At 36.2% G+C, this 72,089-nt stretch overlaps 2 protein-coding genes across 5 annotated transcripts; one reads left to right on the top strand and one right to left on the bottom strand.

Moving 5' to 3' along the window:
• Positions 1-2,122: 2,122 nt before the first annotated feature.
• Positions 2,123-26,666, bottom strand: ENKUR (enkurin, TRPC channel interacting protein). The gene is made up of 5 exons (XM_074193027.1): positions 26,341-26,666; positions 16,423-16,568; positions 14,985-15,211; positions 9,218-9,364; positions 2,123-3,214 (listed from the first exon to the last, which is right to left on the bottom strand). Exons 1-5 carry the CDS (start codon positions 26,415-26,417, stop codon positions 3,041-3,043), a joined length of 771 nt encoding a protein of 256 aa, XP_074049128.1. The 5' UTR covers positions 26,418-26,666; the 3' UTR covers positions 2,123-3,040.
• Positions 26,667-26,828: 162 nt separating this feature from the next.
• THNSL1 (threonine synthase like 1) lies at positions 26,829-45,625 on the top strand. 4 transcript variants are annotated; one of them, XM_074193024.1, is made up of 3 exons: positions 26,829-26,999; positions 27,474-27,585; positions 29,153-45,625. In XM_074193024.1, exon 3 carries the CDS (start codon positions 42,456-42,458, stop codon positions 44,802-44,804), a length of 2,349 nt encoding a protein of 782 aa, XP_074049125.1. In that variant the 5' UTR covers positions 26,829-26,999; positions 27,474-27,585; positions 29,153-42,455; the 3' UTR covers positions 44,805-45,625. The 4 variants fall into 4 exon arrangements, with proteins under 4 accessions (XP_074049125.1, XP_074049124.1, XP_074049127.1 ...); XM_074193023.1 differs by having other exon boundaries at positions 29,159-45,625; XM_074193026.1 differs by having other exon boundaries at positions 42,517-45,625.
• Positions 45,626-72,089: the final 26,464 nt, after the last annotated feature.

Genomic DNA, 72,089 nt, shown 5'->3' on the forward strand with positions numbered 1-72,089 from the left:
GCAAATATTTCAACCCTGATCTTTGCACTTCAAATTTTCCACTCTATCAGGTTTTTTTTTCACACTTATTACCTGTGGATACTATGCACATATAAATAACACATTGTTCAAAACATTTTGAATTCTCTTAAAATTATTTTCAGAATCATTCTGCAAGCTTTTCAAGCAAATGAGTATTATTTGCTTTGCTTCTGTTCATTTTCCTATCAAAGATTTTTTTTGCTAGGCTTGTTCATCAGACTGCTTCAATTTATTTTTATGTTGAACAAATTAGGTTAGTAAATATTTATTGAATTGAAATTTAGCTTAGAGTGATTTTTGACTGCTTACAAAAACCAAATCTACTCTCACGGGGTAATGATTTTTCTTCATGGAAGTCAGTTAATCAATAATCTTTTATTGAGTACTTGTTACTCACCAGACACTGTGCTATATAAATATTAGACTTCACAAAGAATGTAGGTCTTTTTTTCCACTTTTTATTTCTCTCCAATTACATGTAAAAACAAGTTTTCACATTCATTTTTAAAACTTTGTATTCCAAATTCTCTCCTTTCTTGCTTCACTCCCTCTCATTGAGAAACCAAGTTATTTGATAGAGGTTAAAAATGTGTAATCATGTAAAACATTACTGCAATAATCAAGTTGTGAAAGTAAACATAGCCCAGCCAAAAAAAAAAAAGAGAAACCTCAAGAAAAATAAGTAAAAATATATATCTTTCAATCTGTACTCTGAAAACTATTAGCTCTTTCTCTGGTATTGGATAGCATTTTTCATCCCAAGTCCTTCAGAGTTGCCTTAGGTCATTATATTGCTGAGAAAAGCTAGCTTTTTCATAGCTGATTATCCTAAATACTGCTGTTACTATGTGCAAAGTACATTTTACTTTGCATCAGCTCATGTAATTCTTTTCAGGTTTTACTGAGAGTATCCTGTTCATCATTTCTTATAGCAGACTAGCATTTCATCATAATCACATACCATTATTTGTCTACCTATTCCTCAAATGATGGGCATCCCCTCAATCCCCAGTTCTTTGCCACCAGAAAAGAATTGCTCTGAGTACTCTTATATTTTTCTTTTCCTTCTTGGTTTTCATCTCTTCTGGAACATAGACCTGGTAGTGCAAAGAATGTAATTCTAAAAGAGGAAATTAATTTACAGATGTTTGAACAATGGTAGTATCACTGAAATGAGTTGCCTGGGAAATCTATGAAAAAATTTGTTTAAAAAAATGTTATTTCGTAGTAGTTACTTCATGTAGTTAGTATTCTCAGTGTTCATGGATATTGCTGGTGTGCATACTTGTAGTTTAAAAGACATACATGCATTTAACCTCTTTTCAATTTGCAACTACAGCTATCAGATCATAACTGTTTGAAATTTTGCTTCATCAGACATAAGGCTTTCATTTGTGGGGCAAAATAAAAGGGTACTAGATCTTCAGTAACTGGATATGATACCTTCTTCTCAAAGGCTCTTTGAAATCTTGAACTCTCATAACTGAAACTCAGATAAGAAGTTATTTCTTTGATGGCTAACATGCTCCAAAGGGGTTTGTTCTCCTTTGGGCTCTTATAATAGAAATTCTCCACCTCCTTTTCTCTTTTAACATTCTATGTCCCAGGTGTGTAATTCATTAAAAATCTTTGGAATATGAATTTTAATATTAGTTATTCAATGGTGGAATGTCCTGTTTCAAGAGGTATGGAACCTTGCCTTACCTGCCCCATAATCCATCTTCCACTAGAGTTCTTCAAGAGAAGGTTCTGATTTCAGGTACAGGGAGAACAAGATGTGGGTTTTTTCCAACACTGAACACATTGTGCCTGAAGAACCTCCACAAGTCAGATGACAGGAAATTAATTTTCATTTGTGAATAGCTTGAAAATGGAGGGACAGAAAAGGGACAAATAAATTAGCACTCAATATCTGTGACAATGTAATATAAATAAAAGAATTAAATGCATAAAATGTACAATATTTTACAAAACATACCAAGAAGTTAGATATTCTCTTTAAGTATCCTCTTTGATCCTCAAGCATCTCTTTGTTTCAGTCTTCTCCATGGCATACTTATTGAACAGAGCTAGTCTTTGGAAATTCTTTCTCTTCTGTCACTCCTTCCCCTCCCCCACTCCCAAGTATAAGAACTTTCAGTCTAGTTTAGTAAAGCTATTTACCTAAGAAAGGAATTAGAAAAAGTCATGGATAACAAAGGCAGTTTGGGTATGATATATCAGATGTTAAAAACATTTTCTCATTTTATACTCACAATTACAACTACCTTGTGACATGGGTGAGATAATTTTTCTTATTATTTTATGAAAAAAAAAACCGAGACTCTAGAGTAGCGATTTGCTACCTGGCTTATCAGTCACAAAGTTAGGCTTAGGAAACAAATTTTTTACTATTTAGTCCAATGCCTTTTCACTACACCATATGCTATGTTCATTTGGGTAGTGGAATACAGACAATTGTTTGAATTTAAAATTGGAAAATGTTTTAGAGATATAAGAGATTGTGTCTTTGCCTTAAATCACTCAATTTTAAAAACAGGTATATTCTTTGCATATCTCTATATGATGGAGAATGTTTGCAGAGAAGGAGAACACCATTAAACCTATTAAAATAACTTTGGCGTGACATCTTCATGAGAGTAAGGGTAGTGAACTAAGGCTTTCTTGGTTTAAGGAAATTATTAATCACACACACATATACACATACACACAGACACACACACACAAGTCGCTTAAAATAGAGGAATATTAATGTTGCAAAACTCTAGGACAGGTACAAAGAACATCAAAATTTAATTTGATCATACTTGAAAATTCTCACACTGGTAAAAAAAATCTCACAAAAGTGAAAAATTCACATTATTCCTTATATATTACTTAAGAATGTATTAATTATTTTAAGTCTACTTGTTCTCTTAGTACTATTTTTCTTCCTTTGAATAACATGTTATCATTTCTTTTTTTTTTTCTACCTTGGATTTTTCTGACATAAAACGGTTACAGTCTACTTAATTCTCCATTACTTATTGGCAATATAGATCACTTTATGTTTTTCAATTACATCAATGTCATGTTCCAGTTGTTTCATCTCTGCTTCTAGTCTCTGCTTGCGGACCCTCTTTGGTAAGGAGTCGATAAATACAGAAAGGGACTGGAATTCCTTATGTACCTCTTCCCAGTTCTTTTTCAGACCCTGTAAATTTAAGAAATGCAAAGGAAACTGATAAGAACACTAAAATACTAAAATAAAATCATTCTGTACACTTTTATCATGTCCTTGGCAACAGTAACAAAAATACTGCATGAGGGCCAATTTCTGTCCTTGGAAGTGTGTTCAACTCCCATTGGGAATATTTATTTGCTATCTTTTTTATTGTAACTGCTCTTTAAAAACCTACCAATTAAATGCATATATCTAAAGCTAGAAATAACATAAAAAAAGTGGGAATAAATTAGAACAATAATTTAGTATATAACATTGTTACTATTTTAAAACCAAGCAAAAAACTCCTGAACTACTTAGAATTGATATCTGCAAATAGATTTCTGAATCTCTGCTTCTAAATTTGGCTTCATTTCTTTAAAGTGTTTTACTAATTTAGAAAATATATCTATTTTTCACTTGTCTGGAAAAATGAATTTTCTAACATGCCAAAAAGTTTTCTGGGATAATATATATTGCTCAAATATATAATATATTTTGCTCAAAGAATAGAGCTCTTCTACCATTCTAAGATTTATATTTACTTTCTAAATACTTTGCAGTGATTTAATTATTATTAAAAGTATTAAAAAAGCTGATTTAATATTCTAATCAATGTTTTATTTTCACAAAACTAAATCAATTCAAAGTTATGGATATCTTAGGAGTTACAATTTGCTTTCCTTTCCATAAATGCATTTCTGTCTGTGTATATATATATATATATATATATACATATATATATATATACATATATATATGGAGAGAGAGAGCATGTATATATGTGAAAATATATATGCATACACAAAAATATAATTTTGTGTTACAGATCATTTGTGGGTTCCCAATTAAAATGGTTTCTAATTATTGTTTGGACTTATTTTAATGCAAAACATTTTACAGTTTACTATAGAAAAATATATGTTTATATAAATATTTATTTGCACCAAGAAGCATAGAATTTTAAATACTGCTTGGAAAATGGGGTGGTAATTAATATTTTAAGATAGTATCAAAAGTTTCAACAGATTTAGTAGTTTTGAAAATGGGTTTTTAAATTATTAATGTCAACCTGTTTGTGGAATACCATAAAAGCTCAACAATTTAGATCCGGTTTTAAATTAATATGATAGATGCATTGAATTTTGATCAGTGAATAGCACGAAAACAATGTAAAGACTATCAGCCTGCCATCTGTGAGGGGTGGGGGGGAGGGAATCGAGATTGGGGGAAAATTTTAAAATTAAAAAAATAAACGAGTTTTTAAAATAAATTAGTATGATAGTAAGATAGAAAAGACTGAAGAGGATTATGGTAAGTCCAGGAAAGAGGACAAGAATGTCAATTTCTCAGATAATGGAGTTTATTAAATTAAACCAATGAGGTATGAAGGAAAGGTAAAACTAAAATGGAAAGTCTAAGGTGAGAGGAATGGAATAGCCCATGCTTAACAATAATTGAGATATGTTCCATCAAGCTGTCTGTGAAGGAATCTGGGGATGGAGGGGAACAACATGGGAGAGTAGAAAGAGCTAGTGGATTGGAAGTCAGGGGACCTGGGTTCAAATCTTAACTCTTCTACTTACCTCTTTGATCCTGGAAAATTCACTTCCCCTTTCTGAAAGTTTGCTTCCTCATCTGAATAATGAGGAAGTTGTATTAAATTATCTTTTAAGATTTCTTCCTGGAGCAGCTAGGTGGTGCAGTGGATAGAGAACTGGCCTTAGAGTCAGGAGTACCTGGGTTCAAATCCAACCTTAGACACTTAATAATGACCTAGCTGTGTGGCCTTGGGCAAGCCACTTAACTCCATTGCCTTGAAAAAAAGAAAGATTTCTTCCTGGGAACTTTCAATATAAAATTTGAAGTGTCTCCCCAGGTGCTTTACTACTGCTTCTAAACAGTGGTGTTCAGACAATGATGTTGACGCTACCACCTCTGTCTCCCTTAACCTAGAAATGATGCTCAGCTTTATTGTTCTCTGGGGTCTCTGGAACCTTTACTAGCTCTTCCTCCTCTTTCCATTCCCAAAAGCTGAGCATGGCTCAGCATTCTGTCCCTTGGATATCCCATATACTATCACAGCTTTAGTGACATTTCCATCTATGTTTCAAGTCTGAATCATTTCCCTAAACTCCAATCCCTCCTTTCCAGCTGTCTGCTGGATGCCTACAGCTGGATATTCAGTGTGTATTTCAAATTCTAAAATATCCCCAACAAAAATCTCTCTCTTTTATGTCCTTTTATTTCTGATGCTACCACCTTTCCTGTCCCACAGACTTGGATGTCAGCAGACCTTTGACTTTTTTCACTGCTGCCCCCTAATCCTCCAGGTCCATCAATATCAATTCTTGGAAATTTGACCTCCTAAGTAACTCTTATACTCCTCTCTTCTCTCTTCATTCACACTAGCTGCTGCTTCTCTATTTCAAACCTTCCTTAACTTTTCTGAGACTATTGTAATAATAGTTCCCTTTCTGGTCTTCCTACCACCAGTTTCTCCCTTCTTCATTTCATCCCTGTTCAGAGTATTCAGAGTAAACTTCCTTCTATATAGTTCTGATTATATCACTGCCCTGCTTAAAAATAGCATGGACAAATAATAAAAGACAAAACCAGAATCAGGGTCCAGTAGTTCCTCACCCAAATAAATTAAAATACACATTTATTAATCTTGGAAGTCAAGGCCTTCTAAAATTTGGTTTCACTCTACCTTTCCAGTCATCTAACATTACTCTCCCTTCATATACTATGTTCTAACCACACTTGGCTACTTATTACTTCCCAATCTCTTACTACCTTCTTTTACAAACTTACTATTGTGAATTCTTTTACTCACATCTGGCAAAAACAATCAATTCATTTTCTTTCCCTGGAAAATTCTCACCTATTGAAATCTTTTTCTTTCTTGGGGATTTAGTTCAGTTACCACCTTTTCCATGAATTCTATAAGTATAAGTCATCTTTCCATCTTCTAATTTCTCATACCAACTTTTTAAACTTAAGTAAATACTTATATTCTAGTTTTCATTAAAGCTATTTGTGTACATATCTTCTCTGCAAAGACTGTAAATTCCCTGAGAATAGGAATCATGTCTTATTTCATCTTTGTATTCCCAGCATCTAAGACAATATACATAATAAGATCTTATTAAAAATTTGCTGAATTTGAACTCAAAAATCAATGACAGAAGTGAGGGAAAAATAAATTATAATAAAGTTTTCTCTGACTTTCCATATCATTAAATCAGCCTTGATCCTAAGTTTAAATAGTCATTTCTACCATTAAAAGTGGGGGTTTTTTCTATCTCAGATGGACACATTTTTTTTCCTTACTTGTATTTGTTATTTTAAAAAGGATAGATAGGAATAACAGACGTTGAATCTAATCATAAAAATCAGGCAAAGTGGAAAATGGAGATTTATGCTCAGCAAAAGTTATTTGCCCCTACAGTGAAGGAGATGTAGAACAGAGTGCTGGTTAAGGTTTCCCTGTGGATGGTGAGATGTCTCTTTAAGATGTAGCTGTTTGCTGATGACATTGTTTGGTAATATTAAATGTTAACATTTCACTGAAATCTGTAAAGAGATTGACCTGTCTGTCCATCTATAAAAGATAGACCTAACAGTTTAAAAATGCCCATTGCTCAAATTTCAATATGTATCTGAATGCAAGGAGCTCTCCCAAATTGGAGTTTCATTATAACCACTTTAAGGAGGATGTAACAAAACTTCTTTGTCAATAGTCACATTAGGTCGCTAGTAGCTGTGGGTCTATTATAATTCACTTGTAAGAGACCCATAATAGTATAGTGAGGAGCATTCAGAGGGTATATGTGTATTTGTGGAAGGGGGGTGGGGTTCTTTCCACTCCAAGGAAGTATATTCTTTCTGAAATATTGTTTCAACTGAAAACTGCAGAAGAACTGAGTTAATTTAGCCAAAGTGAATCATATTCTTCAAGTAATTTCTCAGATTTACATTTTAGGAAACTACAATAACATTTTCATTCTTCCCTCTATTATTGTTTGGTGCAGATGAGACAGGCATTGTAGAGATTATTTTTCTGTCTATGAAGAACATATTCAAAAGAAATTATATTTTAGTCACAACTACAATTTAATCTACCTCTTTTGCTCCTATAGAAGTTGGAGGAAATCATGAAACTGTTGTTGACTGGGGTCATTATAAAATTATATTATCTAATCTCATCTAGGTCCTCACTACAATAAGGAAAAAATATGATTCCTTCTTTGAGTATCTCATTTTTCACAATGGTTATTCCAAAACTCATTCCTCCTCTAAATGAGCATCCTTCCCCCACCTTTTCAGCTAAAGACCTTGCCTCATACTTAAACCCCTAAAATTTGAGACTTAGCCAAGAGCTTCCACTTTACTTCCTTCCTGGCCTCACTTCACTCTGACATCTACCTTGACTCTCCTTCTGTCTGACCTCACAAGATGATGTGGCCTCACTGGCTTACCAAGGTTAACCCTCAAGATCATACAGCTAGTAAAGTAGAGAGCTGTGACTTGAAGTCAGGTTCACTGACTCTACCACATTCAGGGTTCTGCCCAGTGTCCTTCCCACTCCATTCCAGAGCTTCCTTGATAGTCATTCCCTTACATCCAAATTAGTCTATTTACATTCTCCTGAATATGCCAGGATATTCTGTTTTGTACTTTTTTCCTTATTCCATTCCACCCATCTAGAATACTTTATTCCTTTTTTTTTTTTTTTTTTTGGCAAAGGAATGGGGTTAAGTGACTTGCCCAAAGTCACACAGCTAGGTAATTATTATGTGTCTGAAGTTGGATTTGAACTTAGGTCCTCCTGACTCCAGGGCAGTGCACTATCTACTGTGCCACCTAGCTGTCCCACTCCTCCCCACTTATTTAAGTTCTTACCTTGTTTTTCCACATGCTTCTATGTTAGCCCTCCACAGAACTATTGTACCACCTATTGACTGCATCACTTATTTGTGATGAGCATGTGTTACTTTGGAATATTATTTATTTTGCTATTTACATGGCTTATTACCATCTAATAGTTCTTCCATAGAAGGAATTGTATCTCTCTGCAATTGAATCTCCAGATACTACATATTATAGGCATCCAAATAAAAAGTTATTGTTGACAAATGATCATGATATACTTGTATAGACTTATGCCAGTATATTTAACGCACTTATAAAATAAATTAGGAAGAAATAAAGGGTGTAGCCACAACTCTAAAAAAGAAAGCACAAAAATATGTCCTAGCCTCTCTAAAGATGATTTAATTTTAAGTCCAAATTTAACTTAAAATGTCTCATATGAATTTTTAAAAATTTTTTTATTATAGTTCAATCTTTAAATCTGTGGGATTCCATGGTAAGAGGAAAACATGTGAACCTAAGGATTAAGTTGTTTGAAAAGTGTGAAATTTGTTTCATATTACAGTTTTGTTTAGTTGCAGCTACCATAGATCTATTATACTGTAGATCTATTATAGAGCTCCATCTAGTGAGAAATAGCTAACCCTAGTATGGTATTCTTTTGAAAAATAAAAGCATAAGAGTGAAAGCAAAAAGGTAAATGTATAGGGCAAAATATGTTTACTATCTTTTTTTTTTTTTTTTTTTTTTTTAGTTTTTGCAAGGCAAATGGGTTTAAGTGGCTTGCTCAAGGCCACACAGCTAGGTAATTATTAAGTGTCTGAGGCTGGATTTGAACTCAGGTACTCCTGACTGCAGGGCCAGTGCTCTAGCCACCTGCTGTTTACTATAATTCTTAAGACAAAATTTAGAAAGAATAAATTGAAGCTGAGAGTTTGACTCAAATAAACAAATATATGACTATTCTTTTCCCCTCCAAAAAGTAGAGGGTTTTCTGGAGTTGTCACTGTTTCCATTGCATATTTTCCTGCTTTCAAAAATGAAATTAGAAGGTCAAGAATATTTCACGGATGTTCGGAGAGGCTGGATTGAATCTGTGTGCTGCCTAGCACTCACCTGAAGAACTGTATCCCTCTCTTCGTCAGAGAGGCGTTTCATAGCTGCCTTCTTCAGGTTCTCCTGCACATAGTTATCATATTCTTCTTGCACTCTTTTAACTTCCTCATTTCGCTTACATATATATTCAGGAATAGTGCCATAATCCTGAAAGGATTTTGAAAAAAAATTAAATATGATCATATTACTAAATGCATATTTCAATGTTTCCCTTTTATCTGTATGCCATCAAAACCTTCAATCTTGTCATCTATAAAATGAAGGTATTAGGTTAGGTGAATTCCAAGGCCCATCCTAAGTCCTGTGACTTTATAAACGAAGAAGAAGAAAATAAAAACATTGTTGAATTTGTTTGCCATGGAATATCTTAAAGATTTAATTATTCCTAATTTGATTCCAGCCTTTGTTCAAAATGATTCTATTGGATTAAATTTTTTTCTCCTCTTGGGACCAATGGATTTCATTCTGTTAAGAGAATAGAAATGGCTAACCTGATTTTTCTCTGATATCAGCTCTTCTTTGTTACCTGATTGACCCACCCCTGGATTATAATGGACATTTAGATTATCTACCAGATTGAGTTTTATTTCCTTATCTAATCCTAATCTATTGACTTTTTCACCTCTCTACCTGCCTTTCCTTACAAAACCCTACTCTTCATCTTTACTATGATCTTTAAGATACCTAGATCCTTCAATTTTCTTCTCTTTTTCCCATCTTGACTCCTTGATGAACTAATTTTATTTTTTAGATTTTTACAAGGCAAATGGGACTCCTTGATGAACTAATTTTATTTTTTAGATTTTTACAAGGCAAATTGGATTAAGGGGCTTGCCCAAGGCCACATAGCTAGGTAATTATTAAGTGTCTGAGGCCAGATTTGAACTCAGGTACTCCTGACTCCAGGGCTGGTGCTCTATTCACTGCTCCACCTAGCTGCCCCTTTGATGAACTAATTTAACTCTACACTGTCCTCCTCTCCTGAATTCTCTATGATCATGATTATACCCAGCTAAGTCTTGGCCTCTTATCACTCTCACCTTTACTTCTCACATCATGAAGTTGCCTGACTCCTTACCAAAACTAACCTCTCTAATTGTTCAAGTAATCCTATTCCAATTTGTCCCAGCCCAACAGATTGCCCCTTCTATTATCCCCACTCTTTCATTTATTTTCAATCTCAATACCTTAGTGTCTACAAATATGCCCATGTCTCTCCTATCCTGGCCCATCCTTGGTCCTTTCATCTCCACTACCAGTCCTATATATCTTATGCCCTTTGAAATGAAAGTCTGTGAAAAGGTTATTTATAATAGGTGCTCTACTTTTTCTTCCTACTATCTTCTTAAGCCTTTTTAGTCTAATTTATGATCTTATCATTCCACCAAACCTACTCTCTCTGAAGTCACTCATGATCTTTTAGTTTCCAAATTCCAAGGCCTTTTCTCAGTCCTCATTATCTTTGACCTTTCTGCAGCCTTTGACACTATTGATCACTCTCTCCTAAGTTTTTGGTACACCACACTCTCCTGATTCTAGATCTATCTAATTGATTACTCCTTTACTTCCTTTGCTGACTCTTCTTCCAGATCATGCCTTTTAATCATTTTCTGAGAGTTCTGTTCTGGGTCCTCTTCTTCTCCTCCTCTGCATTTCTTTACTTTGTGATCTCATTAGCTCTCCAGTAGATTTAACTGCCACCTCTATGTTGATGATTCTTAAATCTATCTCTCCTGTTGACCTCCAATCACATACCTCCAGTTGCCTTTCTTGAACTGGTTATTATATAGACATCTTACATTCAATATGTTCAAAATTGAATCCAATATTTTTTCTCCCTTTCTTACCTTCCCTTTTACTTATACCATTCTCCCAGTTCTTCAGGCTCACAATTATATCATCCTGGATTCTTTTCTATCTTTCCCTCCTTATATTCAATTTATTGCCAAGGCCTGTCCACTTAACCTTTGTAACATCTCTCAAATACACCTGCCTTCTCTCCTCTGATACCTCTGCCACTCTAGTGCAGGCCCTCATCACCTCTGGCCTTCATTACTGCAAGAGTTAGCTGGTGGCCATTCCTCTCTCCATATGCTGTTAAAGCGATTTTCCTAAAGTGCATGTCTGATTATGTCACCCCTCTATTAGTAAGCCCCAGTGGCCTCCAGGGTCAAATACAGAAAGCCCATTTTGGCATGTGTAGTCCTTCACAACCTAGGTCCACTTCAGTTTTTCCAGTCTTCTTACACCTCACTCCCTGAAGACATACCCTTTGTTTTAGTAATACTGTTCCATTGAATGGAGACACTCCATCTTTCAGCTGCTGGCACTTTTTCTAACCCCCATGCCAATGCTCTCTTCCTCCTTATTTCTGTCTACTGCCTTCCCTGGCTTCCTTGAAGTCTCATCCTCTTCAGGAAGCCTTCCCTTACTCTTAATTCCAGTTTCTTTCCTCTTCTTAATTTTCCACTTATATAGAACTTGCTTTGTATATATTTGTTTGTATGTTTTTGTATGTTTTCTCCCCCCCCCCCCCAGTAGATTGTAAGTTTTGGGAGGTTGAGAACTGTCTCTCACCTCTTTTCATATTCCCAAAGCTTAGGACATAGTAGGTATTTATTGAGTGAATGAATGACTGACTGAGACACAGACCAGGACAGGATCTTTGATTTCAATGACATAAGAACTTCTCAGGAGGAGGAACTGGGGATAGTTAGCTTGAAATAAAAAAAAAAACACACTTGATGAAGGTGACTGATATCCCTCCTCTATTATCTGGCAGGATGCCATCTGTTAGAGGGTTTGGACTGATTCATTAGGCAAACTTAAGCATAATAGGTGGATGTTCCAAAGACATAGTTTTATTTCTATTAACTAGTGCTTGCCCAAAACTGTGTTTTTCTTTTCCTTGCATTTCTAGAACTTAACCCAGTGGAGGCACCTAATAATTGTTTATTAACTGTCTGCTTCTTCACACAAGTTCTACCCAGAGGAAACTGTTTTGCATTTTACAAGATTTCTGTACTAAAGGACTAGATGAATCAGAGTTCTTGGTCAAAGCATTGGCATGTTAATGATCCTCAACATCACTCATGTGGGCTCGCTCTTCAATGGTACAGATCACAGATAATAGATGAGTTCTCATCCTGGGCAGCTCTTCTCCAAGTTTTCCCTGTAATTTCAAACTACAAAATGTCTTTTCCTAGGTGTTTCTATATTCTGCGAATATCGAAGTGGTGCTCAGATTCTCCCTCTGTTTACATAACTGTTGATCTTATTTTCTGGTCAAATATTGTCTATCCTGGAACCACTCTCTAACTCACCCTTCCTCTTGTGATGCAGGGAGGATGGCTGCTGCCCATGGAGGTATGTCTCTGATGCTAGAGTTCACGAGTCCCTACCACCTTCTTCCATGACTATCAGTTGCTATCAATTAGTCAGTCTGAGATATAGAAATAAGCACTTCTTAAATGTCTCCTATGTTATGTAGCAGGCACTTTACAAAGGGCATCCCATTTAACAACTCTGGGAGATAGGTACTATTATTATTCTGACAGTTGAAAAAGGTGAGACAGATGGAAGTTAAGTGACTTGCCCAGGATCACACAAATAGTAAATGTTTAAGACTGGATTTGAACTCATGTCCTTCAAACTCCAGCTTAGTGGTTGAGCTGCTATGCTAACTTGCTATCTCCCTTCTTTCCTTCAATACTTCCTTCCCGCATTCTTTACTATCTTCCTTCAATCCCTCCTTTCTTCTACCCTTTTTTCTTCCTTTCAATACCTCCTTCCTTTCTTCTTTTCTTTTCCTTTTCTCTCCCTGTCTCTTTCTCCCTTTCTTTCTCTACACACACACACACACACACACACACACACACACAAAGACAAGATGCCACCTACCTACTTAAATGTGTTATGGTACTCCTCTCCTATTTGGAATTTTTATATTATATCCTCAATCAAAAATACAAATACTTTTAGTAATCGTAATTCTTCATTTTATGTGCCTCGACATTAACAAATATAACATTATTTTATCAAAGCTAATTATTTCTATAGTTACATTTTTAAAGGAATCTTATATAAATTTAATGAAATACCATGTTGGAAAAATATTCTTTAGGGTAACATTTTGCTGAACTAAGTGAGATGCTTTTTATATTTATCAAAAGGTTGACCTTATTAATTCTTATTTAATATGATAGATGATTCTCTCACCCTCCCAGAGATGCCTGTGACACATTTGGTCAATTCAGTTCTTGATGCTACATTCTGTTTTCAGGTTTACCAAAGACATGCTGTCCTTGGTTTAGTTTCTGACTTTGTCAGTGTATTGCAGGATTCCACTGTGTCAAGATATCAGATCTTTGATTTGAATGACATGGTAACTTTTGCCATGAAATGATTTTTTATATTTTGGCTATATGTAGGATATGCACTTTGCTTTTTCAGCACAAACTTCAGATACACAAAGCATTAGTGCCCTTAGAATATAACTTTGATCTTTAGGACTATTATTCCTGGAAACTGTGACTTTGTAAAAAGGTCCATAACCACTTGCATGTCCTTATGTATTCATGTACTTTATGAACAAAATGTCCAATATATATATCTTGTGTTACTCTCTAGAATCTTCTGAAAAACTGTTAGGTAGGAAAACCTTTGTGAGTTAGAAATAAATTCTGACAATAACATCCAGCTTTCCTGTTAATGCCTTTGCCCATTTACCTGCATTGCTACTACAATTTTGCATATTATTCTTACAATGCTCTATATTTTAGTGGTCTATTCTTATAGATCTGAAAATATTACTTGAGAAATAATAGATGAATGAGACCAGTGACAAATGTACATATGTTCAATTTTTTTTCAGGCCATATAAACTTAAATCTGTCTACTATTTATACTTTTCCTACAAAATTCAGTTATGAAAAATGTCTTTCTGAACAATAGGATACAGGCACAATACTTTTTTCAGTGTCCAGAGACAATGGCAATTTTGTCAAATATTCTCAGGGTCTTGTCCCACATTCTGCAAAGCCAAATAAATTGTCTTTGTAAGTATTGATAATTTTTTATTTCTCAGTGCTTAACTCTCATATTAATGGGTTAAGTGGTTCTGGAGTTGCATCCCTATATTTCCATCATATTACTCCTAAATTCTTGCAAAATGATTAATAAATTAGTTTAAATTTTTCTCACAGGTTTGTCTTTGAACATTTATAATAAAGTAGTTATGGTCATTGGATTCCAAGAGGAAGATAATTAGAACTATTTAATAATTCATATAACTGGAAAGATGCCAAACAATTATAGTTTTCATCTATTCAAATATAAATGGAAATTGAATTATGGTGCCCAATGACAAATAGATTCCATTCCATCATATATTTGGCTAAAATCAGTTACAATGGAAGATTGGCAGTCTGGTTAGGAGGTCCTCTGATGGAATTTTTTTCTTTTATATTGAGATTTCATTGCTGTAAAGAAGTTTTAGTGAATAAACTCCCTCTATCAAAGCAGACCAGTAATTATTCTGCTACTCGCTTGTCTCTGGGTCTACTGCTTGGGAATAATGGGAAGTTAAATGATGTGGCCAGTATGAGACAGAATCAGTAATTGAACCCCATTTTCCTGACCCATAAGTTCAGCTCTTTTTCCATTACAATTCTCAAAGTGTAATAAATATTAATACATGAAATAATTATAAAGGCTAATTTAAAATGGTCATAGTTAAGCCTTTTAACACCATTTGTCACAAGACTACCTTTTTGTTGATGTATTTTGGAACAAGTCCTGAAAGTTCCAGACCATGTCTATCTCCAGTCTTGCTGTCAACATATACGGGCTTAGGCTTCCTAGCCACCCCCATGATGGCATCTGCTGCATTTGTGTTTATAAAGTTTTTTCCACTCTGAATTCCCATGACTGGATGATCACCCCTTAGCGGCACAGGAGGTTTTCTTGTATCAGTTTTATCCAGCTTTTTTTCACCTAAACATAAATTTTCTCGTCAGTATTACAAACAGAAAAACTATGAACACAAAGATTTTCAAGTATTTTGAGGGGAATAAACTAGAATTGAAAGATTTTATAATCTTTTATAAATTAAACATACCATAACAACTCTATGTAAACTATAAAACATATGAAATAAGAAGATAAACCAATAAAGTTTTTGTCATATATCTAATAGCTCTTTCACTGGTAGGCAGAAAAACCAAATGTGAAGGCTACCTCACTTACTAGTTTTATGGCCTAGTAGACTCTTTCCTGATTTGCAAAATGAGGATGTTGGGAGGATCAAATGATATATATGCAAAGTGACTTGCAAACTTTAAATTGCTACATAATTGTTAGTACTGAGAAATATAAAACAAAACTTCACATTCCCTGTTTGAGCTCCTTAAAAATAATTTTTTAAGATTATGTATAAAATTTTTTAATATATTATATTTACTATCTCAGAGGAAAAGTGTCATAAAAATCCACAAACCGAACAGTTTTTAAACCCTTAATAAGCCCATCACTTTTTAAAAGTGTCCTCATGTGAACATATATATTTTCCATATAATTTTTGGATATTCTTAAGGCTGTGTTCTAAGCAGATTCATAAGGCATAAGGTTGTAATTTGGTATGTCTCACAGACCTTCCCAAACTCCTTCTGGCAGATCCTTCACATTCTAATTCTCTGGTCAGTGCTTGAAAGCATTCTTTCCCACTATCTATGTTCTATAACATATTTACTTGATACTGTCTTTAGCAGCCAGCCCTGATTAACTCAGCATTCTGGCAATTTAATTCTTTAAACTTTTATTAATATGCATAGTGAGAATACTGGGTTCACATCCCATTTATATTCCTTATGACCTGCAAATCCTTAACCTCCTTGACCATTGTTTTTTTAGCTATAAAATGGTTTGAAATAATCAAGAAATTATTAATGTTAATTAAATGGGCAATATTGAAAAAAAACACACACATACACACCATCTGCTGTTGTTCCCTTTTACATTTTCTCCTTTGTCCACTATCTTCCTTCACCTACCAAGGTAAAGTCCTAATTTTATGTTTAATATTTAAGTGAAAAGTTAACATATCTTACACATCTAACACATATATAATATTCACCAATATTTTAATATAGTAAACAATAGTTGCTTTACACTTTTAACATTTGATACCTGAAATGATGGTTACTTACTGGGTGGTGGCTTTGGTGGCTTTGAGTTTTTCTGCAGAAAGTCTTTTGGGGAAGGAACTTCAACTTTTGCTGGCCCCATGGTTTTCCTCGCAGATTTACCTTTTTGTAACTCATCTTTCACACTTGTTTTAAATATTGATACATACCTTGAATTAAAAAGAAGTCCAAGCATTCAGCATTTTTATTCAAACAATTTCTAATAGTGAAAATGCACTGATTTTCAACAAATTAAATCTCCTATACTTATGGGTGTTGTCATCAAATTAATCCAAATTACCAAAACATAATGAAGTTTTAGTGTCCAAATCTGCTAATAGCTCATATTGGGCTCTGGGTGGAAGTAGGTATGTACATTAATGAATTTGAAAAGGTAGGCAATAAAATACAAAGATAACCATGACTTGGACACAATGACAGCAGGGTACTATTTTCCAGAAGTGTCATTTGAGAAACTCCTCAATGAGAAAGAGACTCCTGTCAAACCATTCCTCTACTCCTAATTCCTTAAGACTGAGCTCTTCCCTTTTCCTAATTATGCTACTGCCCCAAAAGCTTTATCTCATGATTTACAATTTGTATTATTCCTTAAAGTTACAATGAGGTCAAATTTTTAAAAAAATCAAATCCTATTTTAAATATATCCAGGGAGTCTTCTATTTCAGTGAATGATATTATGGTTATTAAATAGTTATTAGAACCATTATTTGCCCTTCTCCTATCAGTCTTTTTTTTTTAATCTGGCAATTCATAGTTAGTCTAAATATTGTGCATCCATGTTTCAGGGATTTTAGTATCCATGTTTAAGGAATTTTAATAGAATTCATGTTACAAAAATATATTATTATTGCAATGGTCAATTTTAAAAAATGAATTATTGTGATAAAATGACTAAACTTTTTAAACATGGAAAGTAGCAAAATATTTAACATTCTAAACAATTTATGGATTCAGCAGGGAATAAAAAGTTAGAAAACAATACAACTGAAAATTATGGCTATCTGGTCACCTCAGTTCTGAATCATATGATTCAAAATGTATCACTAAAAAGAAAACAAATAAGTATGCGAATGTTCATAAGACATTTTCTTTATGATGGCTCCTTGATTTCACCAATCAGCAATGATCTGGACCATGGCTTATACCATAGGGATGGTGGGCTCTTGAACCCAACAAAGATTGGTAAGAAAATGTTTTCCCTAAGTGATGAAAAAAACTAATGAAAAGGGTTTTATTTTATCTTTTTAATTTTTTTTTTTACATTTTTGCAAGGCAAATGGGGTTAAGCGGCTTGCCCAAACCACACAGCTAGATAATTTTTAAGTGTCTGAGACTGGATTTGAATACAGGTACTCCTGACTCCAGGGCCGGTCCTTTATCTACTGCGCCACCTAGCCGCCCCCTCTGAAAAGGGTTTTAAATTGAAAAGGAAAGACTTGAAAAAGAAAATACCTATTTATATCATCAAATTAATAAAATCAGAGTAAAGCTAAAATTTAGAGAAAAAAACAGGAAACATTATCTAAGAAAGGAGCCAGCAATGATATCCACAACTTCAGGTGCTTATCCAAAATGTTAACAAATTAGATAAATAAGAAAATTCCACCTCATAGATATCATTGAGACTTGGTAAACTGCAACCTTTGACTAGAATACATACCTGGCTCAAAATAAAAAAAGGGTGATGTGGGAGAGGGGATGGGAGGTAGGAAGTAGAGGAGCAGGGCATGGAGAAGATGAGAAGAGAAACAAACTGCTGAGAAGATAGAGTCAAATGATGAAATCCAGGAACCAGAAAGGGGAAGATGGGTAACAGGCATTAGGATGAAGATTGAAAAATGGAGAAACTGAAGCAGTAGAGACCCTGGAGTTTATTATAGAACACCTAGACTGAAAGAGAAAATGAATGATGTGTTTTGGCAACAGATTTCAAGTCTAGAAGAGAAACATGATAAAACAGTGATGGGAGACCTTCAATTATCTAGACATCTGTTGGAATGTTATCCCAGACAAAAAAGGGAAGCTGACAATTTTTTAAAAACTATAAATGTAATAATGAATATTGATACAACTTAATTTGAACTGTAATTATTTACATGTAATTAATTCCAATGTAAAAATGTCATAAATTTTAGTCACTCTTAAATTTCCATCAAGATTTTTTTTGTTCATCCATTATTACTTTTCTTCATCTACAGTTGAAATAAGCATGGGCTCTGCTCCCTGGCTTCTTTTCTCTTAGCAGTATTTCCTAAAGGGCTTTACAGGTATTTAAATATTCATGATGTCCATTCTTAATGGCATTAATTTTGTTACAGTAATGTACCACAGTTTAACCACTTCCTTATTTTTGTACACTTAGGTTGATTCCAATTATCTGCAATGACAAATATTGCCATTATGAAAATTTTTGAAAAGAGAGCCTTTTAAAAAATAATATTTTTATGATATAACATTATCAAATTCCTTATGATAGAATCACTGGATCAAAGGGTATAATTATTTTTGTAAATTTTTACTGTATTATATTGGATTGCACTCTATGATAAACCAACATTGAATTTCTTTAAATTTTTGTGTGTGTCAGTTTGATAAGAATGAGGTTGAATTTTTTATTTGTGGTTATTCATTAAGTTGAATATTTTCCAAGTGATTACTAGCAATATGGTACCTCATGAAAATTGTTTTTGTCATTGTCTTTTATATTTTATGAATTGAGAGTTTTCTTTTAAAATTTTTAAATAGTTCCTTATATATTTTGAATTCAAAGTTTTTGTTACATTTGCTATAATTTCCCTCAATCTCTTCTTTGTAATTATATTATTTTTTGAGCAAATTTTCATATAGCCAGGTCCTGATAACTATTTCTAGCTAGTTCTCCTAGGGAAAAGTCAGCTCTTTTCTTCAATTAAGTTAAATATTATTCCATCTTTTTTATCATTTTAAAAAATGTTTAAATCTATTTTCTAACTGAAATTCACTGAAACATACTATGTAAAAAAGGCATTAAATCTATGGCAAAATTATCAACCAATTTGTCCCAAATGCAATTGCCAATTAATGAATTCTTTCTCCAGGCTTTGTTTTTTATAGGTTAGTCAAACATTAATTTTTTTGTTTACATTTGGTTAGAGATTTCTGAAATTCAATTCCATTGAACTTTTGCTCTATTTTTTTGCTCAATTCTAGAGAGTTCTGTTAATAACCATTTTAAAAACATAATTTAAAGTATAGGAGTACAAGTCCATTTTCTGATTCTCACCACAGCACTTAGGACAATGCTGGAAATACTGGGGAGGGGGTCAATGACTACTCCCACTCCATTGAGAATTAATAGGAGAGAAGAGAGGAAAGCCAGATACAAGTCTGATTTGGGTCCTAGATTTTTTAGAGGTAAACCTCAAAGAGGTCAAGGAAAAGAGAGATAAGATGTCATGGCCTAAAATTCTACAAGGAAAGTCAATCTAGGAGAGATGACTCTCAGAAATGACATTTTAAAGATATGGCAGATAATGTCACTAGCAGGGAAAAGTCTAGTTGTCTAAAGGGTGCAAGTATTTTAGTAGTCACCTTAACTTAAAAAAAGACACATACTTTTCGTGACTTATCAGCAAGCAATCAAGGACAGGTAAGAGAATGAATGACCAAGTGAAGCATAATCCTGTATCATTCCAGGAATAGTAAATCTTAGAATTAGTTAAAACTAGTAAAGAATGCTAAGAACCACAAAAAGCCAGGTAATTTTTATAAAGCTATTTTGGGGAAAAGGAAGAGGTTTGAAGGACAGACTCCTATTTGGGGTTAGTTGGGGCGATGCTGATATTGGAGAAGAGGAAGAATTACTCAGCTTTTTTCATTTTTATTCTTTTTTGCTGCCAAGGAGAATTGTTTTTAGACTGGAAAGGACAAATATAGCAGCTAACAAGGAGTTAAAACTCAAGGTAAATAAGAGTTTTAAAAAAGCACTTAGCAGTTGGCATCTCTGTCTCAAGTATCTCCCTACTTTCATCCAACACTAGGCTGCCAGGGAAAAGTTTCTCTTTGTGACCATGTTTCTCCCCAGCTCTAGGATCAGCTAGAAGCTTTCTCTGGCATTTAAAGATCTTTCTAGCCTGGGCCCCTGTTACCTTTCCAGTCTTTTAGGTTACTCTGCTCTGGTTAATGGTTCTTGTCCTTTGTATCAAAGAAGACAAAAATGTTTGAGACAAATTACAGTGTGGCCAATTGTGGTTGAGCAGACCAATGCAATCTCGGGATGCTCAGCCACAGGTCAGACACAAATAGTTCACGTGCACACCTGGAGTGGGTACTCTAAATTTAAAAATGTCATATATCCTTTGAGCTGCTTCAATTCTGCCTTCCTCATAGAGTGCAGTCCCCCTTACTGATGAGGGCACCCCATGCTGGTTGCTCCTGTGCCAGTGTCTCCCAAGCTGTACAATCAATTCTAAAGCCCTTCAATGAGATCTTCAGGGCAGCCCAGTATTGTTTCTTCTGATCCCCTTGAGAGCACTTGCCCTGTGTGAGTTCTCCATAAATAATCTTTTTGGCAAGTGTATGTCTGGCATTGTAACAACATGTCCAGTCCATTGTAATTGCACTCTCTGTAGTAATGTTGGAATGCTAGGCAGTTTAGTTTGAAAAAGCAGCTCAGTATCTGGTATCTTCTCCTGCCAGGTGATCTTCAGAATCTTTCTAAGACAATTTAAATGGAAGCGATTCAGTTTCCTGGCATGGTGCTGGTAGACTATCCAGGTTTCACAGCAATGAAGTCAACACAACGGCTCTGGAGACCTTCAGTCTAGTAGTTAGTCTGGTATCTCTTCTCTCCCACACTTTTGGAGCCTCCCAAGCACAGCTCTGGCAATGTGTGTGTGTCAACCTCACTCAATCTGTACCTCCTTGAAAAGGGCACTGTCCAAGTAAGTGACCTTGTCCACAGTGCTTAAAACTTCAGCATCCAAGGCAATGCATGGAAGAATCACAGAACTGGAGAGCTGGAAAAGACAGCAGCAAGCACTAAGCCTTGTCCTTTGGTCTAGCTAATTCCTACCATAATGCACATAAAAGTAGTTTGGCCTTTGCTTGATGGTCTTTAATGCAAGAGAAATCCATCACCTCCCTGGACAGGTCATTTTGCTTTGATCTGGTGGGAGAATGTTCCCAATATCAAGCCAAATTTTTTTCTGTATCAGTGCTCTGACTCTGCTATCTAAGGTCAAATTCAACAAATTGACAGATCTTCAAATACTTAAAGATAGCTATCATGTTCTCCCTTAGGATTCTCTTCTTTAGGCCCTTAACTATCTTGGGTTTATCCTTCTCTGCATACTCTTCAGTTTATCAATGACCTTTAATACTTCATAATACCACATAATACTTCAAAAGATGTTTAATGAGGCTAGAGTGTACAGTGGGATGGACCATCACCTCTCTTGTACTAGCAGTTATGCCCTTTTTAGTAGAGATTGAGATTGATTTCATTTTTTGGCTGCCATCTCACAATGTTAAATCATATTGAGCTTTCAGTTCACTAAAACTTCCAGATCTTTTCCAGTTATCCTACTATGCCAGTCACAAATCTTATATTTATGAAGATGATTTTTGTACTCAAGATCAAGATTTTATGTAATGAAGTCAGTGAACCAGCCAGTGCCAGGAGTTTGAGGACAGTAGTCCTCTGAACTTGCACATATATTCCTATTTTTAATTCCAAGAGATCATATGGAAACTTTGGAGATCTAGTTTCCTATCATGACAATCTGGGATTTTTCACTGTGTGATGATGACAAGTCTTGTGATTGGCTCTGGAAATACAAGAACCAATGACTCTGGAGCTGTTAAACTGAACTGAATGTATATCCAAAAGTTTCAATCTCTCATCTCTTGGTCTGTTTCCTCCTTAGAGGTTGGAAGTGAGGCAAGGCTACTTTGTGCAGGTCCTGAGAGTTGAGGAAGGGTTTTGGCTCCAATCATCCTCCTAAGTCAGCTGTGAGTTCATCTCTGTAACTGGCATTTATTCTTTCCTCATCTTAGGCTAAAGGGTGAAGTAAACTCAAATACACAAGAGCTATCAAGGGAAAGAACAAGGCAAGGAGAAGGGGGCAGTCTGTGGGCCTAAATAAGTGGTTCAGGACACTGCAAATTACAGTAGAGAATTAGTCACTCTCTGTTTCTTCTCTCAGAAAGAAATGAAAGCAATTGTTATCCTTCTCTGAAACTAAATCACAGGAGCTTGGATATTGTCTCTGTATATGGAAGCATTTTACTAAAACTGATTTGATTAGCACCATGGTCAGCGGTCACAACCCAGTTGTAGACTTTCCTCTCATAATCTTTATAAGAAAAGCCAGGAGCATCATAAATCAGTGACCAATCAAGTGCTAAATTCTGTAACTAGTTTAGAGATAATAGCAATAAAAATGGGGAAAAATGGATTCTAAATGAGGAATAGTTATTAGAGGATGCTAGTAGAGGAATGAAGTGGATGGAAATGGAGGAGTTAAATCAATATTTCTATTTTTGTCCTTTAGGATCAAGTTGAGTGAAAGGAATAACTACTAATAGATGGGACTGGGAGAGGTATGATATCATGGGGGTGCCAAAGGAATTATAAATTTGTATATATTACCTAGCTCAGTTTTGGGTGTCCTTAGCGGAAATTCATTTTTCATCAAAAGTCATGAATTAGGAAAGGGTGAATTTATAGGGCAAGTTTGTTGAAAATAGAATAGAGGACTCAAAGGACAAAAAGTCTCCCAAAGATACTGTAGAACTAAATTGAGGAAAGAAAACATCTTGAATTCAAAGTAGTGAGACTAGGTGTCTGAGATTGGAGAAATCACTGTGAAAGATCATAAGGGATGACACACTAGCATTAGAAGATTATAAAATTAAGCAGAGGAAGCATGGTACCAGGGTAAAAAACAAATAGATTAAATTCTAGCTCTGCCACTTACTCTCTCTGTGGGCTTGGGTAAAGTAACTTGACCTCTCTGGGCCTCAGTTTCCTGTGTAAAATGAGGCTGGATTAGATATGATCCCTTCCAATTCTAAATCTATGATTCTATGTTCATGGGTAAGAACTTGAATTATAAATGGAAAGCTGAATGCTGGTTTTTAGAGTCTGACAGTCTGCACTGACTCTTACTATCAGTTCTGATATGCATTTTTGATACCATGAATGGAATTATGATAGATATCTTTTATGACTTCTTCCAAGGAACTGATGAGAGGATTCATCAGGATAGGATTAAGTACAAAGCTCTAAAGATCTTTCTCTAGATTGGTTTAATTAATTACTCAACATTTTCTGTTGAATCCATATAACCACAGTATTATTTAGTTCACATTTTTAACTATAAAGGATATCAAGAGACACAATCATAGGAATTGTACTTCTCTATTTTCCACTGTTCATGTATTAGTTCATCCTACCTGAGGAAAATTTCTACCCTCTTCTTCCTCAATGGTCTCTATATTTGCCCTATATCACTTTATGCCATTAGACGCTGGTGCAATTTGCTGGCTCTGCTAAATTCAATAGATAAAAATTTAAAAAGTTGTCAGGATAAAACATACCTTCTCCTCCCTATCCCCTAAATGGTAGAAAGACCAAGGACTTATATAGACTTATATAGAATAGAATATTGTACATGTCCTTGGATTGTGTATTTTTTCAATCTGGAAGAGGAGTATGAAACGACATGTAACTACAAAAGGTATAAGGTAGGGGACAGCTAGGTGGTACAGTGGATAGAGCACTGGCTCTGGAATCAGGAGTTCCTGAGTTCAAATCTGACCTCAGACACTTAATAATTACCTAGCTGTGTGACCTTGGGCAAGTCACTTAACCCCATTGCCTTGTAAAAAAAGGCATAAGGTATTTTACTGGAAAACTACACATATTTCAGTTAAATTCTTTTAGAATAATATATCTGCTAACGATTAGCTATTCAGTTTAGTAAATAAGAGTATTTTTAGGGTTAAAAAACCCCCAAAACTTTGGGGGGGAAAACTAGAACAAAGAAGAAGACTCCTCTGATTTACTTCATTTTTCTCTTCCCTGTGAAAAGAATAACTGTTAACCAGTCCAGTATTAGAGAAAATGAAGACATTTATTTCATCATTTACATGGGACAGAGCATTTTTTCATGGAAAAAATAAAACATTGCTCATTATCCCCTTATACACTGAGCCAGTTATGCATAGACAAATGTCCTGAAATTCAATTACAGGTTTTCTTTTTTATGAGAGAAAGTCAAAATTGGATTTTTTTCAACCTCTATTTAAGTAGACTGCTAAAAACAAGGTGTGAATTATGCTATGTATGTAGAATAGTAAATGATGATAAAATTAGAAAGCAGCCACCCACCACACTAACTTGAAGGCTGAGCTTTTAGTGAAAAGGGGCTCTTCAGTGTTGGCAACTTCAAACTTCAAACACTATGTTAAATAGTATAGGTGCTCCTACCTATGCTCTCAAACCTCAAGAAAATGTAACACCATTGAGACATATATGAATACACATATATAAATACAATATACATGTAAGTGTATATATGACTACGTACTATATATGTTCTTTTTGATGTACTTCTTAGTTGCTGCTCCTATGCTTTCAAGACTCAAGAGAATATAAGCCACTGAGACATACATGATACACACATCCACATGTACACATATACAATATAATATATATATATATACAATTACTACATATGTGTGTGTTCTTTCTGATGTAGTTTTGGGTTGCTGTTTCTTGTACTCTCAAACTTCAAAAGATTAATTTATATTAATTAATATATTATACCACTGAGACATATACGGATACACACATCCATGTGTACATATACATAATATACTATATACATATACACAATTACTATATATGTGTGTGTTCTTTCTGATGTAGTTTTTGGTTGCTGTTCCTTGTGCTCTCAAACTTCATAAGATTAATTTATATTAATTAATATATTATACCAATGAGACATATATGGATACACACATCCATGTGTACATATACACAATATACATATATGTGGACATATCACTTTATATGTGTATGTTCTTTCCAATGTAGTTTCAGTTTCTTGTGCTCTCAAACTCAAAAGATTAATTTATATTAATGTTATATTATATTACTATAACCACTAAGACATATAGATACATTCACACGTACATATACACAATATACATATATGTGGACATATCACTTTATATGTGTGTTCTTTCCAATGTAGTTTCAGTTTCTTGTGCTCTCAAACTCAAAAGATTAATTTATATTAATGTTATATTATATTAATATAACCACTAAGACATATAGATACATTCACACGTACATATACACAATATACATATATGTGGACATATCACTTTATATGTGTGTTCTTTCCAATGTAGTTTCAGTTTCTTGTGCTCTCAAACTCAAAAGATTAATTTATATTAATGTTATATTATATTAATATAACCACTAAGACATATAGATACATTCACACGTACGTATACACAATATACATATATGTGGGTATATTATTTTATATGTGTGTTCTTCCTGATGTAGTTTGTGGTTGCTGCTTCTTGTGCTCTCAAACCTGAAAAGAATATAAACCACTGAGACATCTATGGATACACACATACCCATAAATCTGACCACACACACACAGACAGACCAGACACACACACGCACACACAGACACACAGACACACACGCACGCACTCTTTGTTTCCGATGGAGTTCCGGGCCGCTGCCTCCTGGGCTCCCGCGGAGCCACACACGGCCGCACGCACACCCGCGTCCACACAATGCGCGCGCGTGAGTGCGCATGCTCTGGCTGACAGCACGGGCAGGTGCGGCGCTCGCGCACGCGCGCCACCGCCGCGCCCCCGGCGCTCCCCGCTCCCCCGCCCGCCTCCACCTACCTGGGCGGCTTGGGCTGCGGCTTGGGCTCACAGGGGATGAGGTTATAGATGCTCTCGGGCGGGTACACGGAGTCCATGCCCTCCCCAGCCCCCCGGCTCCGCTCAAGGCAGTGGCCGCGCTCCTCTGGCTCCGGCTGCCGTCACCCTCTCGGAAGGGGCTCCGGGTTGTTGACCCGGCGGTTGCCATGGGGACCGTTACCCCGGGAACAGAGCGCGAGGCTGGGAGGGTTCTCCCCTCCCCCCGCGGGGGCCCCGGGGACGTCACCGCGTCCCTCCTTCCAGAATCATCTTTACAGTTTGGCTCTTTCCCGCCCTCGGGACGTGGGAGGGGTCCAACTCCCTCACGGGCCGGGGAGCCCGCACGCAGGCGCACTGAGTGCTCACTGAGGGCCCGAAGGCCAGGCAAGCCTGTGGCGCAGGCGCAGTGCCGTGCGCGGCTCCGGCAGGAGCGGGGAGGGCAGAGGGGCGCAGGTGCGCGGGCCGGGGATCCTGCGCACGCGCACAAGACCTCCGGGACCCTGGAGGGCGCGCGCCGGCGGAGGGGGCGGAGCCGGGGAGGAGGGCGCGCGCCGCCGCCGTGGGGGGCTGGGCCGGGACCGGTAGCCGCGGCCGGTGGAGCCCCCCCGGACCCTCCCCGTCCGCCCCGGTGACTTTTCTAGGTGAGTCCTCCGAGAGGGAGGCCGGGCGGACCCCTCCGGTCACCTGGCGGGGCCGCCCCGCCCCCGGCGCCACCTGCGAGCGGCCCCGCGGCGGGGGAGCGGGGAGCCGGGGCCCACCCCGAGCACAGTCCCCACCCTTCGGTTGCCAATAGCCAATCCCTGATCGATCCTGACGGACGGAGCCGCGGAGCGGATGCCCTCCGTGGCCCCGGGCAACGCCCCGAGCGTGGGCACGGCAGCGGGTGGGGGGCGTTCGGGAAGGTGCCAGGCGCAGCGCCCCCCGGGGACGGGCCCTTGGGGTTCGCCCACGGGCTGGTAAGCGGGGTCACTGGGAAGAGACTCGCCAGTGGCAGCCGCGGGGTAGCCTGCCTGCCGGGCACTGCTCACCCTGAGAACCGATTTGTTGCTCCGTTACGTCTAAATAATGTAGGAACTTCTACTTGACTTTCACATCTCTTTACTGTCTTTAATCAGTTCGGTCCCAACTGGGAAGGAGCCGGAAGAGCGTTCCTTACAGCCTTGGAGCCAGGTTGAGGGGCAGCTTCTATTTTTTCTTTATCCACCACCCACTTTGGAGTTGACTCAGGTAAATCATTTAATCTATTTGTGAATTGGAATGGAGGTAGTGGGTTGGGTTTGGTTTTTTAAAATTTTTACCAAACCGTGTGATTTAAACTGATGCCATTCTACTCAAAGTTTTGGGTCTCTCTATCTTATTTAATTACTTTTAATCACAAACAGCATTATGGAGGAGAAGCAGGAATAATAAAAACTGAATTTAAGTACTTAAGATACCGATTAATCGGACGTTTTAAAAATGCCTCCAGAATGCCACAAGAACTCTGCTAGGTGCCAGAGGTCATAAAGACAAAATATGAAATAATCTCTGTCATCAAGGAACTTAATATTCTTTTGGGGCTAAATGTAATGTAGAGTTTTTTCTTAAGAAATTTATTTAAGAAATTCATTTTAACTTACAAATGATTGCAAAGAGTATAAACATGAGTTTAAAAAGATAGTAAAGTGAGAGAAAGAGTAAAGGCAGTTGCCAGAATGCCACAAGAACTCTGCTAGGTGTCAGAGGTTATAATGACAAAATATTAACCTCTGCCATCAAGGAACTTAATATTCTTTTGGGGCTAAATGTAACGTAGAGTTTTTTTTAAGGAATTTAAGAAATACATTTTAATTTACAAAGTATTGCAAAGAGAAAGTGAGTTAAAAAGATAGAAAAGTGACAGAAAGAGTAAAGGCAGTTGGAAGCCACTGATCCCAAAGCAGCCTAAGCAACTTAAGCAACCCAAACAACCAAGAGAGGATGAACAGTAAGGAAAGTGTAGGAGTATGAGAGGTAAACCTTGGGGATCACATTCCCCAAGAGCAGCCTGGCTTTGTCAAACAAGCAACTCAGCTGAAGAGAAGATGAGCTTTTTAGGAGAATATAGGGAAACATAGGGAAAAAATGTTAAGTTTTAATCAAACACTATTTTCCCAGTTTCTCCCTAGTGTATCTAAAGATTAAGAAACTGACCATCTATTTTGGAGAGTATGGATGTTGATAAGGATAGACTTAATTTAATTTTCTTGAATCTCTTGAGTGATATTCAGTATGCTTATGACTTATATGAAGGAATGTTTGGTTTTGGAAGGCACCTGGTAGATCTTTTGGCTTTATTTAAAAAGAAGATACTTATGAGATCTTTGGGAAGTAAATAGTGTCACCTTAACAAGCTATCCATGGCTATGTGTGGATATGCTTTTGCTATTGCATCATCATGAACCCCAAACAAATTTTCTTTTAGTTTTCTTTAAAATAATAGATATTGAATAGTTGTGTGACCCTGGGCAAATCATTTAATTTCTATTTGTCTCAGTTTCCTTATTTGTAAAATGTGGATAATAAGGGCACCCACTTCCCAGGGTTGTTAGGAGATAAAATGGGATAATAGTTGTAAAGATAAAATGGGTTATTTGTATAAAATAATATTTGTAAAGTACCTGAAAGCACTATATAAATATTAGCTGCTATTATTTTTATTTTGAATATTTTTCTAACAGTAAAAATAATATTTTAGCAAAATCAGGATGTGTTTTGAATGTTATAAAGAAACAATATATTGTGTTAAGCAACTAATTTTTTTTTCTCTCCTGAGATACAGAATGGTGTAGTGGAAAGACCCCTGGACTTGGAGTCACAAGAGACCTGGGTTCAGATTCTGCTCCTAACACTCAATAGCTGTGTGAACATGGGCAAGTCATGTAACCCCTCTGAGCCTAAGTTCCTGAATTTCTCCATCTGTAAAATGGGAATAACCATATTTGTAGTACTTGGTCTGTATGTCAGATAGTTTTAAAATAATAGGTAAATTATAGAATGAAATCAATAAATGAACTTGTCTAATTTTTCAAAACATTACCAAGTTATTTCTTAAATTAGAATGAATTAGGCCTCATGGAGAAAATATTTTTTCTATACTTCATAATTGGATGAGGTTGAATTAATTGGATCACTAATTGAATTTATTTTGGGGAAAGGGAGTACCTGGAGTTTTCATTTCATTAATGTAGAAAAGTATTGGTGAGGAAAGTACCCCTAAGCAGATAAGTTGTATTGTAGGTTCTGGGTTCGGTGTCTGGTGCATGGGAAGGATAGATAAGTGACTTGCCAAAAAGGCAGGACTCAACTCATGAAGTCACACTACCTCCCTGACCGAGTTTATGATAATCCTAGTGTTCAAGCAGTCCCTTTCAATTTACTAATTGTCAATATTGGAATCCTAATCAGGAAATCTACATTTTAATAACTCAATCTTTTATTAGCAAGTAATATGTATATATAATATACGTAAAGATTTGACCTTAGCTTAATCTCAGAGGAATTCTTCTGGTAGAGGCAATGAGCATAAGGAAAGGAAGAGCTGGAGTGGTATAAGGGGAGACAGTGTACTCGGTGGAGTGAAATGTAATCTGTAGCGGGGTCAAATCAGTCTGGAGCCAGACTGGGAAAGACTTGAAAATGTCCACCTTAAACAGACAGTTGAGAACGACTGAATATTGTTCAGCAAGAGAATAAGGTGATAGTGCTCAATTTAGGATTATCAGTCTGGGAACTGTGGGGAAGCATGGTTTGAATAGGGAGAGACTAGAACATGGAGATCAATGAATAGGTATCTGCACTAATTCATGTTCTTATCATCTATCACCATATATGCAAACAGATGTATACACACACATTGATACACAGCAAGCATCCTACAATCCTCATTATTTTCCTGTCACTCAACATTTTATATCACAGGAGAGGAATGAGAATTATAGGATAATGTAAGGACAGCTTTCTTTTGAACTTGTTTTAAAAATATTTTGATAACTATTTCAGTATCATTGGTTTTCTATATCTTTTATTTTGTGTTTAAAAAAACAAGCATTCTGAGAGGATTCCCTTAGGCTTCACCAAACTTCCCAAAAGGGTCCATGACACAGAAAAGGTTAAGAATTATTTCAAAAATGCTACTGTAGCAACTGTCCAGAACTTTCTAGCTGTAATTAGTTGGTTTACAATTATACAGTCAGAATACTAATTGTCTAACCATTTTTCCTTTCTTTTTTCCTTTAATAGCTTGACATTTCAGCCATGGGTTGCATTTTGCTATTTTAAGGACCTTTCTTTGCTATCAGTAATCTTCAGACTGTTCTTGAGAACCATTGTTACAGAAGTTCAGCAATGACCTGTTAATTGTTAAATTGTTAAATTTGATGGATTTCTTTCTTCTTTCTTTCCTCTCACTTCTTGACTTCTCTGTAGCTTTTGACTCTAGCTCCTATTGGACATTCTCTGTTGACTAGGTTTTCCTGACCCAACTTTCAATGTCTCCATATTCTTATTAACCAGATTATCATTTATGTGCCTAGTAAATGTGGTTGTGTCTCAAGACTCTGTCCTGGACCCATGTTCTCACTTGGTGACCTCATCAGTCTTTGGGGATTCAGGTTTATCTCTATGCATAGTATTCCCAGTATTAATTTAGCTTGTCCAGGTCTATCCTGTGTTCTAATCCCACAGTGGAGGGCTTCAAGGTTAAGTGACTTGGCCAGGGTTACCCAGCTAAATTAAGTGTCTAAGGCCCAGTTTGAACTCGGGTCCTCCAGGCCAGCTCCCTAATCCACTGTACCATCTAGCTGCCCCATGTTGGACATTTTGAACTGGATGTTCTAAGGCCCTGGTGTCAAATAGAATAGTCGACTTAGAAAAGCCCAAATACACAACTGGTGTTTTATGGCATTTTATTTCTTTTGTTAAACATTTCCCAATTGCATTATTATTTGGTTTGGAGTGTACTTTAGGAGATTGCCTGTTGAATTTGACACCTGTACTAAGAGCATCTTAAACTCAGCATGGCCTAACCTGAACTCATTATCTCCCTATCCTGACTCACTCCCATTCTTTCTGTACTTTATTATAAGTGGCATCAACTTCCACAACATTATTATTCTCTTTTACTCTTCTCTCAAGTTGCTTACATTCTGACAGGATGATAAGAACATACTGAGAAAACAAAGTGTAATTTAAAAGTGTTTATTTTGAGAGTGAGGGAATCAAAACAACTTTCAATTAGAAAAGATGCCCCAGAATCGGAATTGTGAGGTGTAAAGGAACATTCCAAGCACAGGAGACAAAACTCACCACCTGAATCCATTGGTTACCCAGTCTTGTCATATTTGTTGGATTGTTCCTCTTATCACATGACCACTATACTAGTTTGGACTCTTTTTGACCTCTCATCTGGACAGTTGCAATTAGCCTCCTGACTGGTGGTCTTGACTGAAGATTCTTATTGTCTCTCACAGCTGCCAAGGGGATTTTCTGAAAGTGCAGGCCTGACCTTGTCACTCCTCCTTTAGGGTCTCACATAAACTCTTTGTTTGCCCTTTAAAGCTCTTGATAACTTAGCCCTTCGGTAGTCTCATACATTACTCCCCTTATGCAATCTTCAGGCTAGCCATACTGACCTTTTTGCTATTCCTCACATGTGATGCTCCATTTCTTGCTTCTACCATTTCAGTGATCGTCTCCTATACTTGAAATGTTATTCCTTCTCGCCTCTGCCTTTTGGAATCCCTTGCTTTCTTCACAACTCTGCATCTGGATCGCTCTTTGTAAGGCTTTTTTGATCCCTCAAAACTAACATTTAAAAAAAAAACCTCTTTTTTAAAAAATATGTACATCACCCTGTTAGAATGTAAACTCCCTCAAGAGCAGCGATTATTATATTTTTGTCTTTGTAACCCCAGCACTTAACATGATGCCATTCATAAACTAGGCACCTTGTAAGTGTTCATTGATTGAACAACTATGAGTAAGATACTGTATTAGGTATTGGGAACATAAGCAAACAAAATAGTGAAGAATTTATAATTATTAAGATGAGACTTAATGAGTCTTTGGAGACTGGGCAGAATTGTTGCAAAATCATTTTATCTTTCCTTATCAGGTCCTGTATTTCAGAAGAGAGTTAAATGGCTAAATAACTGTTGCTTCATTAAACCAGATCTCCACTATTAGAAACATTCAAATGTGCATGTCCTAGTGATTGTAGGGTTTTCTCATATCTTCCTGTATTTGTTGGGGTACAATAAATATATATAAATTTTATCAGAATGTGAGATTTCCAGGCTACTACTCCAAAATTTTTCTGGAAGAATTTGAAGATGGAGAGATTGCTTTCAACAGAATTATAATGATCAGGAAGTTTGGAGGAAATGACAGTTTTAGGGAAGAAAGGGATTCTAGGACTTGCAGGTATGAAGGAGTGGGTGGGGGATAACTTAAATGAATGTATTAAAGTGGGAGAGGATTAACATAGGTAAATGATAGGGTCATAGATCAGATTGGCCACCACTTTTACTTTACAAATGAAGAAACAAATCCAAAGAGGAGAAATAAATAGTTATCACAGAGTTAGTAAATTCAACATGGACCTAAAAGGGTTGGAAGCATTATAGATTGAATCTAAATTATGCAGAGCTAGGCTATGAAGTTTGTTTCCTTCTATGTGAATCACTGTTTTTGAGTAGGGGGAGTTCTGTGACCCTACCTGGGCATTGGGAAGTTGTTTAATTTTTGTTTGTTTGGCAGTTGGTGTGTGAAGGTTAGTGGAAAGGGGAAAGACCTGAGAAGAAAGACAAGATTGGAAGCTATTATAATAATTAAGATAAAAGGATCAGAATTTGCCTGGTAAGATGAGTGCAGAAGAGGATATGAGTGAACTAATTGGTTAGGTTAGGGGAGGAAAGCAGTCAAAGATTACTGAGCTTTAAAGCATGGGTGACAGTAACACAGTAAGTACCACTCCTAGAATTGTTTTCCTTTCCTTCCCTCCTTTCCTTCTTTCATCCTTCTCTTCCTTCCTCCTTCCTTTCCTTCCACCCCCCCACCCCTTTCTTTCCCTTCCTTCCTTCCTTCGTTTTACTGTTGGAATGTATTTGGGGCTAGTTCAGATACCTCCTATACGTATACCCTCATATCACACACATGACATGTGCATCCACTGCCACAGACACATATACCCTCACCTCCTTATCTTACTTGGTTAATGGTCTGGTGTGATATTATCTGAAAAACTGGAATTTTAAAATTCCGTCTGACCTTCAGACTATTAGCAGGAGACCCCTAATAAACAAAAGCATCAGAAGAACCTTAGTCACTTAACTGATATTCAGTGAAGGGAAATATCCAACTCATTGGATCTTGCTGGTGTGGTGGCAACTGTCTCCGTACTCTGCTTCGGTGGTCCCCTTTATTGTTTACCCACTACGGGGGCTTGAACAACCATGGAATTTATTGTGGGTTGGGATAGCCAGCAACACAGGAAAACCTAGGAGAGAGTAGTGAAGATGAAAAGTCATTTAAATGACTTAGGACTATAAGACATCTTTCATTTAAGTGATGTTCTAAAATGAAAAAAGATCAGTTTTCACTCTAGAATGATGTTAGTGGTGGCAAGTCCCTGAGGTCAGTATTATGACTGGGCTTTTTGTTAATATATTAGAAAGGGTTCTTAACCTAGGGTCCATAGGCACTGGTGAACTCTGGATAGGTTTCACTGGATGGGTGAGCTTAAGATGCGGGAAAAGCTCTTTATTTCTTTGTAAGTGGAATTATATTTTCCTTTTTAAAAAATATTTATTTTCTGAGAAGGCAGAAGAGAATAATATATTTGACCAGATTTCTAGAAGGATCTGAGAGAAAGACATATGCACTCAACATTTGGTTAAGAATGTGTTTAGAAGACTAGATTAAAGTAAAGGTTTTATATTGCAAGATATCTAAGTGTTTTGATGAGAGGGGATGTGAAGAACCCTTGAAGATTTTAAAATTAGGTAATTGTTTCAATTATGGTGGACGAAATTCATCTAGGTCCTTGTAAAGTAATTTTTTGAATTATGTTTGCCTTTGGGAGGAGTTTGTAATGATTGAAATTAATATACTTCTTGATAAACTAAGTTTATATGTCTGGGTAAGAAGATAAATATGTAACTTAATAGAAAACTATAACACTATTGAAATGTGTTTGGAGTCTTTTGTTTGATTTTGGTTACTTGAGTAGTAAAATAAAATATAGTCTCATATTGTATATTCAGAACATTCAAGATCTAGAATAATTTGTGATTCAATGTGACCTCTACTTTAATATTGAGATAAATTTGTAAAGGTCTCGTAGCAAGTTGGGAGACATTTTCCAAACTTGACTTAGCTATGTACCTTTCTCAGGATCTGATTCTGTAAAATGAGAGAATTGGACTAGATCAGTTTTAATATCCCTTCTTTTGCATTTTTCTTGCTGTCCTATGTTTTTTCCTTAGGCCTTAAAGTGATGTATGCATAAATTTGAGCTCTGAAATATTATGCTATAATTAGAAAAAAGATAATGAAAAATCTCATGGAATAAGTTGAATATGTTTTCAATTTTTCGAGGAGTCAAAGGTTTATCATTAGGTTGTCTATCAAGTGATGCATTGTTTGACTATGGTTAATGGTAGATAATGCAAAATTATAGGCAATATAACTTCAGAAAATAATGCCACAGTGAAGTAGAAAATTTGTAAAGAAAACTCAGCTAAAACCTTGTCATTGAGTTGTAGTGTGAAGTTGAGAAGAAAATTCACTGTAGAGGAAAAGACCCAGGTTGGGAATTCACTCTTTTCCCTTGTACCTTTTGGAGGATACAGAGGAATATGAAGAAAAATGTAAATTTTGTCCCTAACCTGAAGACACTTACATTCTAATGATGACCACACAAAATTATTATACACATAAAAATATATGTAAAAATAAATATCAGCTATTATTATTAATTAGAAAGTAATCTCAGAGGCAAGATATGGGCAGAAGAAGGGAAGTAACCACGAAAGGTCTCTGCAGATATGATTTAAGCAGTCTTGAAGGAAGCCAGAAAGTGGAATTCAGGAAGAAGAGTATTCTAGTGGTGAATGATAGCAATCTAAAAGACAAGAATTTGATTATCCAGTCAAGTTTGGATAAATGTAATGAAGGAGCATGATGTGAAGCCCTCAGTAGGAAAGTTCTGAAGAAGAAGATGAGAGGGAGGAGAAAAGGATTTGAGATGCCTCTAGGAACTTGATATACAAGTTTTTAGGATTAGAGTGCAGAACTCTATTGGTAGTATGGTATAGGCAGTGATGGAATTGAAGCAAAGCATATCTAGATACAAATCCCATGTCTGTGATACTGGACAGATGGTCTAAATTCTGTTTCCTCATCTATAAAATGTTTTAGTTTGATTAGAAGTCTCCAATGATTCCTTACAGCTCTCAATAGATGATATATCAAAGGATTTTGAGATTATTCATAGATGAATGTAGGGCAGTAGAAAAAGATGGGAAGCATCTGCTAGAGTCTATTATCATATTTAATGACAATGAGCCTATATCCCCACTTGTCTTTTTTTTTTCCCTCTGACTACAGGAAAGGTAGAAAAAAATTAAATATGGATGAAAGGAGGATTCATACCCTCAGTTCTTGACACTTAGCTTCAGTTTTCTACTCAGTGAAAGGCATAGATAATGACTGTGGTTCTTCTTAGTTCAAATCTCGTGGTTCTTTTCACTGTTACCCCATTGCCTCTAGACCTCAATACATGTTTAATTCAGATGGGCAACCCAGGGGGCTTCTCTGAGGACTTGGCTTTTAGCAAAGCCAACCCATCCCATCTGAATTATCTTTATGTTATAGGGAAGAAGGGTGAATTTAGGAAGATTAGATAATTGGGTTAGATTAGATAAATCAACTGATAACTGATAATAGGTTTTGAACTTGCAAAATACTTCACATCTATTGCCTTATTTGAGTCTTACAAGGATTCACTGTAAAGAAGATAAATATAGGCATTAAAAATTAAGACATTTGTTTGAGGTCCTAGTTTGTCAGAAGCAGGATTCAAAATCGGGTTTTTACAACTTCATTGTCATCCATATTATTCTGTGTTTGAGGGGACATAATGTTGTATGGAGGGGGAGTGATTTTTAAGATAACCAGAAGGAAGAGAAAATACTGATTGAGAAAATTACCAATGTTGTTTTGATTAAAAGAATACAAAAGAGGACATTTGTAAGGATTACCTTGTGCCCACTTACTGAGTGAAACTGATGTTAGAAAGACCTAGTGTGTTTCTAATGACAATATAGTAAAAGAAAGGACAGTCTTGGAAATGATTTTCTATGTCAGATCCCATCTTCATAAACAGAATTGACTCAACCTTTGTTTCTTGATTAATTGAGAAGAGATCAAAATCTAGTCTTAAAAGCTCAACCAGAAAGTGTGCTGTGTATCTTGCATGTGTTCTACTCACATACCATGAGAGGCATGAGATCTAGTAGAAGTTTGATAGAGGAGAAACTTGGGACTGAATGTCTCCTCCAGTACTTAACTAGCTTAGCCTTCTTTCCCTCACCTTAAAATGAGATCAGTCTCAGCTTATTGAGCCAGCTTCATAAGGTTGCTTCAGACAGGATAAGGTATATAGGTTGTTTTATAAATTTCTTAGCTATGTTCAAGACTCCCCTTCTTTTAATCATCGTCCACACAGCTAAGCATAGCACACCACTTAACTCCACTGACTATTCTCTGTAGGATCAAATGTAAATTTCCGTTGGACATTTGAGATTCTTCATAACCTGTTTTCTTCTCCTTGGATTTTAAACTCTGTTTGATGTCCAGTAATGCCAATCTATTTGCTATTTAGGCCATGTCATATTTCTTATCTTGGGAGACAGGAGACTTTGCACTGACTGTCCGTCCACTTGCCGAGAGTGCTCTTCCACTCTGCTGCTGCTTAGGATTCTTGGCTTCAAGATTAGCTTGCTCAAATTTCATTGACATGAAACATTTCATGGTTCACCTTGTTGGTGCTTGCTTCTCCTCATAAAACTGTATTTTTCTTTCTTTGCTTCCTCCCCTCCCTCCCTCCTCCTTTTCCTCCCTCCCTCCCTCCCTCCCTTTTCTTTTCCTCCCCTTTTTTGTAAAGGTTTTTGCAAGGCAAATGGGGTTAAGTGGCTTGCCCATGGCCACACAGGTAATTATTAAGTTTCTGAAGTCAGATTTGAACTCAGGTACTCCTGACTCCAGGGCCGGTGCTCTTATCCACTGCACCACCTAGCTGCCCCCCCCCCTTTTTTCTTTACCTCTTCATCTAACCACCTATAATTTGTCTTCAGTTATCAATGTAAGTTGGGAGTAGGGACTGTTTTCACTTTTTTAGATAGCCCTAGCTTCAACCTAGTACTTAACAATGTAGCAGGTATTTAGTTGGATGGATGCTGCAAATTAGAAAAAGGAGAGCAGGGTAAATAAATAGCGTTTGGAAAATTGTGTTTTACTTTTAGGGATCCTGCTTTATTGACACTTGTTTTTAGCCACAAATATTTAAAATTTCCTTTCTTAATATAAACTTAAGAATAATCAACACAATTAGAACATTTTTTTGTCCACAAAGAACAAAAATGGATTATGTAGAAAAAGCAGGAACAACTTTTAACACTAATATTCTTTATGTAGTCTACATGACTGTGAAGCACAAGATGTCAAAATTTCCAAAGAAAGTATGTGGTGGATGTTCATATTACTAGTCATGGCTTGTATTCAAACAAGGATAAAAATTATAATGGGAGGGCAGCTAGGTGGCTCAGTGGATAGAACTCCAGTCCTGGAGTCCGGAGGACCTGAGTTCAAATTTGGCCTCAGACATGTAATAATTACTTAGCTTTTGGGTAAGTCATTTAACCCCATTGCCTTGTAAAAACCAAGGAAGTAGACTGGTTACATACTGAGTTGCATTGATAACATCCAGAGTGTGGTATTTGTAACCACAAAATGACAAAAGCAAACCTCAAGCATTATGAAGAGCTATATGGAGGAGTTATTGGAGAGAACACAGGAGAATCCCAAAAGAAGACATATTTGGTGATTTCTATTATCTGAAGAAGTCCTCACATTGAGGAAATAGTTCTATTGAAGTTAAGAAGTTGGAGATCAGCTGTATAGCTATAACATTAAAAGGTTCTTGAGGTAGCATGTAGTTTAACTCCTTTATTTTACAGGTGAAAAACAAAGTTGATTTGCTCAAGATCACATATTAAATCCTTAGGTTCTTATGAATGTGCAAATCAAGTGAAGCAAAAAATAGAGTAGGAGCATTAAAAATAGAGGAAAATAGATTTTTTTAACTTCTATTTTTGGCATTATCACCAAATAAAGGTAGCACATTCACTTCGTTATAGTTTTCATTCAGATGACATTCATTGATCACTAAGCATCTACTATGGAATTCCTGTTGTCAGATATATCACCATTTTAGTTAAAGTAATATTAGCTTATTTTATTAGCTCATGACTATGACACCAAGAGAAAGACTGATAATACAGTAGAATAGATTAATGAAGTTAAATTTCTCAGATGATATTTTAATATTTTCTTTTAAAAACTTAAAATTAAAGCTATTTAAAAATACTTGGTGTTCCCTTTTCCTGCTTTTGACTTCTTTAAATGGAATACTATTGACAGCGAAATCAGCTTACAACTAATGTTAGCAAAGGAAAATTCTAAGACTATTTTCTATCAGTATTGTCATAAGATTTTGATATAATGATTTGTGAAGTAATAGCAAAGAATACATTGGTCCAAATTTTTATCTTTTTCTTGTCAATTTTTAGAATTTAGAACTCATAAGATTTATAAATCTTGGGGCGTCTAGGTGGCACAGTGGATAGAGCACTGGCCCTGGAGTCAGGAGTACCTGAGTTCAAATCCAGCCTCAGACACTTAATAATTACCTAGCTGTGTGGCCTTGGGCAAGCCACTTAACCCCATTGCCTAGCAACCCCCCCCCAAAAAAAAAAAGATTTATAAATCTCGTTTGAATTCATAAAATCACAATTTAAAAAGTGAGTTAATCAGATATTTGGAGATTTCTAGGCTAATGGCCTATGTGTGTTTTTGCTTAAATATTTAGATTTCTGATAGATTATTTTGGTCAAATTATAAGGTAGTTTAAAAGAATGAATTAAATTTTCATAAGGTCTTTAATTTGGAAGGGACCATAGAGATCATTTAGGACAATAGCTTTTTTATGAGAAAGGTAACTAAGGCCTAGAAAGAGAATGCAGTTTGCTTAGGGTTATTTTGATTAATACAAGACAAGCCAAAGTGTCAGCCACTTTCTTCATCAATTAGTAAAGGCCAGATTTTTAAAAAATTTGGTAAACATGAGAATGTTCTTATTAATAGTGTTAACTTTCATCATTTATTGAGGTAGGGATTTTTTCTAGAAATTTTTGTAACATTCTCTTTTTTTATATGACAAATTCCAATCACATGACATTTTTTGTCTTCATTTGAACATGTAGAAATTAAATGTCTTGATCAGTGTTATTTTATTTCTCAACTTTTACATTTTAAAAAATAGTCTATAGAATATTCTTGAAAAATTTATAGCCTTATATACTGCTAACTTTGATTACTTGTAATATATATTTCTATTTTAAATACTCTGGCTTATATAGACATTTACTAGCTATATGACCTTGGGCAAATCACTTAATCCTGATTGCCTTGCATCTGGGGCCATCTCCAGTCATTCTGATTCATATATGACCACTGAACCCAGATGACTCTGGAGGAGATAGTGAGGCTGGTGACCTTGCATAGCTCTCCCTCACTCAAATCCAATTCATGTGCTTGTCATGACATCATCCACCCCTGATGAATGAAGGACAAACATTCATTCAAAAGCAGGTAAAGGGAACACCAAAATATACAGCAAGGTTGCTTTGACTTTGAAAGCCATATAGTTCATTTAAGATCTATTCCTGACTAATACAGACATATTGGTAGAAGTGAAGCATGTTATGGGCCACTTGAAGAGGAAGGAATTCCTTCTTATCCTAATTTATTTGGTAAATCAAAAGTCAACTTAAAGTAATTTGAATGTATTTGTTAATTATGCCTGCAACAAATTCATGGAGGGAGTCAAACTTGTGTGTGTTTGTTTCCACTGAGTCAAAAGGACTTCACATAAAGACCAATGATGCATAACTTGTTATCCAAGGGCCCTGTTGAGTTTGAAAAGACCCATGAGATTGTCTGTGAGGTGGTCATAACTCTTAAAATGACTATTGTGAAGGGCCATGATATGAGTTAGTGGAAGTATCCATACCAATGAAATCTTGGATTGTTGAATTATTGAAATCATTACTGAGTGAAATGTCTTCATTCAGTAATAGAAAATAGAGAAAACTGAAGTTGTATTTAGGACACATTAAAAATATAATGTAACAATGTACTTTGAAATTCTAGTTTGTGTTATAAAGGAAAAAACCACAATAATACAATTGTGCAAGGCTACTTTTGAGGGACAGCAAAAGTAAAAGTACCTGTAACTACTTTTAGTTGAAGTACAATTTCTAAAATACTGACAGATCATTGCATTGTTGATGGGACTATTTCCAAAGGTAATCCATGTCCTAAAAAGAAATTGTGGGATCCATCTGGATTCCAGAACAACTTTTGCCTGGGAAACTTTGCCCTCTGTCATCAGAATTATGTTTAAACAATATGGCAATTATTTTGGAGAAAGTCTGACATTTGACTTGGTCCCATGTCTCCTTTCATAATTATTAGGAACAGCTTAAATAAAAGATGATGGTCATAACAGAGACTATTATTACAGATGGTTTCATCTCTAATTTATAGTTTTTTAGTCATAATTGTCATATATTCCATATTTTCTTACTTTTGAGGGTTTTTAGTATTGAATACATCTAAAATGAATGATATGAAAATGTAATACTAATGCTCTTAATTATGTAGGGGTTAGGTTCTATTTTTATTATGTATAATTATAATAGATTTTAAACTTACATTTCATTTTATACATTACATAGAAATAAGGTACTAAAATATTGTATTTCTGAGTAAAATTTGGGTTAAGAATTTATTTTGTGGCTTTTATATTGATCATAGGTTTGGAGTTGCAAGAAATATTGGAGATTGTCTAATCCTACTCCCTCTTTTTTACAAATGAAAAAATTGAGGTCTAAAGAGGTCTTGACTTGCCCAAGATAATATAGTAAGAAAGAGAAACAGTATTTGAAGCTGGGTCTTTCCAATTACCGATTTGTCAAGAGCAGGAATATTATAAGAATGTTAGGAAAAAGTGAATTATTTCTCTGTACATCAGCAATCTCTCCAAATTGGATTAACTGTTCTCTCTTTATAGTAAATTTCCATTCACCCATGGAAATAGAGTTCTTATCCAATCTGTCACCATTTAGTTGGAGAGCTAATATCTGTTCATGATCATAACTTCAAGAAAAGGTTGAGGAAAAAGTAGAATAGGTGATGGACCCTGATTAAAAAACAGTTATTATTTTGACCTGATAATAAAAATTTGTAATATTTTTCCTTTTAAAAATTCAATTTGCCTTTGAAATAATTTGAAGAAATAATTTGAAAAAATAATTTTGGTATAGTTTCTTTTGCCTTAATCAGAACAAATTGAATGCTGTACTTTGGCAATAAAATTAGCTTGCAACTAATGTAGAAAAAGTATTTGTATGTAGGTTTAGGGATTACATTTCAGTTTTTTGTGTTTTGTAAATAATCATGTTATCACTGTTTTGAATTGTATGTGTCCTAATTGCAGATAATTCAGGAATTTGAAGGTAAGAAGGCAAAAGAAATACTAGCATAATTTTTAAAATATTTCATAAACTGAAATTTATCAGTCATGTGTCTTAAAAAGTAAAATATACTTTTATTTTACTGCTAGCATTAAAACAATTTCATTCCATGAAATTGATAGGATTATTTAAAATTCTAAGCTTGAAAGGCTTTTATAATTTGGTTTGATTTACATTCATGATTGTTTACTTCAATCTGACATGATTTTGTACCTGTTGCTATTAGTAACTAATGATCCTTTTTTTAAAAAATTTGTTTTAGATAAGGGTGTAAGCCCATTTGCAGGTTGGCCTGGAAAGAAAAGTGCAAAGACAATGCTTCATATTAATCAGGGTCAACATTTGAAACTAATAACCAAGACATTTGTTTCTCTAACACATTTTAAAGCAAATAGACATCTAAAGTTGATTCTTCCAAGGACCTTTGCATTTACAGAATTAAGGAAGACATGGTTCTCAACCCAGCCTCTTCTTGGAAACAAAAATATTATTCTGATGGGACCTCCTGGTGCTGGGAAAACAACAGTGGGCAAAATAATAGGTCAAAAATTAGATTGTGTTGTTATAGATGTGGATAATGATATCCTTGAAACAACATGGAATATGACTGTGGCTGAAAAATTGAAGGATGTCGGTAATGAGCAATTTTTAGAAGAGGAAGGAAAAGCACTGTTAAACTTTAATGCATCTGGAGCTGTAATTTCCCTTTCTGGGTCAAATCCAATGCATGAGGCTACCATGCAACATCTGAAGAAAAATGGAATAATTGTATATCTGGATGTACCTGTAATAGATATAATTAATCGTCTGAATTTAATGAAGATTGATCGAATTGTGGGCCAGAATTCTGGAATGCCTCTGAAAGAAATACTTAAATATAGGAAAAAATTTTACAAAAAATGGTATGATATTCGTATATTTTGTGAAGATGGAGCATCTACAGAAGTAGTAGCTGATAAAGTCTTTGATGCAGTTAAACGGTATCGTGATGTGGACTCAGAAACATTTGTTTCAACCAGATGTAAGTTCAGACACCCTGAAGAAAGAGTTACCCCCAAATATTTTAGTGATGCTGTTATTGAGGGATTAGCTTCTGATGGTGGACTTTTTGTTCCTCGGAAGGAATTTCCAAAATTAAGCTGTTTGGAATGGAAAAGCTTAGTAGGAGCAACTTATGTAGAAAGAGCACAGGTAATATTGGAAAGATGTATACATCCTGTGGACATACCTGCTTCCCGGTTGGGAGAAATGATTGAAACTGCTTATGGAGAAAACTTTGCTTGCTCCAAAATTGCTCCTGTAAGGCACCTTTCAGGCAATCAATTCATTTTGGAATTATTTCATGGACCAACAGGATCATTTAAAGACTTATCATTACAGCTAATGCCACATATGTTTGCACATTGTATTCCTCGCACTTGTAATTATTTGATCCTTGTAGCTACTTCTGGAGACACAGGGAGTGCTGTATTAAATGGTTTTAGTCGTCTTACTGGCAGTGATAAGCAAAGAATAGCTGCAGTCACATTCTTTCCTGAAGATGGAATAAGTGGTTTTCAAAAAGAACAAATAATTGGAAGTCAGAAAGAAAATGGGTGGGCAGTAGGTGTCAAGTCAGATTTTGATTTTTGCCAGACAGCTATAAAAAAAATGTTTAATGATTCTGATTATACTGGATTTCTTACAGTAGAATATGGAACAGCCTTGAGTTCAGCTAATTCTATAAACTGGGGTCGATTGCTTCCTCAGGTAATTTATCATGCTTCTGCATATCTTGATCTTGTTAACCAAGGATTTATTTCTTTTGGAAGCCAAGTAGATGTCTGTATTCCCACAGGAAACTTTGGAAATATATTGTCAGCAGTATATGCCAAAATGATGGGAATCCCTTTTCGAAAATTTATTTGTGCTTCTAATCAAAACCATGTTTTGACTGATTTTATAAAAACAGGACTCTATGATCTAAGGCAAAGGAAACTGGTACAGACATTTTCTCCATCGATAGATATTCTGAAGTCTTCCAACCTGGAACGACACTTACACTTTGTGACTGATAGAGATGGAAAATTGATGACAAAATTATTTCATCAGTTAGAAAGTCAGCAGCATTTTCAGTTAGAAAAGATCTTAGTTGAAAAGCTTCAGCAGGATTTCATAGCTGATTGGTGTTCTGAAGAGAACTGCCTGGCTGCTATTAATTCTACATATCATACATCAGGGTACATTTTAGATCCTCACACTGCTATTGCTAAAGTAGTTGCAGATAGAGTACAAGATAAAACTTGCCCAGTGATCCTGGCTTCCACAGCTCATTACTCTAAGTTTGCTCCTGCTATCATGCAGGCTTTAAAGATTAAAGAAATAAATCAGACTTCATCAAGTCAACTTTGTTTACTGAGTTCATACAATGCTTTGCCTCCACCACATGAAGCCTTGTTAGAGAGAACAAAGCAACAAGATCCAAAATATCATATCTGTGCCCCTGATGTAAATATCCTGAAGGATCATGTAGAAACACTTATACAAACTCATTTCATGAAAGTTTTCTAAGCAAAAATGTTGAGTTTGGTGTCATACCTAAAAATTTGTGGCTCAGAAATTTTATTACATATGGAATTGTCATGCTTAATTTTTTCAGTAATGTCCATATTTTCTAGAGTTAAATATTGTGTCTGCAAATAGTCTTCAGGGTCTTAACTAGACAACTGACTGGAAGCAATGCATAAATGCATAGACTTTTAGGCTATGCTTTTGGTAGTCATCATAAATCAAGACCAAGCTTATGAAAGATGCCTGGAACCCTTCTTTGCCCCTGTTAACTGAACTTAAGATTTCTGGTTTCCATTAGAGTTTTGGCAACTGGAATATTCAAGTGCTGCTGTTGGGTACCACATCTGTTAGCATTTATTGGTATTCTAGTGACTAGAAAGTTAATGCACCTCAAAAAATGTCTAACTTGACCCCAGGGAATGATGAACTCATACAATTAGGCCAATATTTTTTTGTCTTAAGGAATCATACTTGGCTAAAATTACCTGAATTACTAAGCTAGACTGCCTAGATTTAATTAGACAATTGCTTTAGCTCTCCAACTTTAACAGTATAGATCCCTTTTGATCTACAGATCTTGAAAGCAAAGTAGGCATTATTTATTTTGTTATAATTTTATGTTTATTAAACAATTAACATTACAAAATAACATTTGTTAAAAGTGGTAAGTAAGTGAAATTTCTCAGCCTTATGTAGGAAAATATTTTTCAATAGTAATGATATTTGAGTAGATACAGCAGTACAGTTTTGACCTTTCAGAAAAATAGCTCTGTAATGTTTGAAATCAGAAACTGTACACCCCAATAAACTTGTTAAAATTTTCTCTTCTGTTTTTCTTTCCCCCCAACATTTTTTCCAGTGTAAGTGAAATGTAAAGTTAAGCTTATCTTGTGTGAATAGTGGTCATGAAACTTTTGTAACAATTAGGATTTATAAAGTGTTATGGAATTAATGTATTGTTTCTAAATGAAAATTTGCTGTTTATTTCATGTAATAGACTGGTCCCAGCCACAAGATGGCATTCCTAACATAAGGTTCATTTTCTTGATAGTGTTTATACATGAAAAAAAGTACATTACAAATTCATAATAAATGATTTTTAAACAATGAGCAGAAACACATTTGGAAGTTGACAGTTGTGTGAAAATATAGACATAGTACTCAGCTTAGTAAATACTGAGAGATTCTGATATGATTTTCTTATAATCATGACTGAATGCCTCAAAGGTATTAATAATTCTCATATTGATGCACTTAATAACTGACATGACATTTTGTGATTTGAAAACACCTTACTTGTGTTATCTTGTTTGAACTTTATAACAACCTGTAAGGACTAAAGGTATTATTGTCTCATTTTTGTAGATGAGGAAAATAGATGATAGTAGTGACTTTTTCCATGACCACATAAAAACTTTTTCAAGAAGTAGTATTCAACCCATGTCTCTTCTAAATCCAAGCTTAGTGCTTTTTCCCGTGTCAAATGTAATTGAGAAAGTTAATTGAAAAAGAATTTAACAGTTGTCACTGATGCCTTTCATTTGTCCAGTGTTTTACTCTTTTCAAAGAAATTTCTCTTTTATTATAAGTCTGTGATTGAGGGAGGGCAGATATTAATCCCCATTTTTGTACGTCAGTGAATTTTCCAAGATTATATCAAGATCGAAGACTCAAGGCTGGAAAACAGGTCTCCTGTATCCTAGTCCCTTTCTTTCAATGAAGGTAGAGGAGTAGGGACTATAGAGTATAAAACAGTTTATTCACTTGAGAGACTTCCATTCTATTTTTAAAAGTGTTAAAGCTAAATGAATTGAAGGTCATAAAATCTCACAAGTGTCAAATTATATGACTTGTATGAAATTGGGCAAGTCCCTTAACTTCCTTTGGACTCAGTTCCTTCAGCTGTAAACTGGACCAGATGGCCTTTGTGTAGACCTATAATCCCAAAGATCATTGCAAACTAAAGTGGACAAAAATTATAAAGCACAGTTGGCTTTTGCTAGGCCTTGGAGCCAGGGGTAAGATTTGAACAGCTAGAAAGAAAAAGGATAAAGATAAAATAGAGAATTCCCCTTCAGGAAGACATTTTCAGATTTGAACAGCTAGAAAGAAAAAGGATAAAGATAAAATAGAGAATTCCCCTTCAGGAAGACATTTTCAGAATTGAAAACCCCCCCCAGAAAATGAGATTCGGGTAACCATTAACACCCCTTTTGTCTTGATCCTCTTCACTGCTAGTAATGGATGTAATCTTCTCTGGAAATGGGACATCTTCCATTTGTGAAGTAATATTTTAATCCTTACTACATTTTTAAGTAGGCATTTGAAATATGCCTATTTTAATTATTAGTCAAAAAAGTTATAAGGAAAATATGACTGGATAATAATCCGTTGCTGAGAGAAACATGGCAGGGTGGATTGAGAATGTTCTCAGGACAAGACATAGGTGGATTTAATCTCAGCTCTGTCACCAACTGACTGACCCTGAGGAAGTCCCCTAAACACTTAGCCAATCTGCCCTGGAAGAGAATATTGCCACATCTAATGTGACTACTTCTTCTGTTCCCCATAAATTTATATAATTATTAGGTATGGGAGTTAGTTCCTCTCCTCCCCTTTAAAAGTTTCAATTATAAATATTTTGTACCCAATTTTCATTTAGCATTTAAAAGATAAGCAATTTAAATTCCTCTTGATCTACTTATTTATCAGCAGTTTGATAAATGTAGGTAAAGGTCTATATTAAGCCTATTCCTTTGGGAATGGAGTAACCTAAGAAACTAAAGCCAGGAGGCCCAACTTCTGGTGTTTATGTTGCTTCAAGATAAGCTATCACTTGGGTTGGTATTATCATTGGTCACTACAGTGTCAGAATGGAATTTGGCCCTGAGAATTTCCTGAACCAACGTGGGGTACAATACGTATATTTGTCAAACATGTGCTATTGCTGGAAATTACAAAAGGCAAAAAAGCAAGGTTCCTGCCCTCAAGGAGTGCTCATTCTAATGAAAACAATGATACATGCATGATACAGCTCGCAAATGGGAAGTCATCTCAGAGGAAACACAATCAGGAGAGACCAGGAAAGGACTCTTGATGTCTCATGGGAAGCCAGGATGCAAAGGTGAGAGGGGAGAACATTGCAGGCATAAAGGACAGGAATGGAGTGTCCCATGTAAGGAACAGAAAGGACACTGTTATCACATTGTAGAGTACATGAAAGTACATGTACATTGTAGAGTACATGAAAGGGAGCAGGGAATTTCAAATGTTCCTTTTGGAATGGCCAGAGCTGAACAGAAGGTTTGATCTTCAGATACAGGACTCAGGTGAAGCATGGAGATTGGAGGAGAGGGGGGAAATATGAAGGACTTAATGATGATGAACTGCATGTATTCCTGCAGAGAAAAATGACACTGGTAATACTCATATGAACCTTCTCAGTTAATAGAGCAGGTAGAAGGAGCTTTTATAGATGAAGCACAGGAGAAAGCTGAATTCAAAGATAAAATATGGTGTAAAAATGGAGTCAATAGAAAAAAGGGGAAATGGAATGGGAGAAAGAAAAAGGAGAGGGGGAATAGGCCAAGATATTTCATATAATAAGATTTTTCTTTATTACAATGAGCTATTGCAATGATATGGAAGGGGAGAGGCAAGGGGGAATGAGGGAACCTTTGCTCTTACCAGAGGTGGCTAGGAGAGGAAACAGCATATATACTCAATGGGGTATAGACATCTGGAGTAAGGAGTGGGGAGCAGGAGGAAGGGGTGGGGATGTGAATAAAGGAGGAGAGGATGGACCATGGGGGGAGAGTGGTCAGATATTTTCTTTTTTACTTCTTGCAAGGGGCTGGGATTGGATAGCCTATCCAGGACCATAGGGCCAGGTGGATGCTGGGCCTAAGGGGTGGTAGGGTGGCTCGGGGCCTCTTGGCCCCAGGACCAGGGATCTGTCACTCAGCTACCCTACAGCAGAGTCAGAGTGAAAGGAGAGAGAAAATATAGTACATGGTAGTGGAGAAATAAGAAAGGAGGGAGTTGCGATCAGCAATGGCAACATTGGAAAAATATGGAAGTAACTTTTGTGATGGACTTACCACAGAGAATTTGATCCACCCATGACAGAGTTGCTGGTGTTGGAACAAAGACTGAAGTACATTTTATTATTATTATTATTTGGGGGAGGGTGCAGGGCAAATAGGGCTGGGTGGCCTGCCTGGAGACACATAGCAGGGTGATCGTTGGATGTCCGAGGCTGGATTTGGGCCTGGGTGCTCCTGGCTCAAGGGCCAATGCTCTGTCTGCCACCCAGCCACCCCTATTATTATTACTAGTTTATTTTATTTTGGGTCTTTTTTTCCTTCATTTTGGTTTTGTTGCAGGGCAGTGGAGATCGGGTGGCTTGCGTGTCACATGGCTGGGTGATTGTTGGGTCTATGGGGCTGGATGTGGGCTTGGATGCTCTTGGCTCCAGGCCTGGTGCTTCATCCATTGCGCCACCTGGCCATACCTACAATTATTACTATTATTTTTTTTATTTTAATTTTTTTCTCTCCCCTTTATCGCTCAAGCAAGTCTATATGGGGGGTATTTCATTTACTCTTAAACAAGAATATTTTATTAATGTAAAAAAATGTGTACAAAATGAGAATAAAAAAATAAAATAAGAGTCAGACAGGGAAAAAGAAACATATTAGTGTCCCATTTTTGTCCACATCTCCAACATTTGTCATTTCTCCCTATCAATCTGAGGGTTGTGAGATGATATCTCAAAGTTACTTTTATTTGAATTTCTCTAATCAATAATGATTAGACCAGGGACCATCTCCTGACTGGTATTGGTCTGGTGTAGCCAGGGTCTCAAAATTCAGTTAATCTAGTAGCATTTTAGATGTGAATTAAATATTTGAGTAAATATAGGCAATGAATGATGTTATATTCAAATGACCCTTGGCAGAAAAAATGTTCCCCATCCCTGATTTAGAGCATTTTTTCATGACTATAGATAGCTTTGATTTTGTTCCTCCAAGAAATGCCTGTTCACATTGTTTGACCAATTATCAATTGGGAAATGATTCATATGCTAATAAATTTGGAAAAGTACTCTCTATATAAATGGTCTATAAATATTTTCCCAATTTTCTAATTTCCTTGTAATCTCAGTTACATTGATTTTATTTGTACAAAATCTTTTTAATTTAATGTAATCAACATTATTCATTTTACATCTCATATTGTTCTATTCTTTCATGAATTCTTCTGTCTAATCTGATAGTTAATATATTCCATGATATGTCCCTTTATGTCTAGGTCATGTATCCATTTTTACCTTATCCTGGTAAATGGTGTGTGGTATTGTTCTACATCTCATTTCTGCCAGACTGCTTTCTACCTTCCCTAATATTTTTTTTACTAGTGAATTATTATCCCCCAAATCTAAAGCTTTATATTTATCATATACTTGGTAACTAAAATAATTTACTATTGTGTATCAATATCCAAATATATATTCCACTGATCCATCAGCCTATTTCTTGGTCAGTACCACATGGTTATGATAATTGCTAGCTTATAATGCAGTTTGAGATCTGGCACTGATAGAGACCTCCTTCCTTTATGTTTTTTTCATTTATTTATATCAAATGAATTTTGTTATTTTTTTCTAGCCCAAAAAAATAATTGCTTAGAAACTTAATTGTGATGTTACTGAATAAATAGATTAATTTAGATGGAATTGTTATCTTTATTGCATTCACTCAGATCATTCATAAACAATTAATATTTCTCCAATTATTTAAATTCAATTTTATTTGTATATCCATGTTTTTTATCATCTTTTCCTTTTTTCTTGCAACGCAAGTTTTCTATTACATTCACATATCACAATTTTTGAGTTTGTAAAAATTTATGAAGAAAATAAATTGTACATAAATTGTAGTAAGTTTGATCCAATGTCCATTCTAGGGAGTAATGCATTTTATGCATATAATGTCTCATATATAATAATAATCAAATGTTATTCCTATATATTCATTGATGTCTTTCTATATATTCATTGGTGTATGGCATGGTAGGTTCCCCAAATCCTTTAAATCAAGTTATTTCTAAATGTTTTGTATAGTAAAATACCAGATTTGAAGTTGCAGCACCTGGGCTCAAATCTCAACTTTGCTGCTTATTTCTTACTACTACCTCTTAGACTTTTGACAAATCAAGATCTATTGTGAACTTAACACATATGAAATGAAGGAGTAAAGTCTCTAAGGCCCCTCTGATGCTAATCCTAACTCAGACTTTTTGGTTATTTAGTCGAAGTAGTAACTTGAGGTAGTTTCTAAGACAATGACCAATACCGTGACCACTATTATTATTTCCTGTAATTTTCCTATACAAATGCATATGTTTAGGGAACAGATGCTAAATTGAGAGTACCAAATCGTATGTTTTACAAGTGTAGCTTTTAAAACCAAGTTTGTTTAAGATAGACTACTTCAAAAACAAACCAAGATAAGGGGCAGCTAGGTGGCACAGTGGATAGAGCACTGGCCCCGGAGTCAGGAGTACCTGAGTTCAAATTTGACCTCAGACACTTCATAATTACCTAGCTGTGTGGCCTTGGGCAAGCCACTTAACCCCATTGCCTTGCAAAACAAAAAACCAACCCCCCCCCCCCCCCAAGATAATATAAACACCTCTGCCTCAAAAGCCAAGGAAGACAGTAAAGGTATATGTATCAATGACTCGCACTTGCTGAATGAACGTAGTTGATCTGAGTAATTGATTTGGTACCTGCCTTATGGTAAGCCAATTCAGTTGTTTTCATCTTCCAATGGTTGGCATTCTCAATCTACTACAGCTTGTAGTTATCAAAATAATTTAAACTTGGCATAATACACACTCTATTTGAGATCAGGTGCAGAATTATGGTAGTGGATAACTTTCATTTGCAAATATTAGGGGAATTTTATGATTGAATCTGAGAATTGTCTTAGAGACCATCATGGTGACTCTCAGAATTTCATAGAAGAGAAAACTGTGACTTATAGTTTTCCCCTTTTAATAGAAAAATTCTCCAGTTAGGGAAAGGAGTTCATTTGAAATTGTGCCATTAGCACATTTAATACTTTCCTGTGTGTTTTGAAACAAATACCGCAATACCATTCTTTAACAGCACTATTTAAGTATGCTGATCCATGAAAGTTTTTCAATAAAAGAGAAGCTTCCAGGAGCTACTTTGAATAATCTAAGAGCAAAATTTATTTTCTAAACAAAAAAATAATTCTTCCTGGCACTCCTTAAATGATTTTTGCTGAGTTGTAAATTTCAATTACACTTTTACAAATAAAATTCCTTTGGTGAAACTCATATAAAGAAGCAGTGTTTTATATATACTTTGATTGTTTTGTAGTCTGTCATATTTTTTTTTACAAACATGATAAATTCCTCTTTTCACAATGTGTGGATTTGAATTACCCTTTATTTGTAGCACACATCTTTCCCATTGCTCTCATTGTTCATAATTCAAGGAAAGAAGTTAAGAATTATTTGGTTGTATCCTCCCCTAGTTTCCAAATGAACTGTGACCACCTATGACAAAATTTGCAAATAAGCTGTGTTTTTGTTTTTGTAAGCAAAACGAAGTCTTGGTTTTATTTTTGTTTCTGAAAAAAGGAGTGAATTTTTTGTTGTTGTTTTTTTTTTTTTGCAAGGCAGTGGGATTAAGTGGCTTGCCCAAGGCCACACAGCTAGGTAATTATGAAGTGTCTGAGTTCACATTTGAACTCAGGGACTCCTGACTCCAGGACCAGTGCTCTATCCACTGCACCACCTAGCTGCCCCTTGGAGTGAGTTGTTAATGCAATTTTTCTAAGTCACAAAATTGGAATGTCTTTTTCTTTACTCTTTATTCCATTTTATAAAATAACTTGTCACCATTCTGGAAAGCAATTTGGAACTTTACTCCCCCCCCAAAATCACTAAACTGTTCATGTACTTTGACTCACTAGTAGTCCAATATCCAAAAAAAGATCAAAGAAAGGGGGAAAGATATATAGACACACACACACACACACACACACACACAAAATAGTGGTTCTTTTCATAGTATCCCCAAACTAAACAAGGAATACCCTCTTATTTGGGAATGGCTAAACAAATCATAATTGAATATTATTATGTCTTAGAACATGATGAAATGGATGATTTCAGAGGAAACTAAAGATCTTTATGAACTATTAACAAAGTGAAGTAAGCAGAACTAAGAGAACACTTTATAAAAGGACAACATTATAGAGAAAAACAACTCTAAGCTTTTAGAACTCTGATCAAATGCAATGATAAACCATACCATTCACCTCTTGCTAGATGAACTTAAAATGCAAGATGAAATATACATTTTTGGACATGCTAACCTGGGAATTTGTTTTTCTGGACAAAGTATTTGTTAATGAAGGTTTTAGTTCTATGTATGTTGTAATTGTTGTTGATGATAATGTTCAGTAGGGACAATGAGAAAGATGTAATAAATGCCTGTAATTAAAAATAAAGAACGTTCCTATATTACATAGCATTGAACTCAAGACAGAAAGAATTAGCTTAGACTTAATTTCTCTCCATTTCTTATCTTAATGGAGAAAAACTTAAAAATAGACATGTAGAATTTGATCTGGAAAATAAATTAACCCAACCCAGAATATATATAAAACCAACTCCAGTTTATCTATGGAGGGGAGAAATGTGTGGATTTGTATTACCCTTTATTTGTAGCATGCATCTTTCCCATTGCTAGCATTGTTCATAATTCAAGGAAAGAAGTTAAGAATTATTGATAATAAAATAATAATAAAATTATCAATAATTTTAGCCAATGGATAATCTGTGAGTTATTTTTTGGTTTGGCTTTGGAATGTATTTAGTAATGATTTCAGGCAATTCAATGTTTCTGGTCCTCAGTTTCTTTTATCTTTTAAATGAGGGATTTGGGATTAAGACATATAGCCTTGGGGCAGCTAGGTGGCGCAGGGGCAGCTAGGTGGCGCATTGGATAGAGCACCGGCCCTGGAGTCAGGAGTGCCTGAGTTCAAATCTGGCCTCAGACACTTAATAATTACCTAGCTGTGTGGCCTTGGGCAAGCCACTTAACCCCATTGCCTTGTAAACCTCCCCCCCCCAAAAAAAAGAGATATAGCCTGTAAAGGATTTAAATCATCAAGCCTAGACAAACTGTACTCACCATACTGAAAAATAAATGAAAAAGTATAAAGTGTTTCTTATTCTGTACCATTCTTATTGCTAGGGAGTTCCTGCTCTCAAGTTAGATGAAAGCTAAGGTTCTTAAGGAACAGTACCTATTAGTTAGTGGTTGATGTTAAGGACTTTGATGATAACTTTCTTTTTGGGGGCTTCATTATCTGTGACTGGTTGAGAAGGTGGGAGTTGTAGCATGGATAAAGCTAGTTGCCAGTTGTATCTCCATAATAGTTACTTCTTTGAATGGTGATGATGATGATATAGGGGTCAGTCTGAAAATAGGGCTTGAGGTAGGGTAGCTTGCCATATCCAGAACTCATAGCCTTAGCTGCCTTTGGTTACAGTTTGATTGACAATTGATGCTGGTAGTAGCAGGAAAATTGGGCCCATTCTTCACAGAGGCTGCTTATCTGAATGGTGACTTTGGTGTGGGCTAGAATAAGGATAGCTTCTATTGCTGGGCCTCATAGACAGAAGCCAACTTAAAGATTTTATTGTTGAGCCACTTTTTCAAAGGTCATGGAAATGATAGGGTACACAGGATCAGAAATGGGCAAACACCCCCATTTTCAGCTCTTCTCCAGTCTTCCACACCACTCTTCCCTCCCCCTTCCCAGTGTAAGACCTCACTACCTGTCTTATGGGAAAATGGAGGCCTTTGGCCAAGGTCTCCCTCTTTCTCCCTTCCATATACATTTTGCACCACTGCTATGCCCCATTCCTTTATTTTATCCTCTGTCTTGAACCCTTGTCTCAAAAGTCAGTCTTTCCATACTCTTGATTCCACCCCATCCTGCCTTTTCTAGTAGATTGCCCTTGAAATCCTTCCACTCTCCAAACTTTAACCCAATTCTCCTTTATCCTTAAAAGTAAATGACAAAGGCAACTGAGGAACAGTTGAATTTCCAGATTGATGTGCTTGGTTCCTTGCTGGAGGATCTTCAGAATAATCCAGCAAATCTGTTCTTGCAACTTGGGATTTGTTTCAAAAATGATTGGCAAGCTGGATGGTGTAGCAGAGTGGCAAGCACTGGCCCTGGAGTCAGGAGGACCTGAGCTCCAATCCAGCCTCAGACACTTAATGTTTACTTAGCTGTGTGTGACCTTGGGCAAGTCACTTAACCCCATTGCCTTGGAAAAAAAGGCACCCCAAAATGACTGGCAAGTAAGTTAGAAGGAAATGCCCATTCTGCCTAATTAAACACATGACAGAATATATTCTTATTTAGGTGAAAAAATGCCCACCCCACTCCCCTCACCTCTATGAAGCATCAGAGAGGAAGTACCTTCTCATATCTCTTCTTTGGGGACAAGCTTAGGTCAGTGTGCTGTCATTGCTTTCAGTCTCTCTCCTTTTAGTTTCATTTCCACTGTTGTGGTACATTTCTCTGCATCAGCTCCTGTGCTTATCTGTATTCAGCCCATTATGTGGCATACTTGCTCAACCATTCCCAATCACTGAGTATCCCCTTTATTTCTATTGTTTTTGGAGCAACAATAATTATTTCTAAAATATCTTAATTTCTAAAACTGATGATGTTTTCTCAATCCCCATCCTTTTTTGGACTTTCTAAGACCCTCAATACTTTTGGTTGTCTTATCTTCCTGTATAATTCCTTATCTTATCTCTTGGTCATAATTATCTCTGCCTCTACTTAACTGTGCTTACCTCAGTTTTTTTCATAGTAAAAGGAGCTGGAGAAGGAAATGGCAAACTACTCCAAAGATTCTGCCAAGAAAACCCCAAATAGGGTCACAAAGAATTGCATGTGACTGAAAGGACTGAACAACAACAGCAAGATGACTTCTAAGAATCCCATCCACTTCATAACAGTTTGAATTCATATCCAAGCTCCTTAGCCTGGCATTTATAGACCTCCACAATTTGGTCTCAGTCTAAGTTTATTTCATACTATTGTTAATGTAAATCAGTGGTTAATTACTTTTTTTTTGGCATGAACCCCTTTGGCAGTCTCATCAAGCTTTACAGGTACCTTCTAAGAATTTTTTTTCCATTTATAGTTGAAGGAAATCTTAAAGTTCAGTCAGAGGTTAGTGCAGGTGGAAATTTTTCCCCCAACCCAGACCCCCTTAAAATTCATCCTTGGACCCCAGAATGACTTAGAAATCCAAGTTAAGAATGCTTGATATATATACCCATGTTCCAACTAGACAACTACTTACTTACCTGTTATGTCTCTCTTGTATTCCTTAGCTTTTTGCCTTTCTTTTTCTTTAACTCCCTTTCAGATGTTTGAAGTACTCTTATATTCTCAAATCTTTGCTCATTGAAATCTTCCATTCTTTAAGACTAACTCAAATGCTAGCATCCTCCTTGAAGGCCTCCTTGATTTTCCTATCAAAAGTAGTCTCTTCTGCTGAATTTTGATAGCATTTTAACTTCTTATAGACATCGTGCTTTTTATTTTAGCTATCTGTGTATATTTTGTCTTCACTTATAGACTATAAACTTGATAACAGAACTTTGTATTCTAGTAGACAAGACCAATGACTTCCAGTGAAATGTACATATTATTTATAAATTAGATGCATATTTCTTCATTAATAATTATGTATATCATAAACCATCAACATTGACTTTAAAAACATATAACGAAGTAGAAATTGTATTTAATCCTATAATCTATAGGGAGTCACTGAAGTTGAATAAGGGATTGATATGGGCGGACCTTCATTTTAGGAAAATAACTTTGGCAATTTATGGGGGATAGATAGAAGAGAAATGAAGAGGTAACATCAACAGTCGGAGTGGTTGTTCTTGTTTATATTTAACCACAAAGGGTAGTCAATATATTAGTAATGAGAATGGAATGACTGATATGTTGTAGGGGTTGAAAGGACAATGTTTGATAACTGATTGAATATGTGAGGTGAGGGAAAATGAAGAGAAGTCTAGGATAAACCAGAGGTTGTAATATAGGCATTTAAAAGGGTAGTAGCATGCTCAATAGAAAAAAAATTTGGAGGAGAGATAATTTGGGCAGGAAAAGTAAGGTAGTCAGAACTCATCCTTGCCTGCTCATCTTGTGCTTCTTACTCTTTCTCAGTGGAAGTTTAACAAATAATAATTGATAAATCAAATTTCCTGATTTTGAAATTGTCTAGCATGAGCTTAAGGATGCTTTTTACATTTTGTAAGCTTTAGCTTAAATTAATTTTAGCTAACCATTTTTTTTCTAATTTAAAAGAAAATGAGCTAAGTGGTCTGATTAAAAGGAGTCCTTTTCTTTGGGTTTGGCAAAACTCAAGCTTACTTTTATTCATTAGGATTTCACAAGGTTAGGATCAAATTGTAGTAGTTGATAGAATTATATGAAAGTAATTTTCCTTTTGTTTCAGGGTCAATTTCCCTAATTGTTTGCAATTTTAAGCAGTAATTGGTTGACATAATATTTAAACAATTGCTAACTTAGTGTGAGTAATCATCAGAAAATACCCCATTTCTGCTAAGTTCTATATCTGTTCCAACTCCACCAAAGATGTATAATTCAATCCAGAAAGACTTCACTGATATATTTTTAAAAATACATTGTACTTTTTCCAGAAGATTCATGAAAGTTCCATTCTCCCCATCCCTCTTCAATGAAATGATCCAATCTTTTATAAAGAAATGCAGACCTTTTTTAAGTGTAATGATATGTAATAATAATATTAGGTTAGCATTAGAAAGAAAAAATAAAAATTCAATTCAATTCAACAATAAACATGCTCATTAGCTAAAATGTGTCGAAATGAAGTGATTAGGAGCATAGGTTTAGAACTAGAAAAGACATGTATTTCAGTCCCTTGTTTTTACAGGGAAGTCAATGGAGGCAGAATGAGTTACATAACTGTAAAGTATAGAATAGGAGTCAAGTCTTACCACTCTGAATTCAGGTACCATTTATTGCACCATCCCATTTCTGAATTTGTGTTGAAGCACCTCAGTTGAGCCAGTCATGTATTAAATGCTTTATGATGATCTCATATGATCTCTACAACAACTCTTCCAAATGGGGAAACTGAAGGGGGAAGCTAATGACACAGGGGGATAGCTAATGACACCAGGCCTAGAGGCAAGAAGACTTGAGTTCAACTCCAGCCTCTGACACTTATTAACTATGTGACCCAGGGCAAGTTATTTCATCCTGTTTGCCTCAGTTTGCTCATCTGTCAAATGAGCTGGAAAAGGAAATGGCAAAAAAACTCTAGTATCTTTGCAAGAAAACCCCGAATGGGGTCCTGAAGAGTCAAACACAACTGAAAACCAATGAACAACAAAACAGAAGTAGATAGAGGTTAAGTGACCAGTGAAGGATCATGCAGCTAGTAAATGTCTGAGACTGGATTTGATCTCAGGTCTTTCTGATTCCGAGCTTAGTGCTCTCTCCACTGAATAATGTGTTGAGGTAAAAATAAGCAAGGTGAAAATCACCTGCGAGTCAAAGATCAGTCTTTGGGAGAAAAAAAAAACTGTAAATAGGTTTCATTTTGAAAATACCTTAGAGAATTTAATTATGGCATATCATGAAGAATTCATGAAAGACAGGGATAGAAACCTCCCAGAAGAAGAAATCCTCTTCATGTGTGCACGTTGGCCCCTGCTTAGAAAGCTGATCAAGACACAGAAAGGTTGTGAATTGCCAGGGTTCTAGGTTCATTATGGATTGAGTACTTGTACTGATCTTGGGAAGGCAGTGCCCTCTCCTCCAAGCAACCTATCAAGGGCCATACCCCAAGCCAATCTCATCTCTCAAAGTGAGATAGTCACTTTACTAAATATGAAGCAATTAATGTGATGAATATTATGTCTACTGGTGATAGAAGTCATTGGAATATTTTTCTCCGGTATCAGATTTCAAGGTGAGAGTGAGAAATTGATTGATTGGATTGAAGGTTGTGAGAGGAAGATTAGTGATTTCATCAGCTCCGCTGTTTAGCTGTTTAGCCCTGTTTGCCAGGCTCTCCTACAGTTCTCTCTGACCCACCCCTTAGGCTTGTTCCTCTTTTTTTTTTTTTTGTCGGTGGCATGTGCAGTTCTTTTTGACTGTCTTGATTAGCCCAGATTGTTGATTGTTTTTGATAAACCCTGTACAGGGATTTGCACAGGGATTAACTTTCCCTCTTAAACTGTTACCTCCTTTTTCCTTCCCTTTTCTCTGAGCTGCAGCTGGGTATTTTGGTACCTGGGGCTTGAGGCTTAAGGTACCTTCAGTGGTTAGGTGGAGAGACGAAGATTCCAGGACACTGATATAAAGGGGGACCTTGGGAACTCCTTTGGTAGCTTTCCAAGCATTCTAATCTACTCTAATAAAATGCAATCCAAATCATATTTATATACCCTAGGTATCAAAAAAGTTCCACCTAAATTTTACTGGGAAAGGAATTACAATAGGAAAATGTGTGTATGTGTGTGTGGGGGGCATTGAAGGCTGAGTTTAGGGACTATTGAGAAGGCTAGTTTGGCTAGGATTTAGAGTATGCAAAGGAGAGTAAGGTGAGATAAATCTGGAAAGCTAGACCAAAGCCAGGTTGTGAAGAAAGATAATATCGGGGAGGAATCTATATTTTTTCCTTGAAATCAGTTAGGAACCCACAGAAGCTTCCAATATAGGGGAGTGGCATCATCAGACTTTTGCTTAAGGAAGGTAATTTCTGCAGCTGTTTGAAAGCTGCATCGAAGAGAGGAGAGGTTGAAGCTGGGGGTTCAGTTAGGGACCTTTTGTAGAGTGTAAATGAGAACTGAGTGGGTCTGGATCCAGGGTGATGGCCATGAGTGGAGGAAGAGAAAGGTGGAAGAAGAGATCAAGAGCTAGAGTCCATGGACTCATAGCTTAGGAGGTTTAGCAGAGCAAGGATGAGCCCGAGGTGACACTGAGGATGTAAACCTGGGAGACTGGAAGAATGGGGCTGTCCTCAGCAAGAAGGGAAAATGGACTGCCTGCCTCCTGTCTTCTCTGACTTCATGTTTCAGCTCATGTGCCACAGTGTTCAAAAAGCTTTTCCCAATCCCTCCTTACCTCTCATTGCTATGGTTTTCTTTCCCTCTGAAATGATTTATAATATAATCATTTAGTTCATAGTTATTTCCGATAAATAAATGCATGTACATCTGTCTTGTCCAAAAAAGAATCATTGTCATTCCCCCACTGAGTCCTCTCCAATTTATTAAGTATCTACAATGTGCCAGACATTGTGCCTCCCTGGTTATGTCTCTGCTTCTCCCTCCCCACCCCCCTCTGACTTTTTTCTGGAAGCATAATCATTATGTTTTCAGAAACTGCTTCTTGGGTGAAATTCATCATTGCACATTGTCTCTAAATCATCCTACTCTTTGCTGTTTAAACTTCACTTAGTTTGTTTCCATTGTAACTCTTCTGTCTGTCTGTCTGTCTGTCTCTTTCTCTCTTCGCCTGCTCTCTCCCTCCTTACTGATCTTATATAAACTCCAGGCTTCCCTCACATACCAATTCAGGCTGTTTCAGATGAGTATTATTTGGACATCAGGTACCACTTTAAATAGAGCTAGCTAGCTAGCTAGATATATATGTGTATCTATCTATATAAATATATCTATATATCTATATATCTATATCTATCTATACACACATATCCATATATTTGTATGTATTCTGTGATCCAGGGTTCTCTCACATGACCTTCTGTCTCCCAACTTTTCATTGGCTTTTCCCTGCTGGGGTGTCCCCCGTCCTTACTCCCTCCTCTTAGAAGAGCTGCATTCCTTCATGACTCTCCTCCAGTCCCACCTTGGGTCCTCCCCCTTCCCTCTGAGATGACCCCCACTTGCATTCTTATCCTTATGGTTGCTTGTGTCACTCCCTCATTAGAATCTTGGCAAGGTCCAAGCCTTTCTTTATATTTTTGCACAGTGCCTTCTGGTCACACAGTGATTGCTGGATGAAGGCTTGTGGACCGACCAAACCTCAGTTGCCTTATCTGTAACCTGGATTAATTGAGCCCTGATAGCAGCCTCCCAGGCCTTTGGAAGGATAGAATGAGCAAAGTTTGGGAGCCTTGGAATCCTACAGGCATACCAGCTCCACATATGAAGGAATATTTCTATTGACTCCCATTTCACTAGGCACCAAATATTGTAGGTTATTTTTAAACTCTGTGAAGATCATTAATTGTTCCAAATCTAATTAATGACTATGGTCCATTAAAACATAACAGCTTTTATGAAACAATAACATCCTGAAAGGGAGATTCAGTTTTCATGTAGACTGAAGTCCAAGTTGGTGCTTTCAAAAGTTCCCTTGAAATTTAGGCAGGCCCTAAATGAGTATCATATATAGCTTGCCAAATATTTAATCTTTGAAAATATTTTAAAAAACACTCAAAAATTTGTACATAGGGAAGAAAAATCAGATGGAGTTATATTGGAGCACAGTCAGAATTCAGCCCGGCTTTTCTACCCCTATAAATGTTACTTCATTTATCTTCAAAGAGTGCCAAAGATTTTAGTTAATGTTTCAATTTATTTTGGTGGGTGGAGGTGATAAATCCTGACAAAGTCAGTATAATTAGTGAGTTAGTGAGAGAATCAATAGCTTTTGAGATTAAGAAATGTGCACTGAGATGTGTTCTATGTTCCCTTCCAGACCATGCATGAGGAAATTACCCCCTCACCTTTTCTTCCCCCTTGCTGTTCCTATTTTAAATTCCATCAAGAATGAAACATAGGGAAATAGGCTAAAGTTGTATCTCAAAGCTTTGAGGAATTTCTTAAAATGGCATTTGAAAAGTATTTCCCTCTATAAAATGGGATAATAACACCAGGCTTTCCTACCTATATAGACAATGTGCGGTTCAAATGTAGGAAGCTAGATCTATCACAGGGTCATTGACTTAGACCTAGGCGACCTTCAGAATCATTGAGTTCAGCATCTTATAAATCTCACTTCTAAAGTGAGATTAAGTGACTTAGTCAAAGTCACAGAGTAGTACCTGTAACATTAGAGCAAGGAGATGATAGATTTGGAGCTAGAAGTGACCTAAGGGATCATCTTACTTATAATACCTTCCTTTTTATAGATGAGGAAACTAAAGTCTGCAGAGGGGAAATTCGTTGACTTTTCAAGGTCAAAGTAATATCAGATGTAGAATTTGAACCCAGGTCTTCTGCTTTGAAAGCCAGTACACATTCCATTGTACCATGTCTTCAAACTCACATCTTCTGACTCCCAACGTAGCTCTTTTTATATATCATACCAATTGCTAGATAAATGTGAAGTGTTATGTTTGTTACAACATAGAAACTAACATGGGCCATAAAAAGAGGCTGTTGAACCCTTTTTAGTTAAGGTTATCAAAATCAGAGCTAAACAAATAAATAGCCCAAATGTGATTCAACTGTAGATATAAACAAGTTAACAATTTAAATGTAATTGCCTCTTTTGTACTTTTATCACTCTGTACAGTGTCTGTAAATATTTATTGACTGAATTTTTTTCTTTAAGCTAATATTTTATGAAAATCAAACTTAATGATGTAATTTTCTGTATCAAAGAATATCAGAATTGGAAGAAACTTGTGAGACCTAGTCTAATTTAACAATTTAACTGTAAGATATAAACAATATAATCAACTGTAGGATATAAACAATCTGTAAAATGCTAGCATATTTGTTGGATAAATGATGTTTGGCAACCTTATTAGTAGATTTTTAAGAATGAGGTCATAGATTTAAAGCTTGAAGGGACCTTGGAAAACACTGAATCCTCTCATTTTATAGTCTAAGACACTGGAATATAGAGAAATTATTTCTCTTACATCTTCTATTACATCATATGCCTGTCTAAGGAAGAATTTGAACCCAAATCTTCCAACTCAAAGTCCAATATTCTCTATGTTAAATGTAGTTTGAGATGAATGTTTCCTTTGATGTCAATGTCCTGTTTCATTTGCCTTGTTATGGCTCTGGTTTATCAGAAAGTTATTATGAGGAAATCCATAATGCAATGATAAAGCATTTTCAAAGAAAATTTTTGCTTCAAATATGTTTTGTAATTGGAGCATTATGAAATTTCTTTCTTAAAATGATAATTTTTTCCTATTGTATGCTTAATTGGGGTTCTTTCCATCAAACTTTATTCTGTGTACTCAGAAGTTAAGAAGAGAAAGATTAAATACTTGTCAGAAAAACTCATTTGAGTTACTTCTGTTAGAATGAGTATGCCATTGAGATCTCCTTGATCCCTTCTGTTTGCATAGCAGATGTCTGTACAACATATACAAATTCTTCACTGTCATACATTATAGTCATTTTAGAAGGGCACTTTTAGATGCCAGAGATTTTCAAATAAATCTCACCAACGTAGTTTGCATAGCAAATGCTTCAATTATCTGACATTAATTTGCTTGTTATCTGACTACTTATGATTATTCTAAAGATCAGGTGAAATAACCCAGTCCTTCATAGATTTTCAGAATTGTCTCTCTTAAAGACACATGATTTCTTGAATGGTTTCCAATAAGAAAATAAACTCCTTGAGGGCAGGGATTATTCCATTTCTTGTCTTGTATCATCACTGCCTAGTACGGAATAGGAGCACAATAAATCTATGTTAAATTGAATTGAATTTAAAAGCTACTTATTACCTGTATGACTTTGGGTAAATTTTTTCTGCTCCATGGCCCTTTCTATCTCTGCAAAATGGGAGGATTGAATTTGATGATTTCCAAAGACTCTTATATCTCTAAACGCTATAATAGTTATTATTTTTAAATTACCAATGCTAGTGAATGATGTTCTGTTTTCTATAACCTTAGGTGCTTTGATCTGATGTTATTTCCTTCCTTTTTTAAGCAGAGGTGGGGAGAACTTTTCCATTTTAATTAGAAATAGCTCAGTGAACTCTATGCTCTATGGAGAAATGATTGTTCACTACCCTCTGCAAACTTAAGATAAAAAAATGCTTTAAGATTATCTGGTCCATATAGCAGCCCTGTTTGTGGTAGCAAAGAATTGGAAATCAAGTAAATGTCCTTCAATTGGGGAATGGCTTAGCAAACTGTGGTATATGTATGTCATGGAACACTATTGTTCTATTAGAAACCAGGAGGGATGGGGATTTCAGGGAAGCCTGGAGGGATTTTCATAAATTGATGCTGAGTGAGATGAGCAGAACCAGAAAAAAACTGTACACCCTAACAGCAACATGGGGGTGATGTTCAACCTTGATGGACTTGCTCATTCCATGAGTGCAACAATCAGGAACAATTTTGGGCTGTCTGCAAAGGAGAATGCCATCTGTATCCTGCTAAAGAGCCGTGGAGTTTGAACAAAGTTCAAGGACTATTCCCTTTAATTTAGGAAAAAAACCAGATATCTTATTGTCTGATCTTGTTACCTCTTAGACTTCTTGTCTCTTCCTTAAGGATATGATTTCTCTCTCATCACACTCAATTTGAATCAATGTACAACATGGAAACAAAGTAAAGGCTGACAGATTGCTTTCTGTGGGTGTGTGTGTGGGGGGGGAGGGAAGTAAGATTGAGGGGAAAATTGTAAAACTCAAATAATATCTTTAATAAAGAAACAATTAAAAAAAGATTATCTGGTCCAATTCTTACCCCATCTTTTTTATAGTTGAGGAAACTGAGGCACAGTTCACTAAATTCATTTGCTTTCAGTAGTGACAGAGCCAGGACTATAACCTAGATCTCCATACTCCCAGCCTCTTGCATTTGCCTCCAGGAGTCTACACTTTTTTCCCTTTGTAGTTCCACATATTTATTCTGTGCAGGTTCATTGGAAAATTGATGGCATAAAAAGATTTAAGGGAGTGAAAATGCACGTACACACACACATACACACACACACACACACGCACACACACACACAAACAAACACACCGAATTACAATGTTTAAAACATGAGAATTGAATGAAGATAACAAATAAGAAATTGTCAACTTCCCTGAAAAGTAATACTGGTTGTTACATAGAAATTCCAAATCTAAGTAAAATTGAGCAAACATTTGTGGCAAAGAAACATAAACATTTGTCATTAATGGAATAATATTAAATGAACAATATAATTCAAGAAGGAAAATTGTAAAGGTTATGCTTGGGATTAAAAATTTTAGCTTCCCAAGGTATAAGAAGTCCTTACTAGAACTAGTTTGGTCTGAAAAAGATCTGGGTCTTTAAAAAGACTTCAAACTTCAAAATGAACAATGACATTCCCCAAAGCTATTATTATTTTAGGCTATTAAAAAATATAAAAGGGGCGGCTAGGTGGCGTAGTGGATAAAGCACCAGCCTTGGAGTCAGGAGTACCTGGGTTCAAATCCGGTCTCAGACACTTAATAATTACCTAGCTGTGTGGCCTTGGGCAAGCCACTTAACCCCATTTGCCTTGCAAAAACCTAAAAAAAAAAAAAGAAAGAAATATAAAGTATTCAGGACTAGGAACTTATAGTCCCACTATACTCTACTCTGATCAGAGTATTGTTTTTAGTATTAAGTGCCCCATTTTAGGAAGGACATTGATAAACTGCAACTGTGGAGCATCCAGGGCTTGAGTGACAAGATTATTAGACCATATAAGGAGCAGTTGAAGACCCAGGTGATTTTTAGTCAGGAATAAGGAAGGCCTAGGAAAGATAGAGCTGTCTGCAAGTACAGGGGCTCCAAAAGTCTTACTGTATTTTTAAGCTTTAAAAACTTAAGCTCTTTCAGTTTCTTCTATTTGATTCCAATGGTTAGAACTAGTAACAGTAGATAGAAATTAGAGAGAGATGAATTTAGGTTCACTATTAGGAAGAATGTTTTCAGAGCTATGTGAAAATAGGATGTGTCACCTTGAAGAGATTGTGTATTGTATAAGGCTTTAAGCAACAACCAGATGACTAGTTGACCTAAATATAGTAAAAGGGATTTTTCAGTCAGTCAGTAGTTAGACTAGAACAGAGGTACCATAAACTTGTTTTTTTATTTTATTTTTTTTAACTTGTTTTTTTAAATTGTGATAGCTATATTTTGATATAATTTGTTTCCTTTGTAACCCTATGCATTTTATTTTTGTATTTTAAAGGTGTGATCCTAAGAAGAGTCAATAAGCTTCACCAGGCTGCTTAAAGGTATCCAGGATATTAAAAAAATTAACTGCTGGACTAGAAGGTCTCACAAGTTTCTTCTAATTCTGTTATTCTTTGATATGGAAAATTATATCATTTAGTTTGATTTTCATAAAATTTTAATTTAAAGAAAAAAATTCAGTCAATAAATATTTACAGACACTGTGCAAAGTGATAAAGGTACAAAAGAGGCAAAACATAGTCCCTTCCCTCAAGGAATTCAAAATTGAATGGAGGAGAAAACAAACAAATATGTATAAACAAGCTATGTAGGGTAAATATGAAATAATTAGAAGAAGTAATACTCTAAGAATTAAGAGGAGTTGGGGAAGATTTCCTGTAGAAGATGGGATTTTAATTGGGACTTCAAGGAATGTAGGGAAGCCAGTAGGAAGTGATGAGGAGGGAGACCATTCCAGGAAAGGAGGAGAGTCGGATAAAGTGAAAGGGATAGTTTCTTGTTTATGGAAGAACAAGGAGGCCAGTGTCACTGTACTGCAAGAGTATAGGAGGGAGGGAGGTGATGAAGAACTGAATGCTAAACAAGCAGTTTGTATTGGATCCTGGAAGCAACTGAGAACCCTGGAATTTTTGAAGAGAGATGGGTGGGATGGGGAGGAGGGGAAGAGAGAGAGAGAGAGAGAGAGAGAGAGAGAGAGAGAGAGAGAGAGAGAGAGAGAGAGAGAGAGAGAGAGAGAGAGAGAGAGAGAGAGAGAGATGATCAGACCTGTACTTTAAGAAAACCATTTTGGTGGCTGAATGGAGCTTAGATTGGAGAGAAGAGAGACTTAAGGCAGGGATATCCTCCCATCAAGTTACTGCAGCAGTCCAGGTGTGAGCTGATAACCTGCAGCGGAGGGGGAAGTGACAAAGGAGAGAGATGCTGCAGAGGGGAAATAAACAGACCTTGGCCACAGATTGGATGTTGGGGGAGAGAAATAGCGAGGAATTCAGAATGACTCCTAGGCCAGGAGGAAGTGGGTTTAGGAGAAAGGTTCTGTTTTGAACATGGTGAGTTTAAGATGTCTACTAGATGTCTTGCTCCGGGTATCTGAAAGGTGGTTGATGGTGCAAGATTGGAGGTCAGCAGAGAGGTTGGAGCAGGACAGGCTTAGCTATTGACCCTGCTCAATGAATTAAACACATCCCCTCAATTCTTCATTATTTTCAGTCCTTTTTTCCTATATATCCTTTTTCGTTTGCAGTTTCTCACAGGATTTCACAAGGCCTTGAGGAAGGTCTCCAGTACCTTGGGTAGATCTTTTAAGGGAAGACATGGACATGAATTTGATATACCTCACAAATACTAATTAGAACTACACTTGTTTCATTTGTAGTGGGAGGAGGAAATTCTCTCTACAGAACAGATCAGCTCCCTCACAGTGCCTTGGACATGGAGAGGTCAATGATTGCACAGTCTATACAGGTGAGAGGTAAGATTTGAACCCAGGTCTTATGGGCTCTGTGGTCATCTTTCTATCCTTTTTTGCCACCCCACCTCTCATCAATGTTGATCAGATTTGTTGACATGAAAACATATTAAAATTATTATTTTGAATTTAATGAACATCAAAAAATTCCACATACAAAGTAGAATAGAAACTATTAAATGTGAACATCAAATTTTATCATATATAGCTTGTTTTAATAAAAATGCAATGTGTTACTTTCAAAATTGTCCTTATCTGTGTGTCCTTCTCTTCTGTACATGCACAATTTTTTTGAGGATCATCATGGAAATGGATGATAACAATTTTCATTTATTTGTAGGTAGCTACAGTTCTATGCAGTTTCTTACTGAGAAGTAAGATCTTGAGAAAGATCTCCACAAAAATGAATCAATTAGAATTAGAAATGAATTTATTTAGATGATTAGACAAAAGATCCTAGAATCTCTTAGAAATAAGTCATTTAAAAAAAAGAAGAGTCATTTATTCCATATATACACTAAGCTCCAATTCTTTACTTTCACCATCTTGAACCTCAGTTATAGTGTGCTATTATATAAAAATTTGTATTAATAATGCATAAGAACAGAGTATAATCTCATGTTGATACTCATGATTATGAAAATTAGTTCTCAGCCAAGGGATACTAGTAACTGGGGAATCTTGAAGGACTTTATGTTTTTCACTTAAATATCAGTCCTATGACATGGAGCCCAAGGACAGTGTTAGAGTGAGGTAACAGCCTCATCTCACACCATCAGTGACATAAGGATTTTTGGATAGAATGCATTACATTTTGGCATAAGAAATCTGTTAGCCAGATTTCTTGAAGTCTAGCCTTAACATGGGCAACATCCCTTGTATTCATCAGCAAACAAAATGTACTCTTGGTATCAATATTTATATTTTGGAATATGACATTCCTGACAGTTAAAGGAAATCTGTCTAGATTCTTATGGCTTAAGGAAAAGCAACATAAAAATATAATTTGTCACTTTTATAAATCTTACCCAAGATGATCATAACCTTTCCAGGTTTGTTGAGGGATGCTAATTACTTCCTTCTGGAATTCCTCCACAGTGAAGCTATTCTTGGAATCATTGAACAGGATAAAGCCCCAGGGTCATGTCAGGCTACCAGAGAAGTGTCTCATTGTCTTTCAGTCCTTTTGGAATAGTCAGCTTTTGATTATTCAAAACAACTGGGGAGGGGAGGGGCTCTGGAAAGTGTGGATAATTGAAACATAAACAGTTCTAAGTGACAATTTTATTTTGGCTGATACTTCACTCTTCTGAACAAGTAAAGTAAATTGATTTGAATTTCTCTTCCTCTACTGCTCCACCCATTCTCTATCAGAAGGGCTCAGAAGTCATAGAATACCTCTGAAAAGGGGTCTCTGGTTCCATGTTGGCACAAAACTTGAATATTGTTCCCTGAACTTGACTTTTGGCTACTCTTCAACTTGACCCTTCATCACAATCCTTAAGGGTAGCCTTTCCATTCTTTCCCACTATGAGCACTTTTTAGCACTTAAAGCTGTCTTATTCTGAGCTAAGGGCAGCAGCAGAAGTAAATTATGGAAAGAGTTAGAATTTCGGATAGTTCCCCAAAACTTAGCAAAAAAAAAATTCAAGGATGCCAATAAAAACTTGCTTTATTCCTTCCTATCTCTTCCATGTCCTATAAAAAGGGCTCCTAGTTTCCATGTTTTTATCCCCATGGCTCCTTTATTCTGACAGTAATTGAGGGCCCCAAGATTCTGCAGCATTTTCAAGGTCAGAGAGAAGCTAATTCTCTTCTTTGCCAGCCCTTCACCATGGTGACTCCTGCCCCAATGAAGAAGGTATATCACTGGGCAAGCATTAAGGACTTGGCTGGGCCTCCTCCTCCACGGCACCAGAGAAGAATAGTGTTTTGTTTTCTTTGAGGGGAACTTCCCAATTCAGCAGCTGGCTTCATGCTCATGGGATCACTAAGGTCACGGGATGTTAAAGCACCAAGAACAGTGTCCATGGTGGGTCAGTCCGAAGTAGGTGAAGTCTTGATAGAATAACTGGAGGCCTTCAAACTGATGAGCAGCTGAGAGCAGGGGAACAAGGGGAGCCAGTCAAAAAAAGGAAGAAACCTTCAAAGAGAAGTGGAGAAGCTGCCAGACACCAGCTCAGGGTCAAAGATGATTCCTGAGCCTGGCAGAGTGGTGGCCAGCAGGGAGAGTTTAAATAGCTGAAGGGACCTACTGACTGCTCGTGTCCTGCAAATAGGTAGAGACCAGAAAGGCCACTAAGCAGAGGGAAGGATACTTCAGGAGAGGAGGGACTGAATTTTCCTTTGGCTCCCTAATGTCCCCCACATTTTAAAGGTCTGTGATGTCACCAGTGTAGGAAAGGAGGTAGCCATCTACCCCTTCCCAAACAACTCCTGCTTACAATTTGTGATTTACAGAGCCACTTGAGGCTCAAAGGAGGCAATGATTTTCCCTACTGAACTTAGGTCTTTTTTTATACCCCTGGCAATATCCATTATCCCACATGACTCATGATGCCTTGAGGCTTATAGAGTGCCTACCAGGTGATTCTTTGTGAAAACTAGGGAGGAGTCCACCAATTGGGGAATGGCTGAACAAATTATTTTTCTGGATGTAATAGAATACCATTGATCTATAGGGAATGATGAAAGCGATGGTTTTAGAAAAACCTGGGAAAACTTGTATGATGCAGAGTGAAGTGAGCAGAACTAGGAAAATAATTTACATAATAACTAGAGTATAAAGACAAGCAACTTTGGAAGATTTAAGAATGCTGATCAATTCAGTGACCAACCATGATTCCCTAAGACAATGATGAAGCATGCTATTCACATCCTGACAGAGAAGAGATGAACTCAGGGACAGAATGAGATATGCATCTTTTTTTACTATGTTTCTTTGTTACAGGGGTGTTCTTTTTTTTTCAGTGGGGTGAGGGAGATGGGAAAGAGTATAAATTGGTTCTTATAACTTGAAAAAGATTGTTAAATTAAAAAATTAGAAAAAAATCCAAACAAACAAACAAATTTACATTTACAATATTTGTTGGATTAGTTTAGCATGAATTTGTGGCCAAAATTTTTTTTTATATGGGTGGAAGGCTCTCATCTAAACATTACTTTAAAAAATAAAACAAGTAACATGGAAGAGTCACATTTACCTCAAACAGAAGGGAAGGACAAGTAAAACGTGCCAGAGCAATAGTTGTACAGGTATAAGTATAGGACAATGTTCTGACTAAAAAAGAAAACAGCAATATTAATGGCAGCAAAGGGGGGACATGTTTGGAGAGCAGGTGCTTCTTCCTATTATGGGTTAGAAGGGAGATAGGGGAGGTAGGGAGGATAAAATAGGTAAGAAGCAAAATTTTGCATTGACAACCAGAATGTGGAAAACATGGAATTGATTTCTTTGAGGTCCAGGTTAGCATCTGGGTGGGTGGGGGGTCCAAAGTAACAAGTGAAAAACCTAGTTCAAGTCAGCAGGTTCTCATCCATCCCCAGGGATTCAAAGAAGGGAAGGAGAGGAGCAGACAAGAAGCAAAGTCTGAATATGTAAACATTCATGTACCTCAAACTAAATATAGTAGTGACTGGAGAAATAGGGACATACTGGGAGCACTGCAGGGTATGGGAATGATCAGAAGACAGCCTGGCAATCTTCCACTTCACTCTTGTATCCTGGCTGAGTCTACATGTTAAACAAGTATTGGTGAATGTTTGTTACAATTCAGACTTAGCTTGAATAAATGAATGAATGAGTGAATGAGTGAATGGATGAATGAATGAATGAATGAATGAATGATACTTCCTGGCTCCTCTGGACTCAGGAAAGGGCTATAAGAAGGAGGCTGGCCAACTTTGTTGCTGTGAGCCTTGGTGGCTGAACAAATATGCTTCTGATAGAATAGCCAATATCTGCAAAATTACCCTGATAAATTAGGTATGAAAAGGGAAGGGAACAAACATATATAAAGTCAAGAAATGTGTCATGCTATGACAATCCTGCTAGGTGGTACTTTTAGTCAGGTGCAGAGATTAAGTGACTTACTCAGGATCACACAGCTAGTAAGTGTCTGAGGCCAGATTGGAATTCAGTTCTTTGGGACCTCAGACCCAGAGCACTATCCTCTGCTCCAATGTTGCAAAGAAAATAAGAGAGAGTGATGCTTCATGTCTTGAGTAGGGAGGAAAATAGCCATTTCTTTAACCACCTTCTACATTTTCTTCCTTTTTTTGTAAAGTGAAGGAGTTTTACCAGATGAATTCTTGATTCTTTGATCTTATGGCTGGACACTGGGACAGGATTGTTTTGGTCTTCGCTTTTGCAATAGGCCCAGGAGGACTTTTATTCAGGAATAAATCTATTCTGGATAGTGCCATAACTAACCCTGGGATAATGAAAAGTAAATAATATATACTGTGGCTTTGAGATATGATATTATCTCCAACACTTC

Source organism: Macrotis lagotis, chromosome 7 (assembly GCF_037893015.1).
Source record: "Macrotis lagotis isolate mMagLag1 chromosome 7, bilby.v1.9.chrom.fasta, whole genome shotgun sequence".
NCBI lineage: Eukaryota > Metazoa > Chordata > Mammalia > Peramelemorphia > Peramelidae > Macrotis > Macrotis lagotis.

What these genes read in the sequence shown, in the direction of transcription:
- ENKUR (XM_074193027.1), bottom strand. Translation starts at nt 26,417, where the DNA reads ATGGACTCCGTGTACCCGCCCGAGAGCATCTATAACCTCATCCCCTGT. An exon ending in GCCACCAAAGCCACCACCCA is followed by an intron (nt 15,212 to 16,422) that starts GTAAGTAACCAT and finishes ATTTATGTTTAG; the next exon opens with GTGAAAAAAAGCTGGATAAA. An exon ending in CAAAATACATCAACAAAAAG is followed by an intron (nt 9,365 to 14,984) that starts GTAGTCTTGTGA and finishes AAATCCTTTCAG; the next exon opens with GATTATGGCACTATTCCTGA.
- THNSL1 (XM_074193024.1), top strand. Translation starts at nt 42,456, where the DNA reads ATGATTTTGTACCTGTTGCTATTAGTAACTAATGATCCTTTTTTTAAA.